This window comes from Aulonocara stuartgranti (assembly GCF_965226115.1).
Source record: "Aulonocara stuartgranti genome assembly, chromosome: 22".
Classification (NCBI taxonomy): Eukaryota; Metazoa; Chordata; class Actinopteri; order Cichliformes; family Cichlidae; genus Aulonocara; species Aulonocara stuartgranti.
This window is the reverse complement of record NC_138957.1, coordinates 10,391,349-10,463,437: the sequence shown is the minus strand read 5'-3', so window position 1 is coordinate 10,463,437 and position 72,089 is coordinate 10,391,349. Positions and strand designations below refer to the sequence as shown.

At 40.5% G+C, this 72,089-nt stretch overlaps 1 protein-coding gene and 1 long non-coding RNA gene across 3 annotated transcripts; one reads left to right on the top strand and one right to left on the bottom strand.

Moving 5' to 3' along the window:
- Positions 1-35,590: 35,590 nt before the first annotated feature.
- oprd1a (opioid receptor, delta 1a) lies at positions 35,591-65,925 on the bottom strand. 2 transcript variants are annotated; one of them, XM_082521379.1, is made up of 4 exons: positions 65,134-65,193; positions 62,492-62,636; positions 45,957-46,312; positions 35,591-41,707 (listed from the first exon to the last, which is right to left on the bottom strand). In XM_082521379.1, the coding sequence occupies exons 3-4, from the start codon at positions 46,300-46,302 to the stop codon at positions 41,178-41,180; spliced, it is 876 nt and encodes a 291-aa protein (XP_082377505.1). In that variant the 5' UTR covers positions 46,303-46,312; positions 62,492-62,636; positions 65,134-65,193; the 3' UTR covers positions 35,591-41,177. The 2 variants fall into 2 exon arrangements, with proteins under 2 accessions (XP_082377505.1, XP_082377504.1); XM_082521378.1 differs by lacking the exon at positions 62,492-62,636 and having other exon boundaries at positions 65,134-65,925.
- A 4,687-nt stretch (positions 65,926-70,612) lies between these two features.
- LOC309698306 lies at positions 70,613-71,672 on the top strand. The gene is made up of 2 exons (XR_014274057.1): positions 70,613-70,789; positions 71,342-71,672. It is a non-coding gene; the product is annotated as an uncharacterized lncRNA (long non-coding RNA).
- The last annotated feature ends 417 nt before the right edge of the window (positions 71,673-72,089 follow it).

Sequence of the window (72,089 nt, the reverse complement as noted above, 5' to 3'; positions counted from 1 at the left end):
AGATGGGAGTCTCAAAGTCAGTCAGTTTCTCTGGGTCTGACACGACAACACCACAGTTTTTTTTTTGAAGAAGCCCTTTTCTTTATTCTTTTTCTTTCTGATTATATGGCCTTCAGCTGGCTCAGACATGGATGGAGTTTGAGAAGAACATCTGACACTGGCAGGCTTTCAGAAAGAGGTTCTTTAACTGGTGGAACATCAGACATTGACAGGCTTTCAGAAGCAGGTTCTTTAACCAGAGGAACATCAGATACTGGAGGACTTTCAGAAGGAGGATCTTCACTGGGAAGAACATCAGACTTTGGCAGAATTTCCAAAGGATTTTCTTCAACTGACGTAACGGCCATTGGCAGACTCTCAAAAGGAGGTTCTTCATTGGGAAGAACATCAGACATTGGTGGAGTTTCAAAAGAGGGCTTGAAAATCTTGGTTATGTGGTTCTTTGCTACATCAGCAATTGTAGTGAGCAGCACTGGTGCAAAGTTTCCAATGTTGGTGAGAAGAATTTCTGGTGGATATTTCTCTCTGATCTCCCTCAGGATGGTCTGGACCATGTTATCTTTGATATAGAGGGAGAAGATGGCCACTGCTGTAAGAGCTTTGGTGACAGAACCCAAAGTGGCCTTTGTGGCACTGGTGGAGAGTATCAGACTTTGGGAGGCCATGTTCAAGAGAGGGTGAGGAGGAAGCTCCCAGAAGCCCTGCAGGATGCAGGGAACTACCTCTATCACCACTTCCTGAGCAGTTTGGAGCTATGCTCTACCTGCTGCTTCTCTTTAAGGATCTGAACATAATTTCTCACTATGCTGAGGAGTTAAGGTGTTCTGTAATAAAGTTAGAAGAATGATATTTTATAAATATTTAAAACATCACAGAAATATTGAAACACTGTAGCTGGACTACTAATAAATGTATGCCATGTGTGACCGACTGAAATTTAGGACGTATGGCCTCTGGAAATGCCTACACCTGAAACAGAAAACACATTTACAATGCATTTTTGTTTCAATGTTATGTGAACCTGATGTTATAAAACACTTGTGAGTTTTCTAGTCTTACCAGTTTTAGAAGAGGTTTGGGTTTTTTTCTTAAAAATCCTCCAATTCAAACTCCCAAAGCCCTCAAAAGAAACCAAAACAGAGGTTTTTCTCTCAGCATTTACACTTCTTCACTAACACTCTCAGGTGTGATAGTCTGTAGGTGTCACAGTAAATCACTGCTCTCTGAGTGTCTCTGTGCTCTTCTCCACCAAAAAATCTCTCAGATCTTAAGCAGCGATGTGTGATAGGATTTTGTTTTGTCTAAGGCGCGCCATCATCAAAATAAAAGGAGACAATCACCAGCACACTCAGGTCCTCATATATTACCTGATATTTTATGTCAGTTTTTGTTTGGATGGCTCTGGGTCTTACCTGAGCCCTGTAGCCTACAAGATGCCAGCAGATCTTCACAGCTGTGTTGTAAATGGGTGTGTTGACACCTTTCGAAGAAATAAGAAGTTACTCATTGTTACTCGATTTTCAGTTTGTCAGCTTTTAAAATACATCAAATTATTTAAACTGTTGAAATGCATTAAAACAAAAACTGTCACTGTAGATTCCTCTACTTGCTTCCATTGAAATGTTGTTTTTGTATCACAGTTGGAAACAAAAAACTGTCAACAACAAAAACAACTCTCAAATGACCTGAAAACAAAGATTTTTCAACATCATGGTTTAGGGGAAGAATACAAAAAGCTATCTCAGAGATTTCAGCTGTCAGTTTCCACTGTGAGGAATATAGAGAGGAAATGGAAGACCACAGGCGCAGTTCTAGTTAAGGCCCGAAGTGTAAGGTCAAGAAAAATCTTAGATAAGCAGAGGAGAAGGATGGTGAGAACAGTCTTATGCTACGTTCACACTGCAGGCGAAACTGCATCAAATCCAACTTTTCTGACCCTATGCGACCCATATCCAATCATGGTATGACAGTTCGAACAGCACAGATCTGATATTTTCAAATCCGACCTAGCTCACTTTCGTATGTGGTACTGATTTCAATACATATCTGATGTTTTAGAAAGCGACTGCAGTTTGAATGGTCATGTTGCATTAAATCCGTCTTTTACGTCACTGACACAAGGCAGACGCTAATTATCAGCGCCGGAGAAGCCAAACGAGAAAGCATGGCGGCGGAAACTGGAGACAGAGCGACTCAATGGACAGAAACTGAGGTTTTGGACTTGATTAGCATATGGGGAGACAATTTTATTCAAGCTAAACTTGAACGGTCGTATCGTAACCGGGTTGTGTTTGAGTGCATTGACAGTGCGTTGTGTGTGACGTCTTCTTTTGCGCATGCGAACGCATTTGCTGTCACATTTTATTTGTAGTGTGAACAGGCAGACAAAAAAAATCGGCTTTGATCAAAAAATCAGAATTGAGCATTAAGACCTGCAGTGTGAACGTGGCCATAGTCAAGCCACAGACCAGCTCCAAAGACCTGCAACATTATCTTGCTGTAGATGATGTCACTGTGCATCGTTCAACTATTCAGCGCATTTTGCACAAGGAAGATGCTGTATGGGACAGTAATGCAGAAGAAGTCTTTTTGTCACAATGGGACTGAACGGACTCACGCGCAGGCTCTAGGTCTTGAAAGCACAAGAGTCTGTATTACAATACACCAGGTGATCTATTTACAAAGGTGAGAGAAAAGCCGGGCTCCGGGGGTCCACACATGAACGGGAAAGACACCGAAAGTCACACACACACTCCGTCCACTCCTCATGCTCCTCTTCACACTCCAATCACTCAGGTAACACAGGGGAGAGAGCAGGAACAAAAAAAGAAAATAAAAACATATGTAGCCATACTGAGCCGACCGGGTAGGCACAGGGACCCTGACAGTTTTCTGTGTACTTGCCACAAACAGAGTCGCTTAAGGTATGCTACAGCACATTTGGACAAGCCAGCTTCATTTTGGAATAAGGTGCTGTGGACTGATTAAAACTAAAATTGAATTATTTGGACATAACAAGAGGTGGTATGCATGGCGGAAACAACAGCATTCCAAGAAAAACACTTGCTGCCCTGCCTAATTTAGTTTAAGTAACTATTGCACACTTTCTGTAAATCCTATAAACTTAATTTCACTTCTCAGATATCATGGTGTTCATCTGCTATATGATGAAATGAAATTGCTGATCCAAACAACCAATGATTAATGAAGGAAAATCATGAAAATTATCAGAGGTGCCCACACTTTTGCATACCACTGTAGAGTATTTGGTACTTGTATGCATCAGGGGTATTAAAGAGAATAATTGTAATGTACAACATGAGACTTTCTAACAAATCAACTTTGACATTTTCACATTAGGTACTGAACTACCCATCATTAGAGACACAGAATTAAGCCCTGCTGAGCCTAAATAGCGGCCACCCTCAGGAGGTTCCGTGATTGGTTGTGCATCTTCAGTATGTGTACACATGCATGTAGTTGTAGCGCACCTCTTCAAGAGAGATGGGGTCATCAGCCACGTTTTAGATCTTCTCTTCAGTATCAGCACAAATGAAACCAAGTGTTTCAATTTAATAACTTGCATATAAAGAAGGACCGCCACCAAACCATCCTATTCTCACTGCTCCTGCGTCTAAACATATTCTTACTGTGCTATTTAAAATGGGTTGGTGGCTAACTCCTGGCAACTGAGCCACAATGTTGAGTATCTGACTATTGCTTCAATAGTGTTTGGCCTTCCATTCATCTCTTGACACTCAGAAACAACTGATAAGCCATTCATCACTCTCTTTAACCTCCTAGGACCTGGCGTCCACAAATGTGGACATCACATTTTGGGTTGTCTAGACCAAAATACTACATTTTGCTCTACAAGGGCCTGATATCCACTTACGAGGACATCATACTGCCACTGTTCTATTGAAATTTTAAACAAATATGCTCATATCTGGATCTCATTTTTCTCAGAAACAAAAATTAGGTAAAAAAAAAAATCTGATAATTCTTTGTTTTTACATTTATCAGGTGCCAATCAGCCCAAATATCAGAGAGAAATTAAAAATGCATGCGATGGAAGAGTTCGGGTCTTAGGAGGTTAGAACATATTAACTCTGTCTCTGAAGATGGCAACACATTCAAGCAATGCTAAATCTGCCATTTCATTACCTGCTTAACACTAAGTAGTCGGAATGTCTGTTCAATTTCTACTAATGAACCAGCTGTCCACTGTTTAATGTGTAATTCTGTAGTACGGCAAACTGGATTTGGAAAGAAAACATTTTCTATTTCGATGAGATACTCACTTTTGAGAGTTTAAATACTTTAATGCAAATTCATTTATAAAGTACATACATCTAATGTTTTAGCAGTTATTCTTTTATTTTTTTATTTTTAATGAGGGCAGTTATAACTTGTATTTATTTAAACCTGTGTTTAAATTTCACAAGAAAGCAAGGCCACCTTTTGTTCATTAGTATGGTCAGAGACTTCTACATTTCTTCAAGTACGAACACATTCGGGCACAAGAATGCTAATAAACCATGGATTTGTATATGAAGTGTCTGTACACTGTAAAAACTGTGACTAGAGGTTACTTAAAAAAACCTATGGCAACAAAGTGACACTTAATTTACTTAAGTAGATTTTAATTTCAAGTGATTTATGTAAAATTTAGATAAAATGTTAATTTAATTTCAACAAAAAACAATAATAGATATTATTGACATTGGCTTGTAAATATGTGTTGAATTTAGGGACAAAATCTCAAATTGAAGGTTAAAATTGCCTAATTGCAACAAAAAATTAGTTAATTTGAAATGAATCTCTGAGAAAAATTACTTTGAATTTACTAACGATCTGGCAAAGGTTTAGTAAAAATGACTAAAATATCCATTACAAAAAAATGTAAACTTTTTGTTTTTAATTAAAACTCAAATTGGATTCACTAATTTTCCAATTAAACTTTATAATTAATGACTGAATAGTAAGAGAAAATCAAATTAATTTAACTTCTTTTCTGAGTAAAATTAATCAATTTCACAAAGACAACATTCAAACAGTAATTGTTTTTATTGTGGAATATAAAACATATACAAAATTTATAATATAACATTTTTCTGATTAATTTAGATTGTATGCACTGAAATTCTTCACTAGTGCTTGGCCCAAAATAATAGGAAGAATAGGCCATAATTGAAAATACAGTTTCAGCCAACTTCTCGAGAATGTCAGTCTTTACTTTGGAAGTGGGCAGAAGATTTCCATTCTTTTTATACTCCTCGGTGGCTCTTTCCAGTTACATTTCAGTTTCATGTGCAGACTGTGGAATGGGGAACAGCTTTGGCCAGGGCTCACAACGTTCTGTGAACTTCTGCCTTTTGAGAATAATGGTGTCCTGAGAAGATGTGGTTTCAGCAGAGTCTGCATTGGATACAACTGGATTGGATAATGAGTCATAGTCAGTTGACAGTTGATCAGAGGGGCTGCCGAAAACTGGCAGGATGACCAGGGTGATGCCAACAACCTTCACAATGTCTTTGTCTTTTATCTGGTCACTTCTGCGAATAGTGAAGTAGTCCTGAAATTTTGGTTTAAAATACCGAAGACTTAGGTCGTTTGAAATCCCAAAGGTATCCTTCACAACACTTTGCAGCTCCTCTACTGTTGGTGGGATCCCTGATGGAAGAACCAACTTCTCCATTTGGTCATCAGTGATTACATGGAGCTCTATCTCGTTCAACCAAGAATAAAATGTAAATGGACAAAGTTAAGTTAGATTAAGTAGGGTCAACTTTGTCATTTTCTGCTGCTTCAATTTCAAAACTAGTAGTTTAATTCAATACAATCATCCATCAAAACCTATTCAAAATGCATAGTCTACATACTGATCAGCTGAATTTAAGTTGAGGGATCTTCCAACAATTGAAAAGTACACAACATTAATAACAATCGCACTCTCCAAAGTAAAAATTTTACACACACAAATTGTTAAAGACAAATTTGAATTAAGATGGATTTGTGGGCACGCACTTTTATAAACAGAGTCCAATGTCCTTTTGACAGGCAAGACCAAAGTGGAGATTTTTGGCCAAAATGCACAGTATCATCTTTGAAACCAAACATGGTATCAAACAAGTTCTAATCTACAGTATTTGTTAGGTTAGGACTTCATTGGGAATTTAAATATCTTAGTGCAGTATCCTTATTTCTCTAAATCTAGATATTTTATAAAACTTTGTAGCACATGAGAACCACTTAGGCATTAATGGAAAATGATTGATACATTTATCACTTACCTTGCCGGTAAATTAACTTCCAATAAAAATGGCCACAATGAATAGTATAATCTTAGCTCTTAAATCTGAAGAACTCTCCAGGCCGCCACATTTCTGCTGCTGAAAAGCATAGAAGCTCATTTGATTGTAATTTGAGTCTGTTTTCTTTGATTTTACTCAACAGGGAATGAGAGACCCAACCCAGTCAATAAATGTATACTGAGTCACCAGAATGTGTGCTTAAGTAAATAACATTGAAGAATATTGTCACGGACCCGGTTCCGGGGACTCGGGGTTCGTGAACAGTATGGACCATTATTGTTATTGTTGTTATTGTTATTATTATTGTTATTAGTGTATTGGATGTATGTTTGCTGCACTGTGCTCTTGTGTTCCATGCTGGTGTGTGGGTGTGGGTGTCTGCGGGTGTGACTGAAGGATGAAGGACAGCCACCTGCAGGCCTGATGGGCGTGGCCCTGCGGGCTGCCGGTCACGCCTAGGTTCTCACACACCTGCTTCTGATCGGGCTCGTCGGGGGAGCTACTTAACAGAGCGATGGAGCTTCCTCCGGCGCAGGATCGTTGAGTTAGACTCCATGTCAGTGTCTCAAGTACTGTTAAGTGTATGCCTGCTGGAGTTGGTGCCATAACGGCTGCGTCTGTTGTTTTTTCCTCAGGAGAGCGGAACACGGGACTGCAGGACGCACAGGGTGTGCGTAGGCACAGGGGCAGAGAGCACGGAATACCAGCACTTGGGAGAAGGCACAACACAGGAGTTGAGGGAGCACTCTGGAGACTTATTGCGTGGTGTACATTTACCCCCACTGTAAATAAATGCACTGTTCATTGCACTAAGTCCAGCATTTGGGTCCTTTTCTCCAACATCCCCCACGGTCTGCCACCCAGACCGTGACAAATATTTGGTATTAGGAAGTGGCTGATGATGGGTGCTGTTGATATGTTTGCAGCTCTGTAAATGAAATGGTTGAGCTGTAACCCCAGTGGATTTTTTCTCTTGCACACAAAAACAGAACTAAAAAAATGCACCCTTTTAAGACCCATCTGCTGTAGGCTTCACCGTGGTTTTAATCAGGTGGAGGTTGGATAATTGGCTTCTAAGCATCTTTTTTTCTTTCTTTTTTTGTTTGTTAAGTGCCTGTCAGGCTCTGAACATAACTTTATAACCAACATCAAAGCAAGTCCTTCACTGGGACTGTCGGGTGTCTTGAGCACAAACACATCTACATAAACGCATTCTCTTTGATGCGACAAAGGCTGGAGGAGAGAAGTGTGAAGAAGTCAAGTGAGTTTACATGCTGTTCATGGTGAGGAGCAGAGAAGGAAGAGAGTTGCCTCTCCAAGGAGGAAGTATGCCCATCAAAAAGGTCCAACATCAATCACCCTGACAAAGTACTCAATACAGAGAGGAACAGAGAAGACCAGAGGATCTAGTTAAAAAGGATATGCTTCTGAATGTGAATATTGTCACACAGCCAGTCTGACTGGATCTGTGGAGAAGCAATGCACAAGCTGTAATAACAAGCAAATGCCGAGAATAGTACCGCCACTCGAGAGGCAACTGCGAGATAACAAGTCACTGCGCTTATCAGGGAAGGTCAATTTAGGCGCAAACTAGTGTTTAAAGTAGCAGCCGTGCCAGGCAAAAAAGAAAATACAGAGAGGGGACGATAACTCACTCACCTTCGTTTAAACATCAGAGGGAGGAAAAAAACGGCAGATCACTTTTGGCTGATGCAAGCATAAGAAAAATTTCAAGCGGAGATCGCTATGCTATGGGAGAAACTATGGGCAGCAGGACAACATTTGTTGTAGGCAAAGGAAACATAACTTCAGGGTCATTGATGGCTGCTCTTTCTTCACTAAGCCTAAAAACAAAGGATCACTGGGATGGAACATAATCCTCTCCTCTAGGCTGGAGCCTATCCCAGCTGTCTTAGGGTAACCACCCTGGACAAGTCACCAGTCTGTCACAGGGCTAATGTAGAGAGATGGACAATAATTTACAATCACATTCACACCTATGGGCAATTTAGAATCACAAACTAACCTAACCCCTCTGTATCCCACTGAACTGTGTTAAATACATTTTAAAATCTGTTTTTAATGAAAAAATATCATTACGTCAATTCTTTATAGCCTATAGCACATTTAAACAACTGAAGCTGACTCAAAGTCCTTCAGAGACAGACACATTTACATTCCAGGTCTCTAAAAGAATAAAGTATGGATATATAAGAATACTGTGTTAACTAAAGTGTGTTAACTGATTATTGTGAGTAGTTAAACTCACAACACCTTTGAGTTGGCACTCATTAATATATATTCAGAATTTGGCAAATGTATTATGATTCAGCTCATAAATCATGATACACTGTTCTGCCCTACATAAGCTCCCTTTATAGGTTAAAAGTATCGGTATAAGTTTTGGTATTAGCAATACTTGCAAGCAGAAGGTTTCTGCAAGTATAAGCCACCCTTATTTCTATAGGTAGAAGAATCCAAAGAATCCACTATGTCAGCCAATCAAAATCATACAGTAATGTAAGGAAATTGGTCGAAGAAGGTAAAGTTTTGTTTCCTACTTGGATTTGTTTTGTGTGGGTTTCTTTTTTGTTTGTTTTTTGCTATTTTTTCGTTTGTTTTGCCAATATCTTTTCATAATATGTGAAAATGAGAAAAAAAAAAAACTTCAGTCATTTATTTCAGTCATACCAAAAGAGGTCAAAGTGTTTCTCTTATTTTTAAGGTAAAGTCAAAAGCAGTGACTCCATAAGGTTACAGTCATCTCGTTCTTTCGGTCACTACCCACAGCTTGTGACCATAGGTGAGGGTAGGGGCGTAGATCGACCGGTAAATTGAGAGCTTCGCTTTTACACTCAGCTCTCTCTCGGTGACAAAGGGCTGCCCTGGCGGAGCCCATCACCCACCAGGAACAAGTCAGACTTATTGCTGGCTATGCAGAACAAGGTCTTGCAATGGTCGTACAAGGACTAAATGGCCCGTAGCAATGGGCCAGACACCACATACTCCCGGAGCACTCCCCACAGGACGCCCTGAGGGACACGGTCGAATGCTTTCTCCAAGTCCACAAAGCCCATGTAGACTGGTTGGGCAAACTCCCATGCACCCTCAAGTATCCTCGAGAGGATAAAGAGCTGGTCCAGTGTTCCACGACCAGGACGAAAACCGCATTGTTCCTCCTGTATCCGAGGTTCGACTAATGGACGGACTCTCCTCTCCAGCACCCTGGCATAGACTTTCCCAGGGAGGCTGAGGAGTGTGGTTCCCCTGTAGTTGGAAGACACCTTCTAGTCCCCTTTCTTAAAGATGGGGACCACCACCCCGGTCTGCCAGTCCAGGGGTATTGCCCCTGATCTCCATGCAACATTGCAGACGTGTCAACCAAGATAGCCCTACAACATCCAGAACTCGGGGCGGACCTTGTCCACCCAAGGGGCTCTGCCACCACGGAGTTGTTTAACTGCCTCAGTGACCTCGCCCCCAGAGATTGGCGGTTCATCCCCTTCGCCCCCAGACTCTGCTTCTGCCACGGAAGACATGCCAGTGGGACTGAGGAGATCCTTGAAGTATTCCTTCCACTGCCTGACAATTTTCTCAGTCAAAGTCAACAGCACACCACCTGCACTATACACAGTGAAGGTAGAACACCGCTTTCCCCTCCTGAGTCACCTGACGGTTTGCCAGAATCTCTTCGACGCAATCCGAAAGTCTTTTTCCATGGCCTCTCCAACTCCTCCCACACCCGAGTTTTTGCTTCCGCCACTGCCCGCACCGCATTCCACATGGTCTGTCAGTACCTATCAGCTGCCTCTGGAGTCCCACAGGCTAACCAAGCCCGGTAGGACTCCTTCAGCTTGGTGGCTCCCCTCACCTCTGGTGTCCACCATTTGGTTCGGGGATTACCACCAGGACAGGCACCAAGTACCTTGCGACTGCAGCTCAGTGCAGTGGCTTCGGCAACGGAGGTGCTGAACATGGTCCATTCGGACTCAGGCTACGTCCACACGTACACGGGTATAATCCTGTCCACACGTAAAGGCAGAAATGAAGGAAAACGCTGCTAGGAACATACCAAAGCAACAGGTGGCGATATATTCCTAACCGTGCAGAAATGTTGGCCAATCAGAAGTCTAGAAGCCTCGGTGGGAAAAAGTAAACAAAGCTGGGGCATTGAAGCAGAACCGAGTCGTATGTGTGGAGGGACAGTAACTGTGTGTGTATATGTAAGCATTTAAACACTGCAGAGAGTAGAATTAACAGTAATAGTATTGTAATAGTAATAGTCCCTACCCTCACCTATGGCCACGAGCTGTGGGTAGTGACCGAAAGAACGAGATCGCGGATACAAGCGGCAGAAATGAGCTTCCTCCGAAGGGTGGCTGGCCTCTCCCTTAGAGATAGGGTGAGAAGTTCGGCCATCCGGGAGGGGCTCAGAGTAGAGCAGCTGCTGCTCCACATCGAAAGGAGCCAGCTGAGGTGGTTCGGGCATCTGACAAGGATGCCCCCTGGGCGCCTCCTGGGTGAGGTGTTCCAGGCATGTCCCACCGGGAGGAGGCCCCGGGGCAGACCCAGGACATGCTGGAGAGATTATATCTCTCGGCTGGCCTGGGAACGCCTTGGTATTCCCCCGGATAAGCTGGAGGAGGTGGCTGGGGAGAGGGAGGTCTGGGCCTCTTTGCTTAGGCTGCTGCCCCCGCGACCCGGCCCCGGACAAAGCGGATGAAGATGGATGGATGGATGGATGGAGTATTGTAGAAATTAATTTCACCGACACAATAACGTGGCGCACAGTGTGACGTCAAAAAATGCGCACACCTTTGACACTGCGTTTTCTCTGTTTTTCTCGTCCACACGCTAGCACAAATAATTCAAATAGGAATTATTTGTGCTAGCCTGTGTAGTTTTCAAAAATATCCACCCTGGCTGGAGTTTTTAAAAATCTCTGTTTTCAGTGACCAAAAACACTGTTTACGTGTGGACGAAAGGTGCAAACGCATAGAAAAATCTGCGTTTTCAAAAATACCCGGGTACGTGTGGACGTAGCCTCAATGTCCCCAGTCTCCCTCGGAATGCTGTTGAAGCTCTGCCGGAGGTGTGAATTGAAGATCTCGCGGACCAGGGCCTCTGCTAGACGTTCCCAGCACACTCTCACTGTACGTTTGAGCGTGCCAGTTCTGTCCAGCGTCCTCCCTCACCACCTGATCCAACTCACCAGTTGACAGCTCAGCCCCTCTCTTTACCCGAGTGTCCAAAACATATGGCCTCAGGTCTGGTGATACGATTACAAAATCGATCATTGACCTGTGGCCTAGAGTGTCCTGGTGTCACATGCACTTATGGACACTCTTATGTTCGAACATGGTGTTCGTTATGGCCAAACTGCGGTTTGCACAGAAGTCCAATAAAAAAAAAAAACACCTCTCGGGTTCAGACCTGGAAGTCACGCCCTTCCAGGTCTCAGTGTCGTTGCACTCTGAACTGCCACTCGGTGCAAAAGCACAGATGACAGTCAGGACCCGTTCCCTGACCTGAAGGTGAAGGGAAACCCCAACATACCAGTTGTGATTTGGTGCTGTATAAATAAAATTGAATTGAATATAACTAGGCATTGTACAGCTTAGATGATTGAATGAGAGGGTTTCTGCTCATACAACAGAACTGCCAGATCAGGCCTTCAGGTTGGGGCAGATTTGCTCTTACTTCACATCACTTTTGATGGATTTAAAGAAAACCTGTCTGGGACCTGACCAGGTCTAATAGCCGAACCGGCAACCTTCCGGTTACAAGACAAACTGCCAACTCTTTGAGCCACGATCGCCCCTAGTTTACTCTGTCAGGTAGCCATATCCAAGTTTTTAGCAAGCCCTCACAAGTCTAAAGAAAGCCTGAGACCTACAGGATGGAGATGATTTTTGAAAACCCTATCGGATTTAAAAATTCCACTTTCCAAAATGAGTAACGTGGCCACTGGTCAGGACATTATGGATCTTAAACACTCTGGCAACATGTCACGGGGTGAAACGGGACAAGTTATTTGGAGTTTTTACTGTGCATGTTTTGCGATGTTTTATCTGTTTAATATTTTAATATTGTATATCGGGTTTGTTTGTATGAGTTCTATTGCATGTTTTTATCTTATTTAATTGAACAACTGTCCTGTAAAGACTCCACCCCTATCTGATTACTAACTTGATTTCACCTGAGAGGTACCAGAGAGGCCAATAAGAGGGCTGGGTAGACGACAGAAAGGAGCGCTTCTTGAGGACGAGTGAGGAAGGAAAGCTTGGCTTTGAGGAGTTGCGCTCGAAGGCTAGAGGCTGAGCGCCTCGGCTTCGGGCTGGAGGCTCGAAGCGGAAGGGACGAAAGAGAGTGACCGGAGTGACTGAGAAGCCGAGCCAGAGATATGGAGAGAAGGCTTGGGCTGTAGAGCTGTGATTGACGGCTGCGCTTGAAGGCTAGAGGCTGAGGGCCTCGGCTTCGGGCTGGAGGCTCGAGACGGATGAGACCGGGAAGGGCACCAGCGCGAAGAGGACCAGTGCACAGAGTGCCAGTGCACAGAGGGCCAGCACGCAGATCGCCAGCGGGGAGTGACAACACCAGCAGGGAGAGTGGAGACAGCACCAGCGGAAGGCACGAGACGGCTGTGCCGATTTGCAGTTTTAAAGAAGCGGCGGGCGGAGTTGAGAGCTCTGCCCACCCGGGGTAAGTCTCTGACTTATCCCTTTCATTGAAATAAAACTGTCTAGAAGAATAGTGACTGCCACTCCTCCCTTTCTCCAGCATATCGGGACGCGAATGCGGAAAGGAAGGAGAGGACTCCGCTGGGTTTCCCTTTTTATACTACTTCGCCGGATTTCTTAGCTCCCTGGGACTTTTAGGTCGTGGCGCAGGCCACTGGACTTTTAATGTTGTGTTTTATTGATTTTTATTGTGTTACCCCTTGGCCAAGGTTGTTTTAATTCATTTTACATTTTTAACTATTTAAATATAATAAATTATATTTTAATTATACAGTTTTTAATGTGTGCTTTCCCTTGGCGGCTCCACTGCTCAATCCGGTTGGAGGAAGATTTTCTTCCTTCGCACAAAACCCACTGTGGAAGTAAAACCAGCCTTCCGCCTCCGTTACAAACACATCAGAGGAGGACGGGTTACAGCGGATGTCATCATCAGAAGACCTCTGTTTTGAAAAAAAAAGGAAGAAAAGAAGAAAGATACTCCTCTATCACCTTGTTGGTTAAAATTCTGATGAAAAATGCAATATCTCCAATAAAGAATTGTTTCTATATGAAGCTTAGATCTGTAGTCACTCATCTGCCAGTTTTCCTGGTTGTTCGGCTGCTAGTCTATTTTCTACTTCACTGTTTGCCATGCTGTCATCATTACTCTAGTCCAATCACCTTCTTGCCTGCCATTTTAAGCCAATCAGCCACCACTCTGCATGGTTTAAATCTGTGGTCTCTGTTATTCTCCTCTCAGAATCGCATTAGTGCAAAAAAAAAACAAACAAACTCCTCCTCATCTCCACCTCAGAGACATGTTAGCTGGACCCAACCGAGCCTTACTCTTCATCCTACCACGATGGACCATCAGATAAATTACTTCTCTATCCCAAAAAATTGATTCTGTTGATCTGGATGCAGCGTTTTCAGTGGGAGAAACGTTTCGTCACTCATCCAAGTGACTTCTCCAGTCTTTTTTAGGATTTCCTTACCTGGATGATTGAGCATGCAACAAGACATTACTTGTCTATGTCCAGTTCATTCAAATGATCTCTCCTTATTGAATTAAAGTTACCTTTTTGTTGTTTGGATGGTTTTGTACACCGAAAAAACAATACATAAAGGTTTCATTCCACTGTGTAAATAAAAATTGCAAATACTCATGTTATTCACATAGTTCTTCAGCTATGTACACCATATAAAATCATTTTTTCAGATCAGTTATGATAATGTGCAAATGTACCAAGGGGCAAACCTGGCACTTCTATTTTTCAGTGTACCCGAACATGATTACCACTCTGTGGGAGATAAATTATCGATCTACAGAGGCTGTAGAGCTGCTGTAGCTCTTCATTAGTAGAGAAAAGAAGCAAGCAAAATCTCTATGTCCGTTGTTGCGTGATTGCACCGATGGGGAAAATTGGTAAAAGATGGAACAGCTCGATATGCAAATCTGGAGGCTAGACTGTCCCCTTCACAGCTACCTTCCAGCTGCTGTGGCATTTGAAAGACCTGGTCAATGTAGGCTCGATAATGGCTCTATAGGAATTATTTGTGCTAGCCTGTGTATTAATCCGCCACTTAGAGTGGTGGCAAACTGTGCAAAAATTGTATCAAGGGGATAACTGATAACAGCTACAGGAGCGTCAATGGCCAGATCAGAACCTTTACCATTGTTTTTTTTAAACCTTAAACTCAAAGTGTCATTCAAGTCCAAATAGTGTTACCAGGCATGAAAAAATCCAAGGATCCCCTGTTGGTCATAGCCAAAATCGGGTGGACCTCAGGATAACAGACAAAAACAAAAAACCTGTTTCTGGGGACAGATATTATAGTGGCTCTATGTAAGGTGTAAACATCTTGCCCAACAGGAAGTTTTTAATCATTTCAATTTTTATCTTATTCACAGTTTCATTCTGTACACCTGTAAGAAGCTTTCTAAATCCTCCATCTGGATGACCACCCATCCTCTTCCACTTATTCTTATCAGGGTCACAGGGACTGGAGCCTATCCCAGCTACCATAGGACGAGAGGCGGGGCTACACCCTGGACAGGTCCCCATAGTGATGCAGGGCTAACACAGAGAGACAGACAACCATTTGCACTTACCCAGAGAGAGAGAGCCTTTGCATAATTTTTTTGCATAAGAAGTTTTTCTGCAATCCATGATCCTAAAAAGTTACAGTTAACCATGTCAACAACTCATTATCAAACCATCAATTTCTTCAAGAAAACTCTATACAAACCTACCAACTATACAAACCTACTCTCCTAACCACAGCTTGTACTTCTCCAAAAAACATTTATCATTGTTACCTTTGAAATACTAGTTTCTAATTCAAAAAGAGCTTGTTCTATGTCTTTGACACCTGCCAGCTCAAAAAGATCAACTTTGACTGCTACTCTCTGTCAAGATGGCAAGAGGAAATTTCCTCTCAGAATTTCAAGCAGAGCAGTCAGAGTTTCTGAATTGTTCCAATAGTAACATATTTTGTTGTTGGATCGATGAGCCTATGAGGAGCCCACTGTGGTATTCTCAGGCCTCAAGAAAATGAATAAGGAAATGTTTTCCTTTCCTACTGGTATGCAAAATCTCCAGTTGTCCAATTTTAACTTTTTAGCTGCTAACATCCATCCATCCATCCATCTTCATCCGCTTTATCCGGGGCCAGGTCGCGGGGGCAACAGCCTAAGCAAAGAGGCCCAGACCTCCCTCTCCCCAGCCACCTCCTCCAGCTTATCCGGGGGAATACCAAGGCGTTCCCAGGCCAGCCGAGAATTATGATCTCTCCAGCGTGTCCTGGGTCTGCCCCGGGGCCTCCTCCCGGTGGGACATGCCTGGAACACCTCACCCAGGAGGCGCCCAGGGGGTTAGCAGCTAGCAGTAACTGCTAACATAACTGCTAGCTGCTAACATGTTAGCAGTTAAAACCATTGTCCAGTTTTAACTGGACAACACTTCAGAAATGTCATGCAGAGAGATGTATAACTGCATGACATAAGGAGAGGTCACTGGACTTTTTTTTATCAACTATAGTAACCTGCCCTTCACAGCCCTCCGAGTATGTGCACTGTTTGTACTAAGATGTCAGTAAGAAACATGGTGACCCATTATGAGACAGCAGTGCACTTTTCACAATGTGAGTGGCAATGTGTTTTCTTGCTGTGCTTCATGTCTCCTCCTCTGATGAGCGGAGATTATTCGTTCCTCACGGGAGCCGCACCTGAGGCTGATGATCACGGCAGTACTTAAGACCAGCAATCACAACTGCCCCTTCCCAGAGCGTCAGCAAACCCCGGTTAGTGTTGGGCACTCATGTTTATTGCTCTTGCTAATATTCGTACTAACCTTGTTTCTCTGGCTCCAGACAAGTCCACGGATCACATTCTCAGTCTGTCTGCAGTCAACCTCCGTCTGGTCGCTCCAGCAGTCAATTCCACCACAGCTCAGGTACAGATTCGCCACTGTCTTCCACCTGCCTGCCTCCCTGTCACACCATCAGGACCAACTCCCTCATGGACTCACGTGGGCCTCGCCTCCCATTCTAGTAAACATCCACCTGCTGAGTTGAGGCTCGGGTTTGAAATTCATGGTTTTCAGGGTTTTTATCGGTCTTTAGCATTATTTTTTTTTAATCGTTAACTCAGTTTCTCTGGGTCTCTGTGTTACGAATAAATGTTAAACTTTATTTTGGTACCGGTACTGGTTTTATTTTGTTGTAATCATCCACAACACCAGTCTGTGAAAATATTGTCGGACATAAACCTGTTCGTGGTGGGGACCGCTGCCTTAAGTAACTGGGAGCACCCTCTCCCCATAGCTGACATGGTCACTTATACTTTCCAGCTGGTAAAAAGGCACAACAGACATTTTTCTTTCTCAGAACGGTTAAAACAGGCTAAACCTCCACAGTAACTGCTGGTAAACTCCTATAGGACTATTCAAAATGAAGAAGAAGGCAGACAACATCAATAAGGACAGTACACACTCCGGTCATTGACTGTTTTTAACCGCTGCCGTCTGGCAAACTGTTCAGGACAATAAGAACAAGAACCATAAGATTTTGGTAGTTTGTGTGCACATGAACCCTTAAGGAAATGAACAATTTTTTGAACCAAATGGACGGAAAAATTCAAGGATTCATGAGGCTTAATTTTGCCATGACTACACAGAGGTAAGTCCAAAAACAGCTTTATTTTTGAGCTTTTCCAAAAGTACAAAATACTAAACACAATTGAACTTGGTCACTAACTCAGCTCAAGGGAAACTCAGACAATATAGGATAACATAGGAACAGGCCACAGGTGGAAACACAGCTGACACAAATCCAGGTTAACGAGTCAAGGGAAGCAAAAGTGGAGATGATGCGTACGAGGTAGGAGGCTATCAAAGTAAAACAAGAAGTAACACAAACTGAGAGTCAGACGTGTGAGCTTGACACAGGGACCGGAGAGAAACACATGAAAACAAGACAGACTAAACATGTGATGTGGAACACAGAGGAGGCATGATAACAGTAGCCTAAAGCCTAGATAACAAAACAAAGACCTGAAAATCATAAACTATATAATAACAAAAAAGCTGAACAGCAACAAATAATATAAGAATAACAAACTTGAAAACTAAACGTTCCCCAAACTAAAAACCCTGGGTTACAGAACCAGGATCATGACAATTACGATGATAAATCACTGAAGCTCATTTATTTGCTAATGCCATCTACACAAAATGCAAACAAACTAAAGTCAGTATACTGAAAGTAGAGTACCTGGCAGCTTCCTTGTTTGCTGCTCTCCCATTAGTTTACCGTTAAACCATTTGACTCACACACACGTGTACACACACACACACACACACACACACAGTTATCCTACCACCACAAAAATCACAAATGCAAGCTTGTTTGAATTTGATCATAGCAAAGTGAAACATAATGAGGCAAACTAGACTCACTGCATTTATTAACTGCTATCTCATTTGTCTTTGTCTTTATAAGGGATCCATTGAGTTGTCTTATTTGATGGTTTAATAGAATAATCAGGACAGCCAGTGCCGAGGTTGAATAGATGTATAAGACTTTTCAGGCAGAGACCTTTGAATAAACAATCTATTAAATGTATAATGCAGTGCATGTATTATATTACATGTATGAAAATAACATAAACAAGAAGCAAAAGTGACAGAGTCAGTGAGGTCTTTATTGATCAGCCACATGGACACCAACAATATTGCCCCACTCTTACCTCGCTGCCTCTTTGATTTGTATAGCCAGGATTTTTTCCTTTTGTTACACTTCCATTTATATTGAAAACATAATGTGGTTATTTTGTACTAGGTTTTATGTTTTTATGATGTTCTATGTGTCTTATTTTGAGGTCTTATATGTTCTGTCATGTTTGGTAAGTAGATTTACCCTTAAATACTGTAAATTACAGCTGCAATGGTCATTTTTGTAAATAGTTACAAGAAATACAGTGTTTTTTCTGTATTTTAATGTAATTTGTTGTACATAACTTTATTTGCACATAATTTTAAATTTGTACATATTTTTTTTGTTAGCTAAATTTTACATTCTAATTTTTTAATTTGTCAACTTATGAATTTGCACTTAAAATTCTAAAACAAAATTAAATTTGTTTGGTTTTACACTACTCCCATATCAGATTTTTGTTTTTCGGGTGATTTTAGGCCCATACAATGTGTCAAAATAAAATGCTGAAACAAATGACACTCCAGGGTGCTGGTGGAAACTATGCTACTGTTGGGCAAAGATGAAGAAAAAAGGGGGAAGGTGTGTTAGAAGGCAGAGAAAAAAAAAAGGAATCCAAGCAGCGTGGAGGTGAGAATAGGGCCTTTAAATGTAGGGACTATGGTAAAGGAAGAAAGTTAAAGTTAGATATAATGTGTGTGCAGTAGACCAGATAAAAGGGAAGTAAGGCCCGGCATTGGAGTTGGATTTAAGCTGCTTTACCAATACAAAGATAGGAAGTAAAACCAAGTACAGGGTGGGCCATTTATATGGATACACCATAATAAAATGGGAATGGTTGGTGATATTAATGTCCTGTTTGTGGCAAGAAGAGGAAAAACTATTGAAAAAACAAAAGTTGTATCCAAGATGGCCGACTTCTAAATGGCCACCATGGTCACCACCCATCTTGAGGAGTTTGCCCCCTCACATATACTAATGTGCCACAAACAGGACTTTAATATCACCAACCATTCCCATTTTATTACGGTGTATCCATATAAATGGCCCACCCTGTAGAGATAATCTTGAAGGAAGCATATATGAATAGTGTTATAGAAGTGAAGAGAGTATCAGGCAGAGTCGTGAATTTGAAGTAGGAAATCAAAGTGTTACGTTCTTGGCCTAGAAGTAAATTGAATGTAACAAATGTGACCCCCCGGCTCCAACACCATCCAAGAAAGAGCCAAAACTGAGCAATTTCTTAATGCTATGCAAGCATTTTTTCTTGACTCAGAGCGTAAGCAATGCCAAAATAACCAAGAAAAAAATCTCTAAAGGTCCCCTATCAAACAAAGTAAACCAAAAAACAATTTGCTTACCTAAACTTCTATTTTGAAAAACAGGAGGAAACTGATTTCAACAGGACTTCTCACTATTACGAGGCTGCTGCAGTGGACAATATATACAGTGAAAAGGCTACAAGTTACCCAATTCACAAATAATAATAATAATATTTTTGTGCCAGACACACAAATCAACTTATACTTACTAACACATTATTCTGCAAAGATTTTCAGAGAATCACACTCAAAGCAATGATCAGAGGTACAGTCTGTTTGTTGGGTGGTGGAGGCCACAGGGGCAATGTGGCTGTTGTCTAGTGGTTACAAACTTGCTGGTTAACCAATTATCCAATCCTGGACCAGGAATGAAGTCAATCCAACCACTCAGCAGGCACTGGTCTCCATCAAGACACGCCCATGCCCACACCTATGAGAGAGAAAAGAGAGAAAAAACCTACAACCGTCATCTGGTGAGAGGAGTCACACACATAAACACACACACATATAACCCACATGACCTTGGGTTATAACAAAAAGGCATGGTGCTAAATGTTGTCATTGCCTATGCCCTGACATGCCCTAGATTTTGATATCAGAAGTGAAAGAGGAATTGTGGAATAAGCTGGATAAAATAGTAGTGTCCCCAAGGGAGATTTTTCCACAAAAAGGATGGAAATGGCTGTGCTGAACACATAATTTAAGAGGGAGAAATGTATAGTTACATAAGAGTTTAGGAAGGTGCACTACATCTTATGCAGAAGGTGTAATCTCAAAGACAGGAGACTTAAGTAGGTGGCAGGGGGACATGTAGATAGGCAGCTTCAGACGGTAGTCTGATGGTTTTGGACATTAAGAAGACGAAGTGAGTTAAAGCAGAGACATGATCAAATGGTGGAAGTTGAAGAGGAAAAAATGATACATAGAGGAAGCAGGCTTTGGGTGGCAAGAAAGAGTTTCCAGATGGCCATAAAACAGAGAAAAGTGGCAAATGAAAAGGCTTATACTAGCTTTTATATTGATTGATTGATTGACTTGCTAGGCAGACAGATTGAGCTGAAAAGGATGTGCAAAGTGCGGTGGATCTTTTGACTAGACTTTAACACAATTTTGCAGAGTAAGGGGACACCTGAGGAATGAAGAAGACTAATGTTAATTTACAGAACTGTTGTAACTACAGTAGGATAAAGCTGATGAGCCATACTATGAAGTATATCACCCCAAAATCATTTACTGGATTTTAATAATATCTCAAGCCCAAAACTAAACTGTATCTTATCCATTGGATTCATAATTTTCTATTCAGTTTACAACCAAATAATTCATTTATAAAGTCTAACGAGATTCTAGCTTTAGCTTTTAAGGAAAATTCAGTCTAGCTGAATGATGACATGGGTCATGGGTGTTTTTTTGGTGCATGTTGAATTGCATTTATATTTCTTTCACTGCTGAATAGACATAGAGGCTTTGCTCGTTACCTGTTACCATGGTGAATCCTTGTGTCAAAGCTCCATTTTGATGACTTTCTTTCTTTCCTCCATTATCCACATTCACACATACAAATTTTTAGTGAACTAACTACAATTTTCTGGAACAGGAAACTTGGAGTTTATGTTTAAAATTTCTGTCAAACTTGTTGTAGGAGGGGGGAGGGACATTTGGAGCATTTTAAGGAATAATAATCAATAGAAAGAAATGAGAAACAGAAATTAAATTGTGTTTTACTGCAACAATTTGGGAACAAAATAATTTTAATCGGTTATGTATGATGGTACAGATTAGATCACTAAAACTCATCATTTTACAGTCAGTGTGATAATGATAGAATGATAGTGATAAAAATAAGTGAATTTAAAATATTCACAAAATCTCATGCAGAGAAATGCGAAAGGGAAAAGTAGTCTCCCAGTGCACCTGGGTGTGTGCACCAATAACTAAGGACCATGCATCATCATAATTATGAGTTTTGGTAATATTATAGGCTTGGTTTCCAATGTAATATTTTTGTATGATTCAGTTAGCAGCTCGAGGCTGACACATATATGAGACAGAAAAGTGGGGGAAAATCAGTCTATGAGTCCATCGTGAAGAGACTGATCATTTTAATCTCAAACAAACAGTTTTAAGAGGAATCGGTCATCATGAACGATCTGCTGTTACTTGTTTTTTGTCATTTGGGCCTTGTAATATCTTGTATTATATTTTTGTTGTTGATTTAAACCTTTTTCATGTGTATATTTATTATATATGTTTTAATATTTTTTAAGTGGTGTATCTGATAAGTTTGATACATAAAATAAAATAAATGGTAGATGCATGTACTGTATTTTTGCACAATAAGGCGCACTTCTAATTCTTTAATTTTCTCAAAAATCGACAGCATGCCTTGAAATCCGGTGCACCTTATGTATGAATTCTGGTTGTGCTTACTGACCTCGAACCGATTTTATGTGGTACACGGCGCTCAAAAATCTGTCTAAAAATGTTTTAGTACAACTTTTCTAAGCTGCAAAGCCGATGGATTGTCGGAGCATTACGGCTGCCATAGTCAGGAGCCTCGCGGAGTGATCTGGGTCCAAAACTCCGTCTTCTTCAGGTCCGAAAGCCAAACAAACACTGTGGCATCACTGAGAGTTAAGAACTGTCTAAATTCTTTCATCTTTAATAAAATGATCAGCATTTATGCTTTACCAGGTTTAACAATTAAGTTTAACATCCAGGCATCCATGAAAATAGAAGTTGTTAAATTTAATAAATTTTAGAATTAATTAATTTAGGTTTTTAGTTAGCAGGAAGTTAGCTTGCTACATTCCACCTAAACATAATATACCATGTTCTGAGTGATTTCTGAAAAAATTGAAACGTACACCTCTGCTATCCCTTCCAACATAAATGAAGACAGAAAACTAACAGCAGTGACTTTTGTGGGGTTACTGAAGTTCGGGTAGTTGGTATATAATGATGTGCTACGTGATCGCTAGCGACACAGCTATGTTAGCATAACATAAACATAGTGAAGCTGGAGGATGAACGCTAACTTTTTTCCCCTTGATAAAAGTTAACGTGAGGGTTCCCGATGGTTAGGGACAAATGCAATCGCATGGCAGGATGTGGAAACTGACCAAACTTCAGTCAGGAGAACAACTGAGATAATCCATCCACAATACGAGGTTAGTTATTAATATACTGCAACAACATGGGAATAGAGCAGCTGCGAGAGAATTCGTCATCAATGGATCAATGGTAAGGAAGTGGAGGAAGTAAGAAGAATGAGTTGAGTAAAGTTTGACTTATATGACCATTTTGTTTCTTAATGCGCCTTATAATGCAGTGCGCCTTATGGCCCGAAAAATATGGTATGCAAGTTTTTAATGTAAAACTTACTGCATATATTATTGTTAAACATTAACCAGTGTATTTTTTTTTATTCGGTTTTTGACCTTTGACATAAATATTTCTTGTTGTGCCATCCTCCATGTTTTACATGTTTTTTATTTGTTAGTAGTTTTAATGATTTCCTCTCTGTGCCTTCTGCCACATACATTTTTTATGTCTTTGGGGCAGCTGTGGCTCAGGAGAAAGTGTGAATCATGGGCTGAGGATTGATGGTTTGCTCACCCGGTCTCCATATGTTCTTGGGTAAGATACTGAACTCCAAAGACAGTGCTTCAAAGAGTATAGAACAAACCATTCTATGAAGCTACTATGAAGTACTTAGAGTAGTGAGTAGGATTAGAAAAGTGCCAGTCATACCAGTCTTTTTACAATCTTTCCATCTACTTTAATAAAATTAGAACTCATGGCATCCATTCTTTAAGATACTGTTGATAATTTGAGTGATTCTAAATTAGGAAAGCCTGAACCTAAAACAGAGATTACTCTGACACACCATAGACATTTTACTACAGACATATCAATAATCTGATTTCATATGTATAGATTTGATGCACCCTGCGTCAGACACGCACAAAAAAGCAACACAGCTGAACTCACTTAAATGTCACAGTGGGGATTCTGTTCAATGACCCATGGAGTTTTAGCACTGGGCTGCAGAAGTGCAGAAACTTCTGAACACAACCATGTTCGAAAAAAATAAATGATAGGGTTAATGGCAATTTAAAGATGTTAGAAGTCTATCATTAAGTTGCAAGTCATCAAAAACAAATGGATTGGAACTATGTGCACTGAAAGATGAAAAAAATGATTAAACAGTCCCCTCTTATTTTACTCTGCAGGATAAACTATGTATGTATATATATATATATATATATATATATGTGTGTGTGTGTGTGTGTGTGTGTAGATATATTCACCATTGCCATTCATCACCATGATTACTGAGGATTGTGAATTAATGAGGATGTCAGTGAAAGATTTTTTTAATGGACCAAGTGGGCATAATAGCGGTACAAGATATAAATGTCAGTGATGCAAACATCTATTTCTCCCATTTACCATCTTTCTTCAGCCTTGTTTAGGCACCCACCACCCTCATCCCTGGCTGAACCAGCACCTATAGAAAATGGCATTTGAAATGAAATGTTTATTTGCTAGTTGCAGCTTTCCTTATGGTCTCTTCATGGTGTCAATTTTCCTGTGAGATGCCAAGGTACTTGTATCTACTCTTAGTGTCTACAATCTTGGCTTCTGGGAGCACAATCTCCTCAGTTCTGACTACCTTCCCTCTCTTTGTTACCACTCGATACACTTCTCCTGTCTGAATGGCATTTTGCTTTAAGATGTCGTTGCTGTAGATCCTTGTAAATTCTTGCAATCCATGTAAAGGAAGTGAGAAACGATTGCTCCATTCCATAGTCGGTATCTGTAGCCAGTCTTGTTAATGATCTTGCTGACGGGTTTCAGGCCTATGCAGAACAGCAGTTCGGTTCAAGTCAATTTTATTAAAATAGCACAAAATCACAACACTTGCCTTAAAGCACTTTACACTGTAAAGACCCTACAATGATTTAAAGAAAGCAGAGAAAACCCAACATTTAGATGACCCCATATGAGCAAGTGCTATGGTGACAGTGAGAAGGAAAAATTCCCTTCTGACAGGAAGAAACCTCCGGCAGAGCCAGGCTCAGGTAACGGTGGCCATCTTCCATGAGCAGTTGGGGGTGAGGGGAGGACCACAGAACAAAGACATGCTGTGGCAGAGAGCCAAAGATTAATAACAACTAATGATTAAAGCAGAGTGGAGTACAAACAGATGCGCCCTGATTATTCAAGACCTTGCATGTTAAGAGAAGGATTTTCATTTCAATTCTGTATTTAACAGGGAGCCAAAGAAAAGAAGCCTGTATGTGCAAAATATGCTCGCTTTCTAGTCCCTGTTAGTCTTCTAACTGTAGCGTTTTGGATCAACTGAAGGCTTTTCGGGGAGTTTTTAGGACATGCTGATAATGAATTACTCTGGCCTAGAAGTAATAAATGCTGAACTATTTTTCCAGTGTCACTCTGAGACAGGATATTTCTAATTTTAGAGATATTTGAAGAAAAGGCTCCTACATATTTCTTTACTGTACAAACCAAAGGAAATATCCTGGTCAAAAACAAACCTCACAGTATTACTGGAGGCGAGGGTAATGCCATCCATTTATGTATAATGGAAACAGAAATGTTACCAGCACCGAATCTGGTAGAACTTCTGGTAGAAATTCAAGATTTACACAAACAAATTGCAGGCTATTAGATAGATAGATCAAACCACTCAACGCAGTAACTTTTAATACCTATAGCACAGGGGTGCCCAATCCCAGTCCTCGAGATCTACTATCCTGCAGCTTTTAGATGCATCCCTACTCCAACACAGCTGAATCAAATGGTGTGATTACCTCTTCAGCATGCCATCAAGTTTGGCAAAGGCCTGATAACAAGCCATTCAGTTGATTCAGGTGTGTCAGAAGAAGGATGCGTCTAAAAGCTGCAGGACGGTAGCTCTCGAGGACTGGGATTGGGCACCCCTGCTATAGCATAACTCTAATTACTGCAAAAAATATTATGGTCAACAGTACAGAGTGCTGCATTGAGGTCTAGCAGGACAAGCACAGAGATGAGTTCACTCTCAGAGGCCAGAAGTAAATCGTTTGTAAAGTTCACTAATGCCTTTCCTTACTTTAATATTGGAGCACATGATAGTATTTCAGTTTAGTCATTGGCTCAGCTTATATTGTCATGACTACAGAAAGCTTTCCTCATCTACAACCAAGGCAGGTCAGCATAACCTGCTGGATCGAAGATTACTTTAATCCATGGAGCTTTCCTGTATGAGGGACTGAAATCTGAAGATAGACCTAACCATTTACAACAGAGTGCATGTGAGCATAATGAAAGGCCTCAGACTGCAGCTTACATTTTTCTGAGCAGCTTATCAGACCAGTACAGTGTTTTACTCTCGCCTGTCTGTGGCTGTTGCTTGATGCTGACAGAGCAACTTGCAAAAACCACAGGGGTGGCTCTAAAGGTGTGGGGCAAAAAGAAGCTCACACTGGCCTGTTAAAAAACACCTGTCAACCTCTTCATTCATTCAAATTTAAGTTCATAATTAACTTTAAGCTTTATGAAAATTAAACCATAGGATGTTATAAAGGTTATCTTCATTATATTCGTGTCATTCTTATCATTTGTAAACAATGAAATTACACACATACAGGTGTGTAGCTGCAGTAAATGCCTTTGCTGCAGTCTGACACCTATGCATCTCACAATTCACTGTGATTGATGGTTCTATCACTAGTCACATCATCAATAAACACCTGTTTCATAAAAGCATATGTCAAAGAAGGGCTTCAAAGAAGAGTGCTTCAAGAAGCCTTGAGAACAATCACAGAAAACTAATTGAAGAACTTGCTGAGGAGAATTCAGACTGTGCTGCAGTCACACCAAATATTGATTTCTATAACTTGATTAACCTATTTATAATTTTCCAAGCAGAATATAATTAAATTAAGCTTATGGGTAAGTTCAGTATGGAAAATCTGTAATCATCCCTCTGCCTGCTTTCCCGGATGTTCAGCTGCTTTCCTGTTCTTTGCGTGACTGCCGTTTTCTCACACGCTCAGTGTCAATACTGACATCATTACTCTAGTCCAATCATCTTCTCGCCTGCCTTTTTTGAGCCAATCAGCCTCTGCATTATCTTCACCACCATCACGTCTGACACTGTGGTCAGCAGCACAGGAGCACCACAGGGAACTGTGCTGTCCCCTCTTCTCTTCACCCTGTACACCTCTGACTTCTGCTACAACTCTGAATTATGCCATATTCAGAAGTTTGCAGATGACACGGCCATCATGGGGTGTATCTGGGATGATCAGGAAGAGGAGTACAGAAGTCTGGTGAGGAACTTTGTCGCATGGAGTCACACAAACCACCTGCAACTCAACACCTCAAAGACTAAGGAACTGGTTGTGGACTTCGGGAGGTCCAGAGAAGGTCCACTGCCGGTTCAGATAGAGGGGGAGGAGGTGGAGGTGGTCAACAAGTACAAGTACCTCGGGCTGTGGGTGGACAATAAACTGGACTGGTCATGCAACACAGAGCACCTGTATAAAAAAGCCCAAAGCCGACTGTACTTCCTCAGGAGGCTGAGGTCTTTTAACATCTGCAGGAAGCTCCTGAGGATGTTTTACCAGTCGGTGGTTGCTGGAGTACTTTTCTATGCTGTGGTGTGCTGGGGGAGCAGCACAGCAAAGAAGGACTCATGCAGGCTGGAGAAACTGATCAGGAAGGCTGGCTCTGTGGTCGGCATGAAGCTGGACACTGTGGTGACAGTGGCAGAGAAAAGGACATTAAAGAAACTGCTGGACATTATGAACAATGCTGGGCATCCTCTGCACACGGCCATAAACAATCAGAAGAGTCTGTTCGGTGACAGGTTGCTTCTCCCCAAGACAAGAACTAACAGACTTAAAAACTCCTTTGTCCCACACGCCATCAGACTGTTTAACTCCTCTCTGGAGGGGAGAGGGAGGGGAAACAGGAAACAGGAGGACAAAGGAGGGGGGAACAACTAAGCTGTAGTGCCTCTTCACCTCACTGTACAATACCTTGTGCAATACTTTTTGTAAATAGTCAACAGTGCAATAGACTCAATACTTGAAATGTGCAATTCACTTGTATTTTTATTTTTTATTCCTATTTATTCTATTTATCCCCTTTGTATATTTTATTTATATTTGTCTCTGTATTTATATATGTGTGTGTGTGTGTGTGTGTGTGTGTGTGTGTGTGTGTGTGTGTGTGTGTATATATATATATATATATATATATATATATATATATATATATATATATATATATATATAACAATTCTGTAACTGTAACTTCGGTCGTTGCTGTGCTTTTTTTTGGAAGTCGAATTTCCCAGAGGAACCCACCCGAGGGATTAATAAAGTTCTATCTTATCTTATCTTATCTTATCAAAATCTAGAATCCAGTGGTTCCTGTCCTAAATCCTATCACTGCTGAGATCACATTCTGTCTTGACAGGTATTCTTTGTCTAATTGCCATATACGTTAATTCTTCTTCATTTAGAACTAACAACCATTACAGATTTAGAAATAAATACGGTGAAATCATTAGATACTAAATCAAAAGGGAATGTCAAGAAATACCTGCAGAGAATAAGGCAAGTCTTGAGGAGTCAGCTGTACTGGAAGAACAAGACACAGGCAATCAGCACCTACTCCCTGCCAGTCATCAGATACCTTGCTGCAATAATAAGCTGACAAAAGGAGGAAATAGAAGCCATTGACATCAAGACAAGAAAGCTCCTTAACATACATAAAGGGGTTTCTCCCCAAATACAGCACGCTGAGACTACATGCTAAGCATAAGGGAGGAGGCCAAGTACCAGTGAGTGTGAGTGTCAGAACAAATATCCATGGGTACATCAGGAAGATGGCCACAACTGGCTGTGTACTTAGTGAATACCCTCGGCAGCAGAAACCCAATAAAGAAGAGGAGCAAGAACAGGAACCATTGTGGACTGCCGGCAGGTACAACTGGGAGATAAAAGAAGTGGCTGATATTGAAAAATCCTCCAATGGCTGGACAAAGTTGGACTGAAAGCACAGAGGCAGTAATCATGGCAGCACAGGAACAAGCGCTAAGCACAAGATGGGGTTTACTAGACCAAGTCAAGTCAAGTCAAGTCAAGTCAACTTTATTTGTCAATTCTGCCACATGTACAGGACATACACAGAATAGAAATTGCGTTACTCTCAAACCCTAGTGATTAGAAAAATGCAAATAAAATAATTAAAAAGTAAAAATTTAAATAAATTTAAATAAATACAATACAATTTTACGTATAACAAAAAAAAGCTATGCAATATACAATATACAATATTCAAGTAAGAAGGCATAGTGGTGCAAAATAGGCAAATAGTGCAAATGGGGATTTAGTAGTGTACGGTAAGAGATAGTGTAACAACAAAGGCTTATGAGGTCCAATGCTTAAGCAGTCCAATGCTCCACAAAGTGACTGGAGCAGGCCAGTGAGTGCGTCAGAGAGTGAGTGTGTGTGTGTGTGTGTGACAGAGTTCAGTGAGACCGTGGTGGAGAAGAGGGGAGAGGGGGGCAGAATCGGGAGGGAGTTTAGCTTCCTGACAGCCTGATGGATGAAGCTGTCCTTCAGTCTGCTGGTCCTGGCCTGGAGACTCCGCAGTCTCCTCCCTGACGGCAGCAGCTTGAAGAAGCTTTGCATTCGGTGCGTGGGATCAGCCGCTATGCAAAGGGCTTTTTTAGTGAGACGGGTGCTGTAAATGTCCTGGAGGGAGGGGAGAGAGACACCAATGATCCTCTCTGCAGCTCTCACTATGCGTTGGAGGGTTCTATGGCAGGACGCATTGCAGGCTCCAAACCACACAGTGATGCAGCTCGACAGGATGCTCTCGATGGTGCCTCTGTAGAAAGTGTACATGATGGGGGCTGGAGCTCCTGCTCTTCTCAGTTTGCGGAGAAAGAAGAGACGCTGCTGTGATTTCTTGGCCAGTGCTGTGGTGTTGTACGTCCAGGAGAGATCCTCTGTGATGTGCACACCCAAGAACTTGGTGCTGCTCACTCTCTCCACAGACGCTCCGTCAATGGTCAGAGGAGCATGTTGGGTGTGCATTCTCCTGAAGTCCACAACAATCTCCTTCGTCTTCTCCACATTCAGAGAGAGATTGTTGTCAGCACACCACGTGGCCAGGCGTCTCACCTCACTTCTGTAGTCGGTCTCATCCCTGTTGCTAATGAGACCCACCACCGTTGTGTCGTCCGCAAACTTGATGAAGAGGTTGGAGCTGTGTGATGGAGTGCAGTCATGGGTCAGCAGAGTGAAGAGGAGGGGGCTCAGCACACATCCCTGCGGGGCCCCCGTGTTTAAAATGATGGTGCTGGATGTATTACTGCCGACCCGTACTGCTTGAGGTCTTCCGGTGAGGAAATCCAACAGCCAGTTGCACAGTGAGGTGTTGAGCCCCAGCTGGACCAGTTTTTGAGTGAGCTGTTGGGGGATTATAGTGTTGAATGCTGAACTGAAGTCTATGAACAGCATTCGAACATATGAATCTTTTTTGTCCAGGTGTGTGAGTGCTGAGTGGAGTGCAGTGGAGATGGCATCATCGGTTGAGCGATTGGGCCGATACGCAAACTGGAAGGGGTCCAGGGAGGGGGGCAGGACAGTCTTGATGTGCTGCATGACTAGTCGTTCGAAGCACTTCATCAGGATGGGAGTAAGTGCAACAGGACGGTAGTCATTAAAGCAGGAGGGAGATGACTTTTTTGGAACCGGAATGATTGTGGTGGCTTTAAAACATGTGGGGACGACAGCCTGGATGAGTGATATGTTGAAGATGTCTGTGAAGACATCAGTGAGTTCCACTGCACAGTCTCTCAGTGCACGACCAGGAATGTTGTCAGGACCCGGAGCTTTACGTGCATTGATCCTGCTGAGGGATCTCCTCACGCTGTCCGGGGACAGAGTCATCACCTGGTCACCAGGAGGGGGTGGGGTCTTCTGTGCAGTGGTGCTGTTTCGGACTTCAAAGCGAGCAAAGAAAGTGTTCAGCTCGTTCAGCAGGGGGATAGTACTGTCACAAGTCTGTGGTGGGGGCTTGTAATCTGTGATGGTCTGAATGCCCCGCCACAGGCTCCGTGAGTCTCTGCTGTCTTTGAAGTGATGGGATATTTTCTTGGAGTACTGTCTCTTAGCCTCTCTGATGCCACGGGAAAGGTTGGCCCTAGCTGTCCTCAGGCTTGCCTCGTCTCCATCTCTGAAGGCAACATTCCGAGCTTCCGACCAGATGAGACCCCAGATGCAGGTTGTACAAGATTCAAGTAGAGATGTGAAATTAGGGCTGTGCAGCTTTGACAGCTTGGGAGAAATACTGTTGCCTAGTTATTTTATATTGTCATTGTGAAAGTGATGGGATGTCACCATGGCTGCCACATTCCAATTTTTGTTTTAGAGAATCAAAATCAAAAGTGGTTTATTATTGGGAACATTTGCAGTTGATGTGTTCATCATAGAAGTAGCTTACAATGTCGCTGATGTTTCTTTTTCTAACAGATTGAGTGCACCCTTTGTGGGAATAAGTTCCACTGCACATGTGTTTACTATACCTTACCTTACCATACCATAATTTATTTATAAAGCACTTTCATATAACAAATGGCCGACCAAAGTGCTGTACAGCAGAAATATAAAAAGTACAATAAGAACAACAAATACAATAAATAGATAAATAAATAACAATAAAATAATAGTGTCAGTTACCCAGTGAGTCAAAAGCCAACAAATAAAACTGAGTTTTTACCAGGATTTAAACACCACCACTGAAGTAGGAAGAAGATGTGAAGAGGAAGGTCATTCCAAAGCTTAGAGTACACCTTGCATTCTTAATAGTGGCCTCGAAGTTTCCGCCAAGATTTAGGGACTGAGAGCAACAGCTGCAGCAGATCAGACAAATATACAGGCGCCAGACAATTTAAGGATCTAAAAGCCAGTAAAAGGTGGACAGAACTGGAGTAATATGCTCAAGTTTGAGCCATCCATGACTTAGCATCGCTAAGACAATCAAACAGGAGTCTAATCGAGGAGCTATCCGAGTGATTAAAATGTAGATCAAGCTGGCAATCGTCACCATATAGATGACATGAAATTCCAGAGACACAGCAGGAAATACAATGAAAACAGTTGTGGCCCATGCGATACACCCCATGGCAAAGGGGGACCAAGGATGAGACTGAACCCAACCTAACACAAAAGCTCCTGTTAGAGAGAGATGATTTTATCCTGCTCGGCGACAGCCCCAAAACATCACTGCTCTCGAGAAGATCTGCATGGAGGAATGGGCCAAAATACCAGCTACTGTGTGTGCAAACCTGGTAAAGACCTATAGTAAACGTTTGACCTCTGTTATTGCCAACAAAGGTTATGTTATAAAGTATTGAGTTGTATTTTTGTTATTGACCAAATACTTATTTTCCACCCTAATTTACGAATAAATTCTTTACAAATCCTACCATGTGAATTCATGGATTTTTTTTTCACATTCTGTCTCTCACAGTTGAAGTGTACCTCTGGTGCAAATTACTGACCTCTGTCATCATTTTAGGTGGGGGAACTTGCACAATCGGTGGCTGACTAAATACTTTTTTGCCCCACTGTATGTATAACTGTATAACCTGCAGTGGCCTTTTCTCTGAGAGTAAATAAACAGACTGGTTCCTATATAGCACTTATCTACTCTATCTCAGCACTCAAAGTGCTTTACACAACTTGCCTCATTCACACAAGCACTTTTTTTTGATACGCTTTTATATATGGACTGTATCTAACATTCATGCTCCGATCGATGCATCAGAGAGCAACTTGGGCTTAGTATCTTGCTACCACCAGCCTTCCAATCAGTAGGTGATCTGCTCTACCCCCTCAGCTACAGCCCCCCCAGAGCTTGGGCTGTAGCTGAGGGAAGTGGCCTTCACAGAGTGATTACGGAGTGTTGCGCTACAGCTATTGAAGGTAAAACTGGCGCTACACAGCTCAGGTGGCAGACTTATTGAGAATTTTTAATACTGTTTGGTGTACGTGTGTGTGGATTTAGCATTTTTGGTTTTGGAATAAATGTTAGTGTTTTTATTTAATATGACTGTTAGGCACTTGGTCTTGGGCTGGGTGTCCATAGTGCTGAAAGATTTTTGACAGAAACACCTGGTGGTGGGTCCCCTCTTCCACATTTCCTTTATAGTTCAGCACTCTGGGTTGTGAAGCTGATGTGTAATGTATTTTTTATTCCGCTTCGTTAGGGCCCTAAAATACTGTTAAGTCCATCCCAGCCTCTCTCACTTTTCATTTGTTGATATTGATTTCAAAACACCATTAGGTCACAGACATTGCATTACTGTATTTATTTCCATTAAAAGTATTTTTCATCACTGAAATGACCCTTCTTGGTGTATTGGCATATTTTCAAACTTATGTAGCCTTTAATTTACTTTGCAGGCTGCCTCAGCCTGTAGGTGGATCAAAGTGCGGGACTTGAGACAACACTTAAACTTAACAGAAATCTCTTTAAAACATTTTACTATGAAACCCAGGTAACTCTGGAGCCAGAAACTTACTAATGTACATGTCAAGGGCATGCCACAAAACTTACAGGGAACACAACTATGTGGGGATGTTTGACGACTACATGTCAAAGAACAAAGAAAATCAAGGATTTAAATACACACGAGTTAATAAGGATGAAGGGAGATACTTGGGAATACCGCTAAACTAATGACACAAGGCTAAACAACTGAACAGAATGCATATCAGACGATGACACAGCAGCAACAGATACAGAGACGGAGACTAGACAACACACAGGGAAGGCAGGGAAACACAAATACCCCAAGCAGAACATGAACTGGACATAGACATTTAATAAAACTCGAGGACTAGATTACCATTAAAAACCTACCAGCAGCACATAACCAAAACATAATTACAACAACACTGAAAAATCTGTTAAAAAATCTTTTAAGCAAGAACAAAGAACAAAAAAACTTCATACCCAGGAACCACGACAGTTTAAATATGCCTTAGTATTCAATCAATACATTTCCTGGGGATGAGATTCACTACAGCAAAAAAAAAAGACAAAAAAAAGACAAAAACAGAAAAGAAATAAGATACTCGGAGCGTCAGATTTGAAAGACAGACCAGGAATTTGTTGATTTTGTAGTGAATGAAGAAAAATAAATATAATAAAATATATAATGTGTTCTTCCAACATGAACCGGGGCGTGGCTCAGGGTCAGGTTAACGAGTCAGCACAGAGGGCTGACATCATGGGTGTCCCCTATTATCAAGTAGATAGCCATCAAGCTCTCCTGTATTTATAACTGGATACATTTTAAGATTGTTTTAAGAATGGAAAGAAAATATAATATATTGAATTTACATTTGCAAATCTGTTGCTCAAGCTACACTCCTGATACATTTGATCATCATGCACTAGGCCAGGCCAATTGGCTTCAACATTTGTGATTAAATCTGCTGCATAACAAACAATTTTAGCAGTACAGACAATAAGAGAAATTAGATGCATATTTAATGTCATGTATTTTAATATATTGTCTCTCACACTGTATGTTGCAAGTTAATTGTGCTTTTCACACTGACTGGCTTAAAAAGGATGGACACACCATGTCCAACCAGGCTCAACAGTCTGAGCACTCTGCCTTCTATTGTAGTTTTGGAAGCGCCATCAGGATAATAGGGTACTTTGAGGCAGCCTTTTTGAGATACAATAGGGATAGATCATTCAGGATTTTGGATGAGGGGAGAGGGCTTTGAAATTAAATTCTGGGGGCCAATATAGAGTAGCCAATATATTAAAGTTGTGATCTTTTTTTTCCCTCACTCTCATCTCGTTATACCACACCCATCAGTTTTACACTTTTTAGTGGAAAACTATGAATTCTTCACATATCTTTAGTCTTGTATAGCACCAATTTAAAACTCACTTTTACACTACATTGAGGGACAAGGTATGTGAGGTAGTGAATCTTCAATATCTCAAGTGAAATTTTTACAGTGTACACAGCCTTATATTAGCTTACAGAATTGCTACTACGCTGTTGACTTTGAGGTTTTATATTGATAAAATAAATATTACTGTTGGTAAAATGAGTCATTTATCACTCTTCCTAATTCAAAGGAAACTATTATACATCTCTAAACATAACCATTACAAATGTAAATGATGATCTAGTTGAGTTAGAGTGTATATTGTAGAGAAAAGATCCTTTATGTCCTCATGGACACACTTTTTTAAAAAGGTCCCAGTTTATTAAAATTGTTATTATTTAAATAATAATTACTTATTTTAGCTGCCTAATATATTTCTCTCAAAACACAGTTACAGTGGTAATCATAAATAAACAGGATTGTTCATCAAGTTCAGGAGTCTTTATTCTGACAGTAGAATGGCAGAAGGCTATCCTGCATGTCAGAATACTCTTTTGAATACTTAGGTCAGGGATTTGAGCCGTCCCCTTGCTTGTTAAAGCGGTCAGCCCTTGGCTAATCACCAGAGAGGTGTCGCTGTTGTTGTGGGTAATTGATGAGTGGCTGCTACAGAAGGAAAAAGTCATCATTAAATTGAAACTCTTCAGCTCTTTCACTAGAGTATTCTTTGGCTGAGGTGACTGTCAGTCTCCATGGCAACTGCAAGCTGCTGACATGTATTTGCAAAGTTGGGTGTTTAATTTCCTGCTGGCGGTGAGCAGCACACTCTGGGACTCAGAAGAGCCTTGGGTCACCTCTTGCGTGTTTATCCATGCACCCGTGGAAATGCACTTTGCCACGACTGACCAAAGAGAAGCACTCTTAGCTGTTAACCTCAATCATGTTCATGCAAGATGGATTGTTCCATTATGAAACAAATCAGTTTAAAGGAAATATTATGCCCTCTCTTTTCCTCATTACCAGGAAACCAAAACAAAAAACAAACAAACAAAAAAAACCCCAAAAGCTCACAAAGTTCACTGAAAGCTTTATTTTGTTTTCTTCACTTTTGCCTACAATTGAAGTTACGGTAGAAACACAGTAGCTGCAAGATAAATGTTTTAAACAACATTTGCACCAAAAAGCCAAGAAATATGTTAACACTGCAAAAGAAGCAGTATAGTGTTAAATATGATTAGCCTTGCATTTGATATTGCAGTCAGTGGTTATCAACAGATTAGCATATAACACAAATCTACATCTATTAAATTCACAAAGGCTGCTTTAATATTCTGTTTACAGTGTTAAGCTGTAGTGTATCAATGTCAAAAGTGTCAAAGTAGCTAACAATACTGATACAATGTAAATGACAGGCGTGCAAAAAATTTATAGAACCTGACAGAAGAGTAAGAAATGAATCAGATGAACTGTTCTGAACAATAAATCAGTAATAGCATTTACTAATATTTCACATCTTACAAGGCTCCCTATTGATTATCTTCTGTATCAGGAGTGAACTGCTAATGCATTTAATTATGAGTTATTATTAATCTCTGGCTCTCTTCCACTCATCTTTTATCCTGTCTTCCTCTCATCTCCCTCTCCCTCATCCTGCTTCTGCCAGAGGTTTCTTCCTGGTAAAAGGGAGTTTTTCTTTCCAACTGTTGCCAAATGCTTGCTCAAACGACGTTGTTTATTGTTTGTACAATATAAAGCGCCTTTAGGCTACTGTTGTTGTGATTTGGTGAATTGAACTGATCATTGCAATTTAACCAGTTAAGCTGGAATTATTAAATTGCTCATGATAAATTACTATGACAACATAGATCGTACTACCGAAAGTCACAGAAGTAACCGTGAAGCTTAAAAACTTTAGATTGCTGCATAGCCGTGATCATCATAGTGTATTTATGTATATATGTCTGTATCTCCTTAACACGGTGCCAATCTGAGCGAATCTTTGCATGGACTTTATCACACATATTGTGATCACTAACAGCAATATAATTTTACAAAAGATTGAAGATTAAATGGTGATTTAGATTGCATGTATTATGTTAATTTCATATTCCAACAGTGAAAGCACACTGCGTCACATTCTCAGTTTGCTTTAGTTTCATGTGTCACAACACTGTATGTAACTTAATGATTACTAAAATTTGTATTTGCAAGGGAATTTTGTTCGAGAATCAAACTTTAAAAAAAAAAATGTTGGAGATGTGGAAATATCCATATGTAATGGGCATTTCCACGCAGTTTCCGTATAATACCAAAGTAAATCAATGGATCAAAGACAGTGCATTGAACATAAAAGTCTGACAAGTCTGTTTTCTGTGGTTAAAGTTCTGAAAGTTGATTAATCAATGTAAAAATACTCTTAGTGTAGTATTTTTTGCTGATTTTAATCAGTAGCCCAGCAGGTTATATGAGAATAACTTAGAGGCAGGGATCGCTTACCCTTTTGTCATCTTTGAAATTACATCTTTGGCCACACAGCTTTTCTGTATTAAAATTTACACTCTTATGAATACCAAATTCCACATACCAAAGAAGCTGTGTAGCCAACCCTATTTCATCTAACACAGGACACACTTCTGTGTAATTCCTCTCTGGAGAATTTAGGCTTCCTTTTGACTATTAACAGGATATTGTTTCAGTGCCTTCCATTACAAAAAAGACTCATAATTTTCTGGAATCATAGCCCGGCACGACCTATCATGTTCAAGTTTTGGAGTCCTGAAGCTCCAGGAGGCGTGGTTTAGGACAGAAATGTTTCTTTTTGTGCCAAAATAAGGATTTAATGTTTCTGACTTAATCTTCCAAAAATAAAAGTAGTATTTATTCTGAAAGGCAACAAATAATAAATATTGCTTTGCACCTAAAATAGACTAAGTTGATTGGTTTACAGGGCTAATGGCAAAGAGATTAATGGGTTAGCAAACCGTGTGGAGCTTGAGGTCAGTGTTTTCTGTGTTACAATGTTCCTATTATTCACAGCATATTGCTAGTTATATAGCTATACGATTCCAGCTGTAGCAATATGGTTTATATTTGTAACTTCTTGTATATATGCAGCTAAAACCCCTGAATGAAACCCTGCTGTTCCTCTTATTTTGCACATATTCTTCTTGTTTGTTATTTATTCCTGTTGTGTCACTACTTATATGTCCTGCACAGTTGATGTGGAGCACCCACAGTGTCATTGTACATGTACAATGACAATTCTATTCTATTCAAGATACAAACTGTGTCGTATTGTCAGTTGGTGATGCAAAAACTCTACAAAGGTTTTTATCCTTGGCTCTAATCTGCTGCTGTTTTATTTGACTTTTACACTGCTGGAGTTGTAGCTACTAAAACACAGATTAGAACATTAAAAAGAGCTTTTGTTATAACTAAGATGACCTATTAAATCAACAAAAGTAAATACTGTGAACTAAACCAAAGTAATTTCCATGTCTACTTATAGTAGGCTATGGAACAGTAACATTTAATGTTCAGATGTATCGATTTTAAAGAGCTCTAATGTGCAGTTGTGACATTAGAAATTACCTGCAGTGTAAACATAATTAACAAATACGCTACTACTCTTGAGCTAAACCCCAATATTTTTAATAATTTTAATAATTTTCAGCTGCATTAGAACTTGAGTTATATTTGGACTTGGGTTGCATTGTGCTGTTATATTTTGTATACTAATTAAGGAGTTTTATCACCATTTTATCATCATTATTTAATAATGTCTCTTACTGGAGTAAGTTGGGACTTTGTGCAGAAAAACAGTCACATGTTCTGTGATGGCCCTTTCACATAGAAAGCGCCATGCACTGCAGTGACTGTTGGTTGAGCGAATGACCCCAAATTTGCTCAGTAGACACAGGTCTCTGCGAATACCACGTCATTTTTTGCGACTGTGTATGCTTATGTGTACTATATGCTCCCAGTCTCTGTCATTCCACAATTCTACTGGTATGCCCTTGACACGCCCCTTTTTATGAGAGTGTGCACAGACCCTGAAGGTTGGCTTATCAAAGAAAGTTGATAGCCGCTTTTGTGATAGCCGGTATTTTAAGCTTTTAAAGGTATTTTTTCAGGCCAGCTAAGACAAAAAAAGCCTGGCTCTATGCCTTCATGGTTTATCAAAGTGGTCAGATGTTCAGCTCAACTGCCTGAGCACCATCTCCCTGGTAAAGCTTTAAGCCTCCACATCCATTGAAGCAATATTAGATGACTAGAATGGACAAATAAAGATGGTGGTAGTATATTACTTATTTTTCAGGTTTGGACTCACACAGAGAAAATACAATTCCTTTTGTAGCTCTCTGTATCGAGCTATGGAAAGTATCTGAGTGTAAAAGAATGACAAAGCCTCATAAGCAGGGCTAATCCTGGTTGTACAGTGTAAATCATGCACATACATTTTACTTATTCATACCCTGAATTCACATGATTCATGCTTTGCTTTTTGTAGTAATTGCTAATTTAGTCAAAAAAGAAATTTACACACTCTTGTCATCCTTTGGGATAGCTACGTCTGTACATTCCAGCCAGATATCGTTTGATTTTGCAAAGATAACAGCAGCTCAGATGTATTCTGCACACCTGACAGATTTGGCACTTAGAGCTAAGCAGAGCAGGTATATACACCACATTACACTTTATATCACACATTATCACTGTAAGAAAACATACACTACAAAAAGTATCAATATCCTGCTGCAAACAGATTTTTTGTTTGTATGTTTGTTTTTCTCTTCTGACCATATCTCTGTGGGGAAGTCCACAGCCAGTCCAAAGGGAAATTGCTGAATCTGTAAACGGAACACAAACTCATATCCAAACAAACTGTAAACACTTATTTTGCTTCTCTTTCTTTTTTGATTTTTTTTCTTAAATATTTTAGAGCCACATAGATCAAAAGCAAGGTGATGAAATATCAAGAATTATCAAATGTCAATATAAGCAAAGCGTAAAGGAAAAATACAGAACCACAGACGTACCTTGTGGTCATTTTATCTGTGACTGAAGCCAAATGTGTTGTAATGTAAAAGCTAAACATTATGTACAAATTTACATTTTTGATTCATTTTCTACCATCTTTTCATTCACAGTCTGCTCCGATGTGTTTTTACTGCTACATTAACCTCATTTAGTCAACTATGCATTTCAGCACTCACCAGTGTGACCGTGACTGTCTCGGAAATATTTCCACATGAGAGCAAATTCATATAAACTCAGATTATTATCTCTAACACAACTCTTTGTGTATGCAAAGCTGAAATGATCATTACCTTCACACTGACGGAGTTTGATTCATGTCGAGTCCCGTCATAGCACATAAATCACCACGAATGATTTAGCTCTGGCTAATGCCATCTTACTTGTCTTAAATGTGCTACAGATATTCAGTGTAACAGTTTTCTAATTTAAAAATGATCAATAATCTTAATAACCCTTGGAGCAGTTAGTTTGACATCAGGATGGAAGTCTAGAAAATGAGATAAAGCCAGTCTCAGTCAGAACAATAGACCAATACAATGAGTGAAGTGTTGTGGCTGCCGACAGTGTTCTTCCACTGGCAGCTTTATCCTCCTTTAGTGATTCTGCTCAGAGGCTTTCTGTGCGCTTGACACCACTACAGAAAGTCAAGTAGGTAAGCAGAGAAGAAGCCCATGGAAATCCAAACACAAGTGGTTTGATGCTATTCTGTCTTTTTCTAAGCACAAACCCCATAGAGTGGGCTCCATTCTGATTCTACATCTGTTATGACAGACCTTTTTCAAATCCACTGAGTCCAAAATTGTCTTTCAGCACACACCACGTGTCTCTTTTTAAAACAAAGAAAAATACAAAAAAATACCCAAAGGGTGGTTGAATCACACGGAATACCAAACAAGAATTCCCTGCTTCTCCATGTAGAGAGTTGCTGCCATTGTGCAACAAACTACACTGTAATTCATCATCCAGCTGTCGGTGGGCAAGAGTTGTGTGATTCTCCTCTGTAAGGCTCACTTATTATGAGATGATGTTAAATGTACAAATGGAAAGAGTTAATCTCCAAAATTCTTACTTTTAAGTTTTTTAATCCACATCAGATGTCTCTGATGAAATGGCAAAGTCGGATTTGAAAAGGCCATTGTTTTAAACTTTTGGCTTTTTGTACATCAGTCATTCTCTGCTCGATTATAGTACCAAGATAAATGCCATATGAATGACATTTTTTGAGACAGACTCCTTCAGGGATTTCTTTGCCCTTTTTGCGTCATCAGAAAGTTCAGCTTTCGATCCCTAAATTATGAACTGTTTCATTATCTTGATAAAACATTTTAGGCCATCAATATCATTCTACTCTCAGTGCCTCTGTAAGGCATCACTTTGAGGGGGGACAGTAAGAACTTTAATAGATAGTGGAACTTGTTTTCCATTACCTTTAATTATTCATTTGAATGTCTCGTTTGACAGCCAAATTAGAGAGAATAAAACAAGATTTGCCTATGTCAACTCTTCCTTTGAAAATATCTCTTAAAACTCTGTTGTGGAGATCTGGGTGACTTCTGATTGGAGATCTTGCTGGATCCTCCTTGAACGAGAGCAATGGGGGACCCGGTCCATGCCTAGTCATGCCGGCTTCTTTCCTGCTTCTGTTGGAGCACAGATGGACACTGGCTCCCTGGTGGTGTTGTGGCCTCTGGTCAGACTGTTTTGCTCCACACGGGTCCGACAGGGGAGGCAGAAATCCCTGAAGCATCGCTTGAAATTTTCATCCAAAAATGCATAGAGGACAGGATTGAGGCTACTGTTGGTATACCCCAAAGCGATGCACAGATGCCAGCTAGCTATCACAAAGGGATTCCTGCTGTCAATTTCTATCATGGTCTTCACAATGATGAATATGTGAATGGGGGTCCAGCAGATGATAAAGGCCGCCACCACCACCAGGACCATGCGGGTAATGCGGCGCATGTTGCGGTCTTTCTCCTTGGAGCCTGAGAGCAGACGAACACTCCTCAGACGCAGGATCATCAGACCATAGCATATGGTGATGACCATCACAGGCCCCACAAAAGCAAAGATGAAGACGCAGATCTTTGTCACCGTGTCCCAATACCAGTCAGGCTCAGGAAACTTTAACATGCAAGTGGTTTTACCTGAAAAAAAAAAAGAACAGTTACATTTTGATGGCGTTAGACAAAATAGGGCTGATGTTAATTAACATCTGTGAAAGATCAGAGCAAAAACCACAGGATTCAAATCCAAAAAACTGCAGTGAAGGCTGTGGTACAAGATCAAGAACCTTTCGTGTGTAGTGCAGACTTTTAAATTCAGACAGTCTGTCATGGAAGGTTTCATAATGTTGCACTCAACTGTTCACACAATAAGAGATAAAAAAGTCCCCTAAAGTGCTGAAGAAGAGAGAATAAAGCAAAAGCTAATAACTTTTCAAAAGTTATAGAAGCAATTACACATGTAGTGACATGTAATTTACGTGTAACTTTAGGCACACACTTATAGAAAATAAGGTTAGGTAAACTTACAGCTGGATTTTACTTGTGCGGGCAACTCAAACTTTAATATCATCCCAGTACCGACCTGCATCACTGAATTTATACACACATTTTATGCATGTGCACCCAGTTATTTTTATAGTTTGTCTTTTCAACCATCACAATGAATACACTACTGTACAATCCCTTCACTCTTTATATTTTAATTTTTTGGAAGATTAGTCACTACTTGCACATTTCATGTTTCCTTGCTGTTAGGCTGATCACTGCACTTTTGCATCCCCGGAGAGGGAACAGGACTGAACATATCGATCGACTGACTGATTGAGTTGAACTCTCTGTTCTCTCAGCCTCATGTTCACATTCTGCAGCATCTTCCTCTTTTTGTTCTTTTAACCGGTTTTTGTCTGAACAGAATAGAACATTGCACACACGAGGGAGACTGTGGCCAAAAACTCCTTATGTTTCTGCTCCACTGTTCAACAGTTTTTCAGTTTCTCCCTGGAGCAGGATGGAAAATAATCTGAAAGGGAGTTTAGTTGTAGTCTTGCAATCAGCGACCCTGCAAAGAGCCCCCATCTTTGAGAAATCTAATAGGTTATATCTGAAAACATTGACTGATAATAACATATTGTTTTTAGCTGTAAGAGGGTGGCAGACTTTCGCAATCTTTTCAAAGTTTTCTGGCATGGTAGTCTTCAGTTGATCTTTGTCAAGAGCAGTGTATAGAATAGGTTTTAAGTCAGGATCAACCAAATTTAAGCCTAGACTCAACTATTTCCAGTTTTATTCATTGGCATGCATGTCTGATTTGCAGCAACACTGAATCAAAATAAAAACAAAGGGGAATTTAAATTATATTAAATTATGAAAATCAATAAAGCTGTACCGTCAACACCTTCACGGTCAAGCAGTCTAATTATGTATTAACAAAGTGAAAAGAGGTCTTCAACAAAGCAAAGAAAGGTATTTCTTTGAAAATGAGAGCAATGCTCACGTTGCTAGGTTTTTTGTGAAGATTCAACTACTTTTAAATGATCTCGCCACTCGCGACGCTGACCATGGTAAACACAAACTGTACATCCAATGGCAGCGGTAGACATTTCCTCCTAATCAGAGACAAAATCTCCCAATCAACTCCTCACTGCTGTGTACGCTCAGCTGCTTGCAAAGCGTCTGCTCAATTTAAACCCTTTAAATGACACGAGACGCCGTCTTCAGCGTTAGAAGCTGTACAGGAATGTCCAAGTGAAACGAAGGCTTAAGCTGAAATGGCACAACTTTGTTACAGCTGGTGCATTTGTTACAATGTTTGTCTTTGTGCAGCACTAATAGCTATGTGTTGACTGTCTGCTGCGTGGTTTGAAGGATCAGCAGTGACTTTATATGACTTTAGCACACAACAAGGTGAGCCTTGAGCTGCTAACTCTGTAGCTACAGACTGCGAGAAACCCAATAACATGTACAGGAGCCTAAATAAAACAAGATGTGGACCCAAGGATAAAGTCTGGATTTGCTGTAACTCTGTTTCACCCCTCTGAGTCTTTCACAGAAACATCAGCTAGGGTGCAGAGATACAGCAGTTTCTCCAAACTGTCTGATAAAAAGATCACCTCATTATCACTCTATTGCACATCATAGTGGGACATACCTCATAATGGCCAACAGCTATACTCTAACAATACAACTGATTGAGCTGTAATTTTATGTACTGATTTTCAGGCAGCTCGCTGCAAGACTGAGTGTTAGATGAGAGAGGAAGCGTCTCCTCCACCCACATTTTGTATTTACTTTATAGGGCTATAAAATGTGTTATGCTTCATCCCTAATTGTCCTTACTTTTTGGCACTGAGGACAATCTTTGGCAAAGCAGAGACTGATCTTCAGAGAATTCACAGACATTATCATATTGTCTATAAGCCATCAAGAGCGAACTGAACAAATACCAAATTAGCTTCAGACAGAAAAGAAAAATTCCAATTAATACTAGTATAATCAATTTAGCTGATTCTGTGGGAGAATAAACTGTTTTGGTGGTAATTATTAGATATTACAAAATCACAAGTTAGAATCATTAATGATATTTTCTATGCTTTTCTTGCTTTAGTTTGGGTTAGCAAGGTGCATATTTGGAATAGCTCTTTCACTCTATGTAAATGTAACTTCCTCATATGGAAAGTGGAAGTGTTTTATTTTTCAGTGCCAATTCTTAATGCTTGGTCAGGACCAGTGCTCTTCACTTTATATAAAATGGGCTCTGAACACCTCAGGAACACACTATTCGGTCTATAATTGATGAATCCTGCTTCAGGGCCCAAACTACTCTGCATTTAATAAGGCTGTTGTGTTTTTAACATGTTTTAATGATTTGTATCTTGTTCTATTTAATCTCAACAAGCCCCTAAAAACAGGCAGTGATCACTGTCGGCCTCTCTCGGTGTTTATTGTCACTGTTCATTTTAACGCTCAGTTTTTAAAATCTTACGATGTAACTACGGCCCAGCCCATGCAGCAGTATATTAATGACTAACCTCGTATTGTGGATGGATTATCTCAGTTGTTCTCCCACCCTCACGTTAACATTTATTGAGTGGAAAAAAGTTAGCATTCATCCTCCACCTTCACTGTTTATATTAAGCTAACATAGCTGTGTCGCTAGCGATCACGTAGCACATCGTTATATATCAGCTAGCCAAACTAAAGTAACCCTACAAACGCCACTGCTGTTTACTTTCCTGTCTTCATTTATGTCGGAAGTGATAGCAGAGCTGTACGTCTTAATTTGTTTTAGAAATTTCTCAGTCAGGACGGGCTATATTATATTTAGATGGAAATTAGTGACCTAACTCCTTGCTAACTTCTAACTCCGTTAAGTTTAATAAATTCCGTTTTCATGGATGTCTGGATGCTAAACTTAATTGTTACATCTGGTAGAGCAGCCACAACGATTATTTTATTACAGATGAAAGAATTTAAACAGTTTTTAACTCTCAGTGATGCCGCAGTGATCGTTTGGCTTATGGACCTGCAGCGGAGTTTGGGCCCAGACACGGCTAATGACGTCACACTTAAAACACCTTAAACTACCTTAAACTTATCACTTCAATGCATCCTGTCAGACACAACTTCTCAGCTGTCACTGCTAAATGTCTGTTAGATTACTTTTTAAAATTTTAATTGCCTTGGGCAGCAGATATGTGATTTTTGGAACACACTGTGAAGTCTCTAGTAGGATTACACAACTGAGGATTACACACTTTGCTAAATAAAGGGCACACTACCTCCTATACCGGCAACTATATTTCGGCAATAGTATTTCAGCGATACATAGTTGTTTTTTTTCTGCATTATGTTCCTTCAAAGATGTGCTAAAGGTTATCAGAGAAGGCTGTGACTTCATTACCAAATACATTTATTTGGAAAAATGAGTAATCCTCATGCAATCTTGTACTTACTTTGTGGCACCAAACAAAAGAAGACATCTGGAAAAGCAGTTCAAAAGGACCTACCCTCAACTACAGAATCTGTCTCCTGGAACATATTACCTTAGGTTTCATTAGACAGTTTTTGTATCAAGTAGTGTAGATGCTTCAGAGGCTCTTCTCCTTGCTCTTAGAATACACAATGGACAGTTCAGAGTATTGATTCAGAATCAGTTGCCGCTATTGTTGCATTTCCTTGTGTACAGTTTCATTTCCAACTAAAGGACCACAAGGTTTGCCTGATAGATGCAAATTATTCAAATGAATGCAGAATTACCTTTGTTCTCCACTACGACAACCAGCACTCAGTAACCATACATATTCAGCCTTATTTTTGAAACAATATAATTAATTCAGAAATCATCTTAAAATATTACCAAGAGGTAAAGAACATGGACTTGCAGTCTTACCATTGTCTGCCACTTTGGTCACAGCCATGATCATGACAGGCACACCAATTGCCGAGGACAGGACCCAGATGAGTATGTTGATCAACTTGGCCTTGACAGGCGTCCGAAACTCCAGCGCCCTGACTGGGTGGCACACGGCGATGTAGCGATCTACACTCATCATTGTGAGGGTGAAGATACTTGTGAACATGTTGTAGTAGTCGATGGCAATAATGAGCTTGCAGAGGACATCCCCAAATGGCCAGGTGTTCATGAGGTATTTGGCGCTCTGGAAGGGCAGCGTGCTGGTGGCCAAGGCATCGGCAAGAGCTAGATTGAAGATGTAGATATTTGTGGCAGTGTTCATCTTGGTGTATCTGGTTGTGGTCACAAAGTAGACAGAAGGTGTAGTAAAAGTTAAAAAGAAACTGATATTTTTTAACGATTTTTTTCCCCAGTCAAAAACAGGTTATTTCAGATCATCTCACAGTTGCCTCCCTGGTCCAGTCTACTTGCAGCTGCTGTTGAACTGAAAATCATATAGTTATTTGGGTATAATTTATTAGCTTGTTGGAGAGAGAAATAGTGTATGTAGAGAATAGATGACATAAAGGCCCATGAATTGAGATTTGAATAGAAAAAAATTGTCATTTGTGTTACTGGTGCATTTTTGTCCTTTCTTAATAATAATAATAATAATAATAATAATAATAATAATAATAATAATAATAATAATAATAATAATAATAATAATAATAATAATGTATACTTTATTCATCCTCGTGGGGAAATTACTTTCTCTGCATTTGACCCATTCACTCAGTGAAGCAGTGGGCAGCCACTAAGCAGGCGCCCGGGGAGCAGTGTGTAGGGACGGTACCTTGCTCAGGGGTACCTCAGGGTAGCCGTTCAGTGGATTTGAACATCCAAACTTCCGATCATGGGGCGACCATTCTACCAACTGAGCTTCATCAGGGAAAACGGATATTTCAATTATTCTGTTACCTACTTTAGATCCATTTTACCTCTAGTCATTTTCATAAAGTTATTATAGAAATAATTAGATATAATTCCATGTTGGAATTGATTACAAACAAAGGCTTAGTTTAATTTATGACTGCACTGCCTTGCTAATTTCCAGATTACCAAATCCCAAAAATAAACTACAAGTTAATTGCTTTTCTCCTCAGATCCAAAGTTAAAATACAGTGGGGCAAAAAAGTATTTAGTCAGCCACCGATTGTGCAAGTTCCCCCACCTAAAATGATGACAGAGGTCAGTAATTTGCACCAGAGGTACACTTCAACTGTGAGAGACAGAATATGAAAGAAAAATCCATGAATTCACATGGTAGGATTTGTAAAGAATTTATTCGTAAATTAGGGTGGAAAATAAGTATTTGGTCACCTCAAACAAGGAAAATCTCTGGCCCTCACAGACCTGTAACGTCTCCTGTAAGAAGCTTTTCTGTCCCCCACTCGTTACCTGTATGAATGGCACCTGTTTGAACTCATCATCTGTATAAAAGACACCTGTCCACAGCCTCAAACAGTCAGACTCCAAACTCCGCCATGGCCAAGACCAAAGAGCTTTTGAAGGACACCAGGAAAAGTATTGTAGACCTGCACCAGACTGGGAAGAGTGAATCTACAATAGGCAAGCAGCTTGGTGTGAAAAAATCAACTGTGGGAGCAATCATCAGAAAATGGAAGACATACAAGACCACTGATAATCTCCCTCGATCTGGGGCTCCACGCAAGATCTCATCCCGTGGGGTCAAAATGATCATGAGAACGGTGAGCAAAGATCCCAGAACCACACGGGGGGACCTGGTGAATGACCTGCAGAGAGCTGGGACCAAAGTAACAAAGGTCACCATCAGTAACACACTACAACGGCAGGGAATCAAATCCCGCAGTGCCAGACGTGTTCCGCTGCTGAAGCCAGTGCATGTCCAGGCCCGTCTGAAGTTTGCCAGAGAGCACATGGATGATACAGCAGAGGATTGGGAGAATGTCATGTGGTCAGATGAAACCAAAGTATAACTTTTTGGTATAAACTCAACTCGTCGTGTTTGGAGGAAGAAGAATACTGAGTTGCATCCCAAGAACACCATACCTACTGTGAAGCATGGGGGTGGAAACATCATGCTATGGGGCTGTTTTTCTGCCAAGGGGACAGGACGACTGATCCGTGTTAAGGACAGAATGAATGGGGCCATGTATCGTGAGATTTTGAGCCAAAACCTCCTTCCATCAGTGAGAACTTTGAAGATGAAACGAGGCTGGGTCTTCCAACATGACAATGATCCAAAACACACCGCCCGGGCAACAAAGGAGTGGCTCCGTAAGAAGCATTTGAAAGTCCTGGAGTGGCCTAGCCAGTCTCCAGACCTCAACCCCATAGAAAATCTGTGGCGGGAGTTGAAAGTCCGTGTTGCTCGGCGACAGCCCCAAAACATCACTGCTCTCGAGAAGATCTGCATGGAGGAATGGACCAAAATACCAGCTACTGTGTGTGCAAACCTGGTAAAGACCTATAGTAAACGTTTGACCTCTGTTATTGCCAACAAAGGTTATGTTACAAAGTATTGAGTTGTATTTTTGTTATTGACCAAATACTTATTTTCCACCCTAATTTACGAATAAATTCTTTACAAATCCTACCATGTGGATTCATGGATTTTTCTTTCACATTCTGTCTCTCACAGTTGAAGTGTACCTCTGGTGCAAATTACTGACCTCTGTCATCATTTTAGGTGGGGGAACTTGCACAATCGGTGGCTGACTAAATACTTTTTTGCCCCACTGTAAGAACTGAAACCAAGGATTCAAAGCCAACACTAGAACAGCAACTCATTCAAACTCCATAAACCCAAAACAGTCACTGCAACTCAAACACAACAAGTAACAAGTGTCTGGAATATTAATGACATTTAATTAGGGGTCAAAACCTCATCATTAACAATAATTAAAGGCTAGGAGCGTAATTAATAATAATAATAATTAATAAGTTATTATTTCAGATCTCATAGAAACTCAAAGGTTTTGGGATTAAAATCCAGGACGGTGACAGTTTTATTAACCCAAATTCACACTGGCGTGCTCATAGTACAAAAGAGATTCAAGTCACATGCTTCATTTGTAGCTCATTTCCAGCATATTTTCTTTGTAGTCTATAATTTTAACAAGAAAAAAATGTTGCTTTTCCCCCCCCATTTCTATCTTTAACTTTTTAACATTGGAGATATTGACATTTCATTTTATAGCAGAAAAAGATAACAATATTATTGTAAAGCCTAAACCATGCTCAAGCAGAACATCAGCTAGTGGAAGCCAACCTCATTTGTACCTGTCCATGATTCTATAGTGGAATCACTGTGGCTTTTTATTTGTGTTGATATGTAAAAAATGTAAAAATAAATGTATGAGAGGCTAAGCCATAAAAGGTTAACTAGAGACAATGCATCTCAGGACATGTTAAAGTCGTTTAAGTACTTTCTGCAGGGAGTAATTATTGTATTACTTTTTCAAAAGCTTATAGGTAATATGTAACAGATTACTTAATACAGATTACTTAATACACTGTTATTTCTGCATGAGGGGAACCCTCATGCAGAAATAATTGTGTAGGAAATGCAGATCAATAGTGCAAAATATACTGTAGATACATTTAATGTGGGTTTCACTATTTGCACTATTTACAAGCTCCTACAGCTTGTAAATAGACTGCAAACTGCTGTTGTGACCCATTGTAGAGCCAAAGCAGTAGATAGGTCATCATACTCTCAAATGTTTTAGTGAGTCTTTTTTCAAGCCACAACATGTAGTGAGAGCTCAATAAATTAGAGGGGTTTGTATCCAATAACTCAATCACAGTCGTTTATATTTTAAAATCTAATTCTATTGAATCAATAGATCTTTTTTCTGTGTCCTTTTAGATACACTAACAACCATGACTGAATCACTTTGATACAAAAAAAAATCTACTTTAATGCCGGCATTTCTTTTTTTTTTTCATTAACTGGATCTAGATTATTATGAGATAAATCATAATTAGGCCATGTCATTTTTTTAAGTTGTAGAACAGTTGCAGCGTGTCATATTAGGTCAGGCCTTAAGAGTTAAATCATCTTTGGGAGTTTTTCCACTACTAGTATATTAATGAAAGAACTCTGTAGTCTGATAGAAAAGATTTCTTAAAGTAATAAATTAGTCTAAAGCGAATGTCGGCTTAATCAGGAATTTATAATTACAAATGCTGTCAAAACGTCTCAACAGCTGCTCTATTATTCACTCTCAGCATCAGCTTTAGTCTCTAAATGACATCAATGTTTCATTTCAATCTGTTTCTTTTTTTCAGCTGAAGGTAAAACTGACACAGACCATTAACAAATTAGTAATTATTTATAAGAGCAACGGGCTTTATCATAATTCATAAAAGGAAAACTACTGGTGTAATTAATTAGAGGCTGCATTTAATTCTTGTGTTCCATGTCAAAGAAGCTGCTAGTTTTTTTGTTCCATGCAAGTGGCTCTCTTATCTTTTACACCTCTTACTAATTATGGAGGGAAAATTGCCATCAAATATGAAATGTTAATCATTCAGGAGGCTATGCAGAGACTGAATAACTAGCAGTAGCACACAGAAGATTTTGCAGAAATTACCTACAGTAATTCAGTGCAGCAACACAGAAAAGTCAAACTTATGATAGAGTTAGTTTTGAATTTCAAAAGGACAATGGTGGAATGGAAAGGCCAGAAATATAATGCATCCAAATGACTTTGCACACATCAGAGACATATTGAACACTGTGGGAGTGCCTGAAAAAACAGTTAGCTGTGAGGTACCACCAGTTAGAGCTACAGCATTCTTCTTCCCTGAATGTCTAATCATTCTGCAAACTTTCTAAAATGATATAACTGCACCTTGTCATCTATTTTTTTTTCCTGCTGCACCAATTTAATTCTCCTTCCTCATTCCTGCCTTTATCATCCCTCTTTCTCTTTCTTTTTCTTTTTCTTTGGCCATGAAGAGTCAACCAAACACTTATCCGTAGACTTTGCCAATTGCTCTCAGAAGAACTGAAGAAGCTTCTCGGATGAGAAGTGATACATCTTCAAGGAACCTTAAAGAAGTACAGACGCTTGTACTTGCAACTTGTAGGGGATTCTCAGTGATATAACACCCACTCTGATATGACATAATAGTGGAAATAGTGGAAATGACACGGTAGTAGGATTGTTCAAATTTGAGTATATAAATCAGCTTTTGGCTGTAGACTATTTCGCTGACATTTTAGTCCCTCAAACCATGTAATACAACAAGCCTCATTCACTCGTTCATACAAGCAGCTCATCTATACTTAAGTGCTTTTTATCTAGCATTCACACACACATTCCTACTCCGATGGATGCGGTCAGAGAACAACTTGGGGTTAGTTGACCCAAGGATATTTGGCATGCAGACTAGAGCAACCAGGGATTGAAACACCTGGTCAGAACAACCTTCTGATTAAGAGATGCCCTGCTGTAGCTCCTGAGGTATAGCCACTGCCAAGCTGTGTCAGATCCATGCTAGTATGCACTAGCTTGGCTGGATTGTAAGAAATCAAAAAACAAAATGTCACGAAGAAGGGAAAAGCGCCTGCATGGAAGGCTCTGTTTTAGTATTATTGCTTTGGTCTGGACTGCACAGTATGCATGCTCTCAGCAGGCAACAAGCAAAAGACACATTGACATTCAACATAAATTTTACACCAGACACTGACAGGTTGTTATGCAGAAGTATTTTTCTGATAGGCACTAATACAAGTGGTCCTGAGGTTCAGTCACAGTCAGCTTTCAGCATATAAAGGTGACAGGCGGAAAATCTTGTTCCTGTAGTTTAATCACATTTTTGTTTGTTTGCTTGTTTTGGGTTAAAACCATGGGCATCATGCTAAGTGGCTGTCACAGCTATCCAATCATTTCCTCTTCAACAGTAATGAAACACAGAATGAAAAAAGAAGTCTCAGAGCAGTGGGCTGCAGCGGGGGTCCCTGACCTTCACTTCTAAGCAAACGATGATGCACACTGAGAGTGTCTTAGTAATGCTATCCATCCTGTTTCCTGGGCTCTGAAGGTAATTTCTGCTTGTTCACCTTGTCAGCACACCAGTGATCCCAACAAGTGATCCCTTAGCTTACCTAGATCCCTTAATCAAATATTGACAGCTCAGAATTATATAAATCCCAACAAACCAGGAAGGATGTAGAAACACAGAGTCAGACACTGATAAAAATTAAATATCTTTTTTTTTGGATCATGAAGAATCCATTGCACACAGCCTTATACTTTTAACCATTAAAGAAAGACATGTTATGAAATAATTATCATTATTTCTTGGGCTTCTAATTTCTTTTTTTCACTTTTTTAAGATCTTTATACCATTTTTGCCTGCATATATCATTTTTTTTCTCATGCTTAGAAATGTATGATGATGACATCCCTACAAGCATGTACCTGTACAGGTGCCTATACTATGACTCAGTTTCAACATACCCTGGATATATTTACTTAATCTGCCTTCATTTATCTTAATATCAGCAATCAGGCTAAGTGGCATATGAAGGTTGTAATTAAGTTGAAAAGTCAACCCAGGGATTCCCAATCTGGGTACAAGCGTATTCATATGAAATTGGTGGGACTGGCAGCATCTGAACAGTCACAAGCATGGGTAGGTCTGCTTGCAGCAGAGCGAGCGATTTCACGAAGGCACGGTGTGTTGCTATTTGATTTCTTTTAGCCTATTTCACAGGTGCTGTTCAAGTAATTTTTTATTCAACAGCTTTGGCAATAATCAGGCCTTGGTGTGGGTAGTGAAATTGAGCTCAGCTTTAATAAAAGATGTGGTTAATCACATTTAATTCATGATTTAACAAGGTGGAAGGACAATTACTTTTTATTACTTTAGGGCCAAGTTGATTCGGATAGTTTTCTTTTTAAAAAAATAAAATAAAACCCTTAAAAACTTTGTGTTTACTTTGTATTTACTACTTGTTTCTGCACTGTATTGTGATGCATAGAACACTAAAATTGTAGTTGTGGCCAGCTAACAGAAAAATAAGAAAAAAAGAAAATTAAGGAGTACAGTACTATTTTCTATATTCCTTACTGATGTACATCAGGGGATGACAAAGACTTACTAGCCAGTAAAAAACTGTGGAGCCTTGTACTATCTGTGTACTGATATCCTGGCAATCTTCCAGGGATGTTGACACTACAGGGAGTGCAGAATTATTAGGCAAATGAGTAGTTTGTCCACATCATCCTCTTCATGCATGTTGTCTTACTCCAAGCTATATAGGCTCGAAAGCCTACTACCAATTAAGCATATTAGGTGATGTGCATCGCTGTAATGAGAAGGGGTGTGGTCTAATGACATCAACACCCTATATCAGGTGTGCATAATTAATAGGCAATGTCCTTTCCTTTGGCAAAATGGGTCAAAAGAAGGACTTGACAGGCTCAGAAAAGTCAAAAATAGTGAGATATCTTGCAGAGGGATGCAGCAGTCTCAAAACTGCAAAGCTTCTGAAGCGTGATCATCGAACAATCAAGCGTTTCATTCAAAATAGTCAACAGGGTCGCAAGAAGCGTGTGGAAAAACCAAGGCGCAAAATAACTGCCCATGAACTGAGAAAAGTCAAGCGTGCAGCTGCCAAGATGCCACTTGCCACCAGTTTGGCCATATTTCAGAGCTGCAACATCACTGGAGTGCCCAAAAGCACAAGGTGTGCAATACTCAGAGACATGGCCAAGGTAAGAAAGGCTGAAAGACGACCACCACTGAACAAGACACACAAGCTGAAACGTCAAGACTGGGCCAAGAAATATCTCAAGACTGGTTTTTCTAAGGTTTTATGGACTGATGAAATGAGAGTGAGTCTTGATGGGCCAGATGGATGGGCCCGTAGCTGGATTGGTAAAGGGCAGAGAGCTCCAGTCCGACTCAGACGCCAGCAAGGTGGAGGTGGAGTACTGGTTTGGGCTGGTATCATCAAAGATGAGCTTGTGGGGCCTTTTCAGGTTGAGGATGGAGTCAAGCTCAACTCCCAGTCCTACTGCTAGTTTGTGGAAGACACCTTCTTCAAGCAGTGGTACAGGAAGAAGTCTGCATCCTTCAAGAAAAACATGATTTTCATGCAGGACAATGCTCCATCACACGCGTCCAAGTACTCCACAGCGTGGCTGGCAAGAAAGGGTATAAAAGAAGAAAAACTAATGACATGGCCACCTTGTTCACCTGATCTGAACCCCATTGAGAACCTGTGGTCCATCATCAAATGTGAGATTTACAAGGAGGGAAAACAGTACACCTCTCTGAACAGTGTCTGGGAGGCTGTGGTTGCTGCTGCACGCAATGTTGATGGTGAACAGATCAAAACACTGACAGAATCCATGGATGGCAGGCTTTTGAGTGTCCTTGCAAAGAAAGGTGGCTATATTGGTCGCTGATTTGTTTTTGTTTTGTTTTTGAATGTCAGAAATGTATATTTGTGAATGTGGAGATGTTATATTGGTTTCACTGGTAAAAATAAATAATTGTAATGGGTATATATTTGTTTTTTGTTAAGTTGCCTAATAAATATGCACAGTAATAGTCACCTGCACACACAGAAATCCCCCTAAAATAGCTAAAACTAAAAACAAACTAAAAACTACTTCCAAAAACATTCAGCTTTGATATTAATGAGTTTTTTGGGTTCATTGAGAACATGGTTGTTGTTCAATAATACAATTATTCCTCAAAAATACAACTTGCCTAATAATTCTGCACTCCCTGTATTTTGTGGAGGACTGGTTGTTTAGTACATCCCATACCTCTTTAATTTGGAACAGAACCTGCTCCAGTGTTGGTTAGGCCTGCAGCATAAGTCACAATGGCAGTGCACCTTGGTACGATGTGAACCACCTTCACATCGTACCAAGGTACAACCTAAATCATATGAATGATGTCAACTGAAAGCACAACAGAACTAAGAAATTATAGTACCATAATTTCTTAGTTAATTTGCTTAAATTAAACTAAGAAATTATGCTTAAACTAAATGCTTAATTTAAGCATTTAATTAAATTAAATGCTAAAATTAAATTAAGCATTTAATTTAATTACAAGAAATGCTTGTAATTAAATTACAAGAAATGCTTAGAAAATTCTTAAAGGAAAACATAAGATTGTTTATTACCATTTGCGTTATAGCACACTGTTGTCACTGTTTGTGTTCTACCACAGGGTAAAAGTAAATATTCTGCATACACCTACTTTTTTATTTAGTATTGAGGAGTCCCACTTCTTGAGCCCCTCTGGTTTGCATTGTTCAGCAGTGCAGTAGTGCACTCAGGAAAAGCTTTTTTGTTTTAGGCCAACTAGTGGGCTGCCTAAGGAGTCACCAGCTCAAGGGTTACCACAGAGATGGAATAAATATTAAGCAATTAATTTTATCTGCTCTTCAAAGTCTGCTGCTTGTGCTTGCTGCACCCTGCACACTGTTATAAAAACTTTCATTTCCAGTGCGCTCCATTGCCAGATGGAAGCAGTGCACAACCGGTATGTGGGCTACTCTTGCCAGTCCATCAGCCAGTCGCAGAGAAGAGCAAAGTCAAAGCACCCAAAGAGCTGAAGTATTTTCTTTGAGGTGTTTTTTACACTTCTCCCATTCCTGGTGCTCTCAGCCTTTATTCTGACCCACTTGTCAACCAGTCAACATTAACACTGACGCTTGTCATTTGGTTCTGCTGACCCACAGTCAGGATATTTAATAAAGACTGCGTGGGAGCCCATATGGGCAGTGTTGGGGAGTAACGGAATACATGTACCACCGTTACGTATTTAAAATACAAAATATGAGTAACTGTATTCCGTTACAGTTACCGTTTAAAAAGGTGGTATTTAGAATACAGTTACTTTGTTGAAATAAATGGAGTACACGGCGGTACTTCCCTGTTTCATATTGTGGCGGATCAGGACTGTTTGGGTTTTGCTTGACAGCTACGTTCTGTTGTTCCAGGCGGCAGCGTTACGGTTGCCATGGTTACAGGGTGATGCTCTCTCTCTGCATGTTTCCTGGGTGAGAGAGCGCCTTTTTGTTGTTGTTGTGCTAAGCTAATAGGCAGAATGCTACAGGTATAGCTCTAAAGAATGTAGCATCATAGGCAGTGTAGTCCGTGTTGCACGGAGAATGGACTGCCATACTCGTTATGTGTCTGTGAGCGAGGGAGGGGAGAAAAAGGAAAAGTACGAGTTGTCATCGAGCAAAAACGGGAGCTGGAAGCATGTAAATATAATAATAACCACTGCAGCCAAAAAGAGTGCCTGACGAGCCCAGTTGTAAGTAAGCTATTAAGACTCGACTGTACACTGTGTTCGTGTTTTCCTCCGAAACAATAAGTTCCGTTGGAGCAGTCTTTCAACGCCTCTCTCTGTCTCTCGCAAGTAAAGTTGACCCACACAACAAAGTAAAGCTATTTTTCAGCTACAAGCCCGACACGGAACCCGCCGTATTAGTCAGAGGTCCCTTTACTACGGGTTCGGAGCCGCGAACCTTCAGTAACAGTAATAAATCACACAGCAATAGTACATTCACGTAGTTGTAAACAGCATGATAATATATTAAGTAATCCAAAGTATTCAGAATATGTTACTCTCATTGAGTAACGTAATGGAATACGTTACAGAATACATTTTGGGGCATGTATTCTGTAATCTGTAATGGAATACATTTTAAAACTAACCTTCCCAACACTGCATATGGGGCAGGTGAAAACCCCCTCTGTCCACAACACAAATCATGTACATGGAGACACATCTGTGTGATGATAAATTAAGAATTTGAGAATCATATATGAGTAAGCAGGCTAATGAAAATATTAGAAGATTAGGATAACGTTACCCACGCTGCTATAAAATAATGATGCAGATAATACTGAAAGCCTGGGAGGATGAACAAGAATTGCGAAAAAGGAAAGATCATATTACTGATGTTCTGAGGAGCACATCCATTTTTGATACTGACAGCTTATGAACTAGAAATGTAGATATTTCCCCTAAAGTAAATGCAAAAGACACAGTTTATGTTCTTAAATTGCTGGGGGAGAAAAGAGCTGTGGAGGAGGTTAATAAAAAAAATTGAGAGCATGAGGGTGGGAATGGATGTTTGTATCTGTGTGTGCCTGTATGTCTGTGTCTATATGTCAGGTTGGGTATCAGGCGCCACCTCTCTGGGGACATCTCAGGCCCTCCAAGGTTTGGAGGCCTATCTCCCCCTACCACCACTTCCCCTGCCAGTGGCGGACTCCCTCAGGTGTCGGTGCGTTGGTGGTTCTTTGTGTCTGGGGATGGGCGTCCAGGTACACACCGGCTCACTCCTTGGCGGCCGCTTATCGGGGCCTGGAGCCTGGGGCTCGCTCGGGCCACTTCGGAGGTGGGGTGCCCTCGGCCTCTCGGCCTGGGGCTCGGTCACTCAGGCACGGCTGGCTGCCGGCGGAGCTCACGGGCGCGTCACTGCAACTCCCCCTGGCTTCTGCTCCGCGGCTGCTGAGTGAGCCCTCATCTGGGACTCTCCTCAGCTCTTTCTGGGACAGTGGCGCGGCTGCCCCTCTGTTGGTCTTCCTTGGTCTCTTGTGTTCTTGGGGCCTCTGGATGTCTGGAGTTTTGATCTCCTCCATACCTGCTTCATGCCCTGGAGGACGGGGCTGTGCCCCCCCCCCACCCTCTAGCAGATCATTACATGAAGGAACCTTTTAAAAAACAAAAAACAAACGCGTCCATGCTCACAGGTGTACACACGGGTGATCACACCCACAAACTACACCCTTTTTGGCTCCTACCTCAAAGCACACTGTGTTCTGTTGATCTTATGTGCTGCACAATAATGTTTAATATTTAGTATTTACTGTCATATTCCCATATATCATTGTGATGTTGTTTATTCTATTACTCTTGTTCTCTTCTGCTTGTTTTCTTTTTTCTTTCTCAGCAGGTGACCCAGGTGATCAATATATAGGGGGCAGGGATAGCTCAGTAGGTAAAGTGGTCGCCCCATGATTGGAAGGTCGGCGGTTCGAATCCACTTAACGGCTACCCTGAGGTACCCCTGAGCAAGGTACCGTCCCTACACACTGCTCCCCGGGCGCCTGCTTAGTAGGCTGCCCACTGCTTCACTGAGTGAATGGGTCAAATGCAGAGAAAAACAAGTAATTTCCCCATGGGGATCAATAAAGTATCCATTATTATTATTATATGCATTTTTTCTTCTCTTTTTTTTTCTGCCCGTTCTGTTGGTTTTTGTCTTTTGCCCTTCTCCCCCGTCCCTCTTCTCAGCTGTTTCTTTCCCTCTTTCTTTCTCCCCTTCTTTCCCCCAGTCAAGTCTGTCCCGTATTCAGCAAGTGAAAATAAAATAAACAATAAAAGGTGAATCAAATGGACCATTATGGCAAGGCTGGGATGGTCAATTTGGTAAAGTAAATCAGTTGGGCATCTTTCTTTGCCTTTAGACAATAATTCTGATGGCAAAAGAGCCAAACGAGACAGGCAAAAAAAAAATAAAAAAATTTGTCATTCCAGGAAATGATGTTTGCTGTCTACTGAGTTCTACTCACTTTCCTGTGAGATTATTTAAATAAAACACTAAAGGTTTATTTTAAATTTACCTACAGCGGAGTCTGTGAGATTTCTGAAAGCAAGTAAATTGCAACCCACAGATGTGGTTTTCATTATATCGGAGCGACAAGACCTATCAGAACCAAACCTTAACTCTCTGTCTGCACTTTTCTTCACCTCAGACAGGTGAGGCTTTACATACTGTGAGAGTTTTATAGTGAAAGGATCTGATACTCAGTAGCTGTCCAAAAGTTGAGATTTGAGCTCCATCACAGCTCAGACCTCAAACTTGGGACTAGTGCTGTCAGCGTTAATCTCGTTAAAATGACGAAACGCCATAAGCGCATTAACGCGGCAAATCTTTGTTAGCAAGGTAGCGTGCATGGGGCTGGATGGCGCTAACGTGTTAAAGAGCTAACCGCGCTAACACGTTGACCCCGTGCAGGCCCGCGTACGCCAACTCGCTAACGGAGATTTGTGTTAATGCAGTTATGTCATTTTAACGAGATTAACACTGGTAGCACTACTTGGGACATTTTTATTTTATTGTTATTAAAGCTTTAATTATTCATCTATATATTATTGTATCGTCATTTTGTCCAAGTACAAAAACATGAAATATGGCACCCAGTTGTATAGTAACAATCAAACCATATGTGCCGCAAGTTGCTGAGAAGATTATTATTAAAACACCAAGGGTTAAACATTATTTTATGAACAACACAAACTCTGGATTTGGGCTCATAATTATTAAAGAAGTAATAAAATGATTATGCTTGTATGTTCCTCATTAGGCACCCGTTCATGTCAGAGTGAATGAATAGTGGCATTGTAAAGCGCTTTGGGTGCCTTGAAAAGTGCTATATAAATCCAATCCATTATTATTATTATTCAATCTTATGGCCCAAAATAACTGCTCGTGTATTTATGCTTGGATAGATACAAATAATGAGTAATTGGTAATCCATTTATCTAACATACTAGTTAAGTTTATTATGATGCAAGAAAATATGGTCTATTACAGCTAAACATCTCTGCTTCTGTCTCATCTTTAAGGTTTTTAAAATTTTGTCCTTAAAGATAAATCTTGGAATTAAAAGCTTACTTTTTTTTTTTTTACATAATTTCTATATGTAAAAGGGAAAAGGGACCATGTGTTTAAGGCAGCCATTACAAGACTGGTACACTGTTCTTTCAATGATCCTGGGTTTTACCTCAGGATTTTCTCTTTGGGACCTTTCATTTCTGTCTGCTCTGTTTCACATTTTAAGTTTGATCTAATACTATGCTTTGCCTTGGTTGCGCTCTCTTTCATATTTAGTATTTCAAGTTTTATCTGGCAGTGATAATGTGTGCTTTGTTCGCTGTTCTTACTATCATGATTACCTGGTTTATTTTCTTGACTTTCGTTGGCTTGTATTAGTTCCCTTATTTCAGTTATCAGCCCTTCCCTGTGTTCCCTGTTCCTTGTCAAGTCGTCATTGTCCCTGTTTGCGATTCCATAGTTTGGCATAGTTTGGTACTTCCTTTTTTATTTTATCTTCATCCTGTGTTTGCTTCTCGTGTCTAGTCTCCCTTGATTGTTGTCAGCTGTTTTCCCACCTGCTGCCCATCCTCTCGTTATCCTATGCATGTGTATATTGTTTCTGTCTCCCACTGTGCTTTGTTGAGTCATACTGTTTGGTCCTGCTGTGTATTCTCTTTTGGTTTGCTTTCAGTTTCCCTCTGTCATCTGGATTTGCTGGCTCACCTGAATAAGGGCTCATTTTCATTTATTCCAATCTGTTTTTCTAGTCTGCATTTTGGCTCCAAACTCCACACACATCATGACAATTATTAGCACAGGCTGGTGCGGCAATGCTGTGCTGATCCTCAGCTACTACCAATGGACCTAAAGTGTGCAAAGAAAATCTCCTCCACACTACTACATGACCATCAGCAGTTTGAAGTGCTTCTTGATACACTGAGCTACAGAGACTTAAGATTTGCATTTAGATAATTCCTTATCTTTCATCTCAGTGCAGCTTAAAGTTACAATACATTTTGTGACTACATCAGTCCTTTCAGTTTTGACACAAAAGTCAGCTTCGACTCTCCCCTGAAGGGTACACATGGACACAAACACAAGCGCACACTGACATCAATCCCTGCTGTGTGAGATGCAAGACAAGCCATGGGATGCAGTCGCCATGTTGACTCAGCCCAGGAAATGAACAGACTGACTGCCATCTCTCAGACACACACAGTCATGTTCCTACTGGCAACGAGCTACAATATTTCCAAGCAAATTTCAAACCCCAGTAATTAACTTTAAATTTTGTCATTCCACAATATTCCCATTACAGAACATCCAAAACATAAATTGTAAACGTTTTCAAAACCTACTGTCTCAGTAGAGATTGAACAATAATCCACAAGAAGAAGCTCAGTAAGAGTCTATTTTCACACAAACTGAGCCCAGCTTCCATTACCTGCATATCGATCTGATTTCAAATTTAGCCCACTTGACAGTATATTGCATGAGCACTGAACTGGTTCTTATCTAAACAGTGCAGCAGCAAGAAGGTGGAAAACCTGTGGAAGATAAAAGGATCCTGCCCTGTGTAACTGAATGGACTATCGCTTGAAGCGTGTGTTTGCGTCTGCGTCATGCTCTCCATCAGAAAACAGGCTGTCAGGTCACGTCAGACCGGTGTGACATCCACAATGACGCTAGCATCCAGGGAGACTCTGCTATAAATGTGGAGCATGTTTGCGTGTGTGTGTTTCTATCGAAGGACCTAAGTGGAGGCACAAATTCAAAATTCATTATATTAAAAAAAAAATAGATGGATGCTTTCAAATGGGCTTTTGGTTTATTATTATCAAAGCTGACACGTGGCAGTAAATAAACTAATTCTAGTTATTGATTTATTCATCCATGCATGCAGGTCACCCCTTGGCAAAACACCCCCAGTACTGTTTGCCATTCTGTTCAGCCTGCATCGATCTCACCCCATGTATGGCAGAAAATTCTCAAATATTTCATTGCAATACTGCTACAGAAGGAACAGAGGCTACTGTTTACTTATTCATAAGAGGTTCTCACAGCCCCTGACACAACCCCAAAGGAAGTTGTGTCTCTTTCTAGTCTGGGACCAGGGACTTTCAGGTATTATGCTGAAACGTCACACGAAATGCTGTAGTAACACTGTACTGCACCACCAAGTCACTTTAACAGTGATGACAATATAACTGTTGAACTTGGCTGTAACTTTCTGCATGGATCATGAAAACACAGTCACTGTGCCCATCTTCAATTATCACAGCATTGAGTGTAATGGACACACTGGTTCACCATGTGGATCTCACCCCTTGCATCTTCTTAACCGTGAAATAGACACGCATGCTTAAGTTGTATTACCAGTAGGGGGAGATAATGTAATTAAAGCCAACACTTGGCTAGTGACCAAGGAAGGTATAAAGTACATTGCAGACTCCTTCTATGCCAGAAACAATGAAGCTTCTTGGCTAATATGTATTTACATGTAAATGTGTTCGGAATGTCTCTTTAACCATATTCATGTTGTCTTGTAATAAAATATCGCCCTCTGCTGGTACTGCAACTTAAACCAGCATGTCCAATAAACACTGCTGTGATATTTGGTTGTTCCATCAGAGTTCATCACTATTAAATAAATAAATATCAATTAAGCTCTTTTTCATTTATCTGAGATGGCAAAAAGAAAATCATTACACAGTATTATAAATTAAAAGTGGAATTCTGAATTTATAGCTAGTATTATTAGTATTTTGAGGCGAAAACTTAGAATTTTTGAGAAAAGACAATAAAGTGACATTAACATTAACATGACATTAAAAACCTTTCATATAGTCGAACTGCCCTGCAACAAATTGTCCAGGAAGTATCCCACCTCTCACTCTGTGGTAGCTGGGATAGGCTCCAGCCCCCAGCAACCCTCAATTGGATAATCGGAAGAGGATGGATGGATGTTATCAAATTAGAGTTCCTCAAATGTTTACTTCAATTCTGCATTGTCCTGATTCCTGGGTCCACACCTTTGCAATTTTGGATATAAAAATACAGTTTTCAGCTACATAAACGCACTGGCCCTACATTCGGAAAATACAGCAAAATATATACAACACAAAATCTACTCCAATACACCTTCGATAATAATAAAACAGTACTGTCGGTTATAACAGTTTTTACTCTCTAAATCGCTCCATTACTGTTGTTCTATAAAACAGATGGGATTCAAGCCTAACATTATGGAGAAATCCTACTTTTTCTAAATTTCTGAATTTTTTAGGAAAATTCTCCTGTGGCTTAACATCCGGTTATTATTTGTAGTACAGGTGGCATTAAGGCAGTGTGTGCAGTTATTCTTAACACAGTCAGCAGTCTTAAATCAATCAGGATGTTAGCCTCTTACGAACAGAATTCCTGAAAGAAAAATTAAAGGACATAACTGCCATATTATTAATGCTGTATTTTTTTAATTAAAATGTTGGTTGAATTGCAGCCAATTTATGTCAAATGGAAATTATACAAAATGTATTTGTTCCACAAAACAATGAGGAAAAGCACGCATTGATTGTCTATCAAGTAGAAGTGCACAAAGATGATATTTTGACCAGGGACGATCAGGCTGCAATCTGCCCTCCAGTGGATGGACTTACACAAGGTCCCTTTACTGTTTTCTTCAAGATTGTTTAACCGTATTTTGTGGATCTTTTTTGGGGTTTTTTTTTTTTTGAAAATGTAAGAAGAGTGAGATAAATTTAGAAGTCGTGGGTTCTTTACCCGAACATTGTGTTGATAAAAACAGTGCTTTAAAATGCAGCTTTAAAAAAGAAAAAAAGGAAAATGTAATCTGTCAAATATTATAGTTCTGGAGACTCCCCTGCTTTTTTGCTATTCATGCCTCCAGTTTTTGCAAACACGAAGGCACTACAAAACAAATTCACCTAAAGCATTTTGTTATTTCGTGTATTAATGAGCTCATAAATCCATAGTACAGCTATTACAGAATGCCAAACTTTTCATTTGAAGGCAACTCTAAGATTTTGTTAATAAGATCATTACTTTCAGAGCTTACAGATGTTCCACAGGAGATGATACATTCTCACTGGGTTACTGTGCTCGAGCTTCCCGTCTCATGGAGGTGTGGGTGCTGTCTGAAATATGTGATGTCATTGTAAAGTAAATCGCTTCACAGTGTGACTCAAATTAATTTTACCTGCTTCTTCAATTTTCCAGCCAAGAGTCGTGATTAATACTTTGGCTGATATTGGGGATAAAGAGAATATCTGAGATTAGGAGGTATAAATGAGGATAAGAAGCAAGCAATATAAGCTCTTTTTTCTTGTCTATTTATTTGTTTATATTTTTTCCTCATCATGCAGGTTAGGGCTGGGAGGCTTTTCAGGGAAATAAGTGCGTACAGGGTTTATTTCTTTTTTTTTTTAGAGTCAGACCTTGGACTGACAATAATGCTGTCAACACCCACTAATGGAATGATAATAATAATAATAATAATAATAATAATAATTATTATTATTATTATTATTATTATTATTATTATTATTATTATTATTATTATTATTATTCATTCGAATGAATGTGAGTGCGAATGGTTCTCTGTCCCTGTGTGTTGGCCCTGCGACAGACTGGCGACCTGTCCAGGGTGTACCCTGCCTCTCACCCTATGACAGCTGGGATAGGCTCCAGCGCCCCCCGGGACCCTGAAAAGGATAAGCGGAAGCGAATGGATGGATGGATGGATTATTATTATTATTATTATTATTACAATAATAATCTTAAAACTAGGGCATATAACCTACAGTTATATAAAGAGACCAAATGCTGTCTCCGTCGGTCCTTCTATCTGCAGGATTTCCATTTCTACTCTGCTCCATCACACTCAGTGAAGAGGAGCGTGCAGCTGAAGGTCCACAGATCAGTTTGAGCTCATGAAGACTATTTGAGTAGCCCTCTCTCCCTGAGGCAAGGCTGAGTCAGTCATAACAACCATCTTTAGTATGAAACTGGTGCATGTTGTTGCTTCATGCAGAAATAATAAAAGACCAATCTCATGGTTTATGCAGGGAATCTTAAATCACTTGTTTGGCATGCGCACATTTCACCTACAAATGCAGGTGCAGTGCAAGTACACACTTGTGGCTCAACACAGACACAGACACTAAAAAAGTGCAGGAAAGGAGCAATCGATGGGTAATTAGCAAGCAACTTTCCGGTATATACATCACGTGTATCCTACAAGGGTCTGATTGGGATTTTTTTGTTAATTCGTGTGCATTTCCTCAGAAAACATAAATTTTATTTGTATTTAGAAAAGCTCTTGAGATAACTGAAGAAAACTTAAAGCAACACATTTGAATTGAATTGAATTTGATTTGAAATCAGCGCGTATTTGGGGCCTGAAACCCCCAAATGAAGCTTTGCATTAGGCATAAAGTGGGTTTTGTTGCTCTCATCAACAGCCACAAACTCATTAAAGTAACTGTGCTAATAAAGCATGATAGTGTTTACCTGACCACTCCGTACATGACAAGGACGTTGCCGAGAAGTCCCACCACGCAAATAACGGAGTAGAGCGCCGTGATGGATATGGCTATGATTATACCCCCGGCGCTCCTCGCCGGATTCTGCTGCTCGGTGTAGTTCTGCAGCCTGTCGCTCATTAAGTCGCTCTCATCAGCCGGGAGGGTGACATTGAAGGGGATGACGGAGTAAAGGTCGGACAGGGAGAGCTGAGCTCCGGGGACCGTGTAAGGCTCCATGCTGCAGTGCTGCCCACTCTGTCCTCGGTGATGAAAACTTAACCGCGCAACAGTGAGAAGAAAGGCAAAGATTTAAACTGACACAGGAGGAAAAAGAACTAGTCAGACTGGAGGGAAGAAGTGGAAAAGGCGAGCAGGAGAGTTTCCAAAAAACGTGCAGATTAGAGACTCCGAGTAAGAGTTTTCTATCCAAACGGACGAAGAGTAAGTGCCCCCCCGGAAGCGGGCAGCTGCATCTGTGCGCTCTAGCTGTGTGTACACCTCTTATACTCTCGGAGACCCCCACCTCACAGCCCGGCAGCTCTCTAATACCCGTGCGTCGACGTCAAACCTGCTCATTTATATGAAATCACACTGGAATAAACGGGAATGCAAGGTTTGGGGTTTCCTTCTTTTAAACAGAAATAAAACCTTAAAGTTGCGCAGAAAAGGAAACAGATTCAATCAAATTCCACTTATCTCGAGTAAACTGGGAACAGGGCACGTTAATGATACTGAAACTGCCTTTTAACCGCACTTTCAGTAAAGCCATTATAGAAGACATAAACACACGCTAAAGTTAGCAAGGTTGATGTGTCCACCTACAGGTATGGCGTTATTTTTGTGCCACTATTTTGAGCGCACGTAAAAAAAAAATTTGAGCGCACGTAAAAAAACAAAAATAACGCCATAAAAGCCAGGGTGGGAACTGTCCTTGTCCTGATGTTTGCTGCTCTGCTGAGGCAGCGGGAGGAATAAATTATGCCTTCGGAAACATGGTACAGATAAAAATTAGAGATCAACTTTCAAATTCCCTGCTTTTTACATTGTAAAATGATACTAAAATTAAAAAGAGGCATCCATCCATTCACTGGGCTAACCAAGTGACTCAAACCCAACATGAAGGTCCTGGGTTTGGATCCCTGCGCCTGTGTGAGTTCTCTTTGGCCAATCTGACTTCTACTTACAGTCCAGAGAGATGCGTGGGTTACATTAGTTGGTGATTCTAAATTGACTGCAGGTGTGAAAGGTTGCCTATTGGCCTTGTGATAGGTGCGTGACCTGCCCCTGGTGTACCCTGCCTATTGCTCCCTGACAGCTGTGATTGGCTCTCGCCCTCCCACAAGGTTTTTTCTTAAACCTTGATTTATCCAGAACAACTCTTGAAATTGTCTGTAAATACACTAGTTGTATTTATGCATACCAGTTTAAGACAATTTAAAATAGGCTTGAATTTACTATGCAGTTGATTATGGTGGTGGTTATAGGTTTACTTTGTCATACTGTTTTAAATGTAAATTTACTGGGTTTCCTACTATGCGTCTTCATTTATAACCTCTGTTTAGCTGACACTTTTTTGTCAGTTGAAATGACAGTATGAATGTACGCCCATCTGTCATAGCTTATTTCTTTCATGAAACACCAAAGTAAAGGGGGCCAAATGCCCCTCTGTCAGAGTTGGTTGCCTGTCCAGTCCTTATGCACTGGCGCTGACCCTAGTTTGGCCATTGCAGAGTGGATTTTCAGTCCAAATTCTTCCAGGTGGTGAGATACTTTATGCCAAGAAAAAGATTTGCCCCGTTCAGGAGAGAACTGGCAAGAAATTCAAACTAGAGTGTTCTCAATTACATGACATGTAATGTCTTAGATACTCTAACAATTATCCTCCTACAACTACTTCTCATATTTTCAGATTCTAAGAAATTAAAATGCATCCCTCTCACTGAATCATTTTAAATGGGAATAAATAGTGACTTTAATATTTAGAAAAAAAAATTCTAATTTTGATCTTGAGTGCCATGTGTCTGGTTGGCAAACTGGAACCAAATGCAGAACCAAGAGACACTCAGAGAAATGTTTACAGTCTTTATTGATTTTGTTACTATGGAGCAAAGGTAAACACTGGGAATGTCAGGAGAAAGCCCTCCAGGTCCAGAAAAGGCAGGAAATACACACGACAAAGAGAAGAGTGTTTGAGCCAGTACAAAGAGCTTTTGGTGACAGAGATTAGTGTGGAGGTATGAACGCGCAGAGCTTACTTGCATTTCTATGAATGGTCCTCAGAGGGGTGAAGTGACAGCAGGGCTGCCTGTAACTCCTGACTTAGTGTTTCTGTCTGGCCGTTGGACTGAGGGTGGTATCATGAGCTGAAGCTTGCCTTGGTCTCCCAAAGCCATACAGAAAGTTTTCCAAACTTGTAAGACCACAATTGGACACAATATCTACAGCTGGAATGTCAGACTCATCTTACATTATGGGGCGATCGTGGCTCAAGAGTTGGGAGGTCGCCTTGTAATCGGAAGGTTGCCGGTTCGAGCCCCGGCTTGGACAGTCTCGGTCGTTGTGTCCTTGGGCAAGACACGTCACCCGTTGCCTACTGGTGGTGGTCAGAGGGCTCGGTGGCGCCAGTGTCCGGCAGCCTCGCCTCTGTCAGTGCGCCCCAGGGTGGCTGTGGCTACAATGTAGCTTGCCATCACCAGTGTGTGAATGGGTGGATGACTGGATATGTAAAGTGCTTTGGGGTCCTTAGGGACTAGTAAAGCACTATATAAATACAGGCCATTTACATCGCAGGCCACACACAATCCATTTAGCCTCTTTTCCACTAGTACCTGCTCAACTTGGCTCAGCTTTTTAGGGTTTTCCATAGAGATGGACCGATCCAATATTATGTATCGGTATCGGTCCGATACTGATCTAAATTACTGGATCGGATATCGGAGAGAAATAAAAAATGTAATCCAATCCAAAGTATCACAGAATCACCTCACAAAACGCGCTACTTGGCGAAACTCAGCTGGGCACATCGGAGCAGTATGTGTCACGTGATAGAGCGGCTGTTGTCTGCGAGACCTGTCGGCGGTCTGTTGGAGCATTTGGAGCCTCGCTGCATGCTTCCTAACCACGGCATTTCATCTCGGCAAAAACTATCCCAGAGAAGTAAAGCAAGTGTGTAAGTTCATCCCTGAATGTTTGCATAGTATTTCCACGTTAAGCTTAACAACTGATATATTGAGCCACAGCTGGACTGGCCATCGGAGTTCCATATTGAGGTGGAAAGGAAGCGATTTGTCCTGTACTTCAGCTAGAATTAAAAAATAGACACAAAGCTGGCGTTATTCTGTCTTTGCTGCGCAGCTGCATCTACTTCTCTCATTCTCTCCCCCTTCCTCTCCTGTTATTACTTCAAACATGAAACTGATCAATGATCAGCTGATTGGCTTTTCTGTCGCAAGTCCCGTCTTTCTTGTTTGTTTATCGCTCACTTTGCGCTAGAAAGAGGAGACCAGCGGATAAACAACAGCAGCACGTTTAAGCGTGATAAGCTGTTGTTAGAATGTATTTAATATTACTTTCTAGTATCAGCTGAGGTTTGCTGGAGGCATAGCTGTAAAAGCTGCTGGTCATGATATCCGTTTGGATATGTGGTGAGAGGGAAACATGAAGATGGAACCAGGAGATGTTCTTACTAAACGTCCTTACTAGAGCTGAGCAGGTGATGGATAAACAGGTTTACCTTTTAGGTGACATTAATGAGTTGAAGGGAAGTTATGAACTGTTTCTGAGAGACAAATAACACCAGGATCCTTTTTTATGTAGCTGACAGCTGGTAACTGTGCAGGGGTGGGTCTAGCAAAGTTTTGTCAGGGGCCAGGTAGGCAATTAACAGGGAGAGGGGGGCACAAAGAAATATTTTTCTTTGTTATGCCATTTAAAAACTTTGAATAAATAATTATCTGAATCTTACAACAAAAGTGGTCATCTGATTAAATGTATAGAAATCCATAGTACCTTTTTCCTTTGGGAAGGTACCATCTGTGCAGTCTGCAATTCTGTTGAAGAAAGATGTTGAATCTATTTAATTAGTGTAGAAAAATAATTGATTTCTGTGCATTTGTTTTACATTTGCATGGTTCCCTAATATTTTTGCTGGGAGTTGGCAACCCTATTAGTTAGGTAGGTAAGTACACGGCTGGCCTGGGAACGCCTCGGTGTTCCCCTGGATAAGCTGGAGGAGGTGGCTGGGGAGAGGGAGGTCTGGGCCTCTTTGCTAAGGCTGCTGCACCCGCGACCCGGTCTCGGATGAAGATGGATGAATGGATGGACAGTGTTATATGTTTAAAAGTAACCTAGTCAGTTTTGAAGCTCTAAAGAATGTAGCATCATAGGCAGTGTAGTCCGTGCTGCAGGGAGAATGGACTGCCATACACGTTATGTGTCTGTGAGCGAGGGAGGGAGAAAAAGGAAAGGTACGAGCTGTCATCGAGCAAAAACGGGAGCTGGAAGCATGTAAATATAATAATAACCACTGCAGCCAAGAAGAGTGCCTGACGAGCCCAGTTGTAAGTAAGCTATTAAGACTCGACTGTACACCGTGTTCGTGTTTTCCTCCAAAAACAATAAGTTCCGTTGGAGCAGCCTTTCAACGCCTCTCTTTGTCTCTCGCAAGCAAAGTTGACCCACACAACAAAGTAAAGCTATTTTTTGGCTACGAGCCTGACACAGAACCCGACGTATTAGTCAGAGGTCCCTTTACTACGGTTCGGAGCCGCGGTCAGTAACAGTAATAAATCACACAGCAATAGTACATTCACATAGTTGTAAACAGCATGATAATATATTAAGTAATCCAAAGTATTCAGAATACGATACTCTCATTGAGTAACGTAACGGAATACGGTACAGAATACATTTTGGGGCATGTATTCTGTAATCTGTAATGGAATACATTTTAAAACTAACCTTCCCAACACTGATTATATGGCACATAAAAGTGAGTAGAACTCCCAATACAACTGTGCAACAGCCAACATGTGCAGTGGGACATATTGATCATTTTTGATGTTCATTAAAAACTATGTTTTTAAACTATGTTGTCTATCGCCCTCCTTCAGTCTTGATGAATGCTGGCATAAACCCATTAGATCTGATTGAGCTATGTTTCATCATGCTAACATGCAAATGTAACCCAGTGTTAAAAACGGGATTAAAAGTATAAATATTCATACTCTCACGATGGGAATAAATATTGATAAAAACTAAATTAATTATAATAAATACTGATAAAAAGCATGTAAACATAAGTTTAATATGTACATATGTATATGTGGTATATAGATGGTGTGGGGGCAGGACTTAGTCCTTTAGAGTGTGTTTGTCAGATCCACTGAGCGACCAATCATTGGCCGGTCTGACCCTCCCCCCAGTCTGTGCGCTGCTGAGACACCTGTGCGTGCCTTCTTGTGCCAGTAAGATACGCCAGAGACACAGACGGTGAAAGATCAGTTTACCCGTGCGGCGAAGAAGCTAGCTGGATAGAGAAAGTCCTTTTTTCGGCAAGAATAATAAGAGTGATACTGTATTCCAGAGGCCGTGAGCCAACGTGAGCACTGTGAAGCCCCGTGTAGCATTTGTTGCTTCGCATGGTAAGTCCCAGGCAGCACACGTGCGCTAGCATAGCATGCTACTTGCCGCTAGCTCTGATGCTAACTTCCGTTAGCCATTTTGCAATGAAAGTGCCTTTTCCGAGGCTAAAGCAATTAGCACTGAGTCTGCTGCACTTTATATGAGATGTTCTTTAAAGGTTTATGTCACATTACTGTGGTATTGATGTATAATGTATGGTTTTGTGCGACGTTATGTTAGCACATGTTCACTTTTCTCATGGTGCTAATTATAGTTCTGCACAATTAAGTATTAGCAACGTGAAATTAAGTGCCTTCACCTGCACTGTACTTAGCTGAAACTTGATAAGTCTCAAGCCAATGTGTATTTTTAATGCACTGCTGAGCTATTTTGTATTGTTTTAAATGTGTGTTTCCTATGCACTTTTTTCCCTTTGAAATGAGAATAATTTGTTGTACAACATAGAATATTTTGAAGAAAATTTAGAAGCACTACAAGCAACCAGTAGTAATAATAAGTTACAGGCATGATAGCTTAAATGTTGAACTACTGTGTTCTGGCCTGGTCCCCAGGTCAGGTTTTTTCCTTTGCTTATTTGGATTGGATTGGTTTTGAGGACCTGAGAAGAATCGAGGATCCCTTTTCCAGTACTGGATGGCGAGCCCAGCCCAAAGAGCCGGATGAACTGGTAGATTGTAACCCGACTGGTTACAAACACACTGAGTGACTACTGAACATTGAAAGACTGAAATTGACTTTTAAAAAGAAAAGACACAAAAGACAATATATCCTTAGGTCGACCATTTGTGGGGTTTATTTTATTTTGTTTTCAAGAAGCGCGCTCTACTTTTGTTAAATGTGCACAACTTTAATAATTGCTAATAAATGCAATTGTGTTTTCTACACCTACTGTGTACAAGTCCTCTGTTGTCATACACCCTTGGCTCCTACGAATCTAGAACCTGTCTGATCTGGTCCATATTTCCCTTCTGTCCGCGTACTGTGGTTAAAGGTAACTATACTGCCCGCACTACATGCAAAGAAGGCAAGAAGTAGCACTAACAGGTCTAGTATTGCACCACCAGTGTTACACAAAGGTAGAATACAATACTGTAGGTATGTGTACAAGTCTGTTTACATCTTTATTCATGTATCTGGCAGTAAGTGAGCTGGTAAATTGAATAACAAATCCAAATGATCTACATCATGCAATTATAGTTGTGTTATTGATGTCTCCAGGCAAGAAGTTAAGATATTTTGAAATACTCCAGCAAAATGAATCTATGAATCCAGTTTCATTTATGCCTTCTAAAGGAAGGA

Excerpts from the sequence above, each read along its gene's own strand:
- oprd1a (XM_082521378.1), bottom strand. The coding sequence starts at position 65,384 with ATGGAGCCTTACACGGTCCCCGGAGCTCAGCTCTCCCTGTCCGACCTT. Across the intron at positions 46,313-65,133 it reads GTCATGTACGGAGTGGTCAG|ATACACCAAGATGAACACTG; the intron begins GTAAACACTATC and ends GACCACAACCAG. Across the intron at positions 41,708-45,956 it reads GACCAAAGTGGCAGACAATG|GTAAAACCACTTGCATGTTA; the intron begins GTAAGACTGCAA and ends TTTTTTTTTCAG.